General features: G+C 45.5%; 1 protein-coding gene across 1 annotated transcript; it reads right to left on the bottom strand.

Annotated features, from left to right (window-relative positions):
• Positions 1-19,986: 19,986 nt before the first annotated feature.
• MTFR1L (mitochondrial fission regulator 1 like) lies at positions 19,987-52,588 on the bottom strand. The gene is made up of 6 exons (XM_069756950.1): positions 52,336-52,588; positions 47,816-47,920; positions 46,980-47,086; positions 45,491-45,699; positions 24,817-25,117; positions 19,987-24,709 (listed from the first exon to the last, which is right to left on the bottom strand). Exons 1-6 carry the CDS (start codon positions 52,429-52,431, stop codon positions 24,598-24,600), a joined length of 930 nt encoding a protein of 309 aa, XP_069613051.1. The 5' UTR covers positions 52,432-52,588; the 3' UTR covers positions 19,987-24,597.
• Between the last annotated feature and the right edge of the window lie 19,501 nt (positions 52,589-72,089).

Below are 72,089 nucleotides of genomic sequence, written 5' to 3'. Positions count from 1 at the left end.
GTTTTGTCCATGTTCAGTTGTAGAAAGCGAGCAGAAAAGAAGGCTGAAATGGCAGACAGACAGTGCGGGATTTTGGTAAGCAAGGAGGAGAGGTCAGGTCCGGAGAGGTAGATCTGCGTGTCGTCAGCGTAGAGATGGTACTGCATACCGTGGGATTCTATGAGCTGTCCCAGGCCGAAAGTGTAGATGGAGAGGAGTAGGGGTCCTAGAACAGAGCCTTGAGGAACACCGACTGACAAGGGGCGAAGTGAGGAGGTGGTGTGGGGGAGGGAGACACTGAATGTTCGGTCTGTCAGATATGACGAGATCCAGGAAAGGGCCAAGTCTGTGATGCCAAGGGATGAGAGGATTTGTAGCAAAAGGGAGTGGTCTACAGTGTCAAAGGCAGAAGACAAGTCCAGGAGAAGGAGGACAGAGTAGTGTCGCTTGCTCCTGGCAGTTAGTAGGTCATTGGTGACTTTAGTTAGGGCAGTTTCAGTTGAGTGATGGGAACGGAAGCCTGATTGTAACCGATCAAAGAGGGAGCAGGAGGAGAAGTGGGAGGACAGTTCAAGATGGACGTGTTGCTCCAGCAATTTGGAGGCATAAGGGAGAAGAGATATCGGGCGATAGCTAGACACAGAGGATGGGTCGAGGGAGGGCTTTTTGAGGATGGGTGTGATCTTGGCATGCTTGAAGGATGAGGGAAAGACACCTGTTGTGAGTGAGAGGTTGAAGAGGTGCGTTAGGGTTGGGATGAAGACCGTGGAAAGGTTAGGGATGAGGTGGGATGGGAGCGGGTCAAGCGTGCAGGTGGTGAGGTGTGATCTTGACAGGAGGGTGGAGAGCTGATCTTCTGTCATGGTGGAGAAGCTGGTTTTGGAGGAGCAGGGTTGAGCAGCTAAGAGGGGCAGTGGGCGCTGTGGGCCAAAGCTTTCTCTGATCGTATCGATCTTCTGTTTAAAGAAAGAGGCGAAGTCATCAGCAGAAATGAGGGGGGAAGGAGGAGGTGCGGGGGGACGGAGTAGAGAATTGAAAGTGTTGAAAAGCTGTTTAGGGTTGTGGGACAGGGAGGATATGAGGGATGAGAAGTAAGTTTGTTTTGCGGCAGTGAGCGCAGACTTGAAGCTGGCACGCCCGGTGCCTCGGGGTGATCCTCGACTCTGCCCTCTCTTTCAAGCCACATATCCAAGCCCTTGCCTCCTCCTGTCGTCTCAAACTCAAAAATATTTCCCGGATCCGTGCTTTCCTTGACCGCAACACTGCAAAAACGCTAGTGCATGCCCTTATCATCTCCCGCCTCGACTACTGCAACCTCCTACTCTCTGGACTCCCCTCTAGCACTCTGGCACCACTCCAATCCATCCTACACTCTGCTGCCCGACTAATCCACCTGTCCCCCCGCTATTCCCCAGCCTCTCCCCTGTGTCAAGCCCTTCACTGGCTTCCTATCGCCCAGAGACTCCAGTTCAAAACCCTCACACTGACATACAAAGCCATCCACAACCTGTCTCCTCCATACATCTGTGACATGGTCTCCCGGTACCTACCTACACGCGACCTCCGGTCCTCCCAAGACCTCCTTCTCTACTCCCCTCTCATCTCTTCTTCCCATAACCGCATCCAAGACTTCTCCCGTGCTTCCCCCATACTCTGGAACTCTCTACCCCAACACATCAGACTTGCGCCTACCATAGAAACCTTCAAAAAGAACCTGAAGACTCATCTCTTCCGACAAGCCTACAGCCTGCAGTGATCCTCAACCTACTGAACAGCCACACAGCCAGCTCTTCCCTCTCCTAGTGTATCCTCACCCACCCCCTGCAGACTGTGAGCCCTCGCGGGCAGGGTCCTCCCTCCTTATGTACTCGTGTGCCTTGTTATCTGCTCATGTTTAATGTATTTGTCTATATTTGCCCCGTATTCACATGTAAAGCGCCATGGAATAAATGGCGCTATAAAAATGTATAATAATAATAATAATAATAAAATACAATTAAGATATTACAAAAGTACGTTCCCTTAAATACACTACTGTGCGAAAGTGTGGAAAAAATGCTGCAAAGTAAGAATGCTTTAAAAATATAATTTTTAATAGTTTATTTTCATAAATTAACAAAATGCAAAGTGCACACAGAAAAGAGAAATCTTAATCAAAATCAATAATACAGGGTGGGCCATTTATATGGATACACCTAAATAAACTCGGAATGGTTGGTGATATCATCTTCCTGTTTGTGGCACATTAGTATATGTGAGGGGGAAAGTTTTTCAAGATGGGTTGTGACCATGGCGGCCATTTTGAAGTTGGCCATTTTGGATCCAACTTTATTTTTTCCAATGGGAAGAGGGTCATGTGACACATCAAACTTATTGAGAATTTCACAAGAAAAAAAATGGTGTGCTTGGTTTTAACGTAACTTTATTCTTTCATGAGTTATTTACAAGTTTATGACCACTTATAAAATGTGTTCAAAGTGCTGCCCATTGTGTTGGATTGTCAATGCAACCATCTTCTTCCACTCTTGACACACTGATAGGAACACCGCAGAAGAAATGCTAGCACAGGCTACCAGTATCTATTGTTTTCCTTAGGTTTTTTTCTTTGGGGTCATCTGAAGGCAATTGTCTATGCTGTGAAGATACGAGATGTGCAGCATCTGAAACAACTGATACTGGAAGCCTGTGCTAGCATTTCTTCTGTGGTGTTGCTATCAGTGTGTCAAGAGTGGGAGAAGAGGGTTTCATTTGCAATACAACACAATGGGCAGCACTTTGAACACATTTTATAAGTGGTCATAAACTTGTAAATAACTCCTGAAAGAATAAAGTTACGTTAAAACCAAGCACACCATTGTTTTTCTTGTGAAATTCTCAATAAGACTGATGTGTCACATGACCCTCTTCCCATTGGAAAAAATAAAGTTGGATCCAAAATGGCCGACTTCAAAATGGCCGCCACGGTCACCACCCATTTTGAAAAGTTTCCCCCCTCCCTTATACTAATGTGCCACAAACAGGAAGTTGATATCACCAACCATTCCCATTTTATTTAGGTATATCCATATAAATGGCCCACCCTGTAGATATGACCACTTGGTACAGTTCTACACAGACACCCCCTGTCGACAGGGGCCCATGGAGGCATGGGGAGTGGGAGGATGTGGCCCACGCAGTCATTGACATGGTACCACACTCGCTCACAACCCTGACAGGCCCATTTCACTAGAGAGAACCAGAGCCCTGCCAGCCGATAGGACTGCCACCATTTCCTCATTAGATATAAGCGCGGTTGGTTACCAGGCCAGCCCCGGTAGCATGGATAGTTAAACTGAGAAATGGACTTGTGGGTTCGTGGATTGAAATAAAAGAGAAGCACAAGGTTAAATTATATATTTAATCACCTTAAGTTCACACTAGAAAATACACTATGTACATGAAGGTTACACATATAAAGTGGTCAGATAAATCATGTCAATTACCGGTTGATGAACGCTCATGTGTCTGCTTGGCCGCAGAGGGCATAGGCTGCCGGCTGGCTTCTAGGTCCTTCACAGTACGTTACTCAACGCGATGCCAACTGTAGAAGCAGACCGCATGCATAACAGAGAGAGGCCACATGGCCTTACATTAGCATTTATCTCCTTTGGGTAACTCCCCTCTTGCCCTCTGGGCTGATCCTAAATCTCCTTCCCTTGCCTCTGCAGCTAAAAACTCCAAAATCTAAGATGGGTCATAATTAGAGATGGGTGAACCCCTGGATGTTTGGATGCAGCGGTTCGACCGAACAGTTAAATGAAGTTTGGGTTACGGTACCAGAACAGTACCCAGACCCGGACCCCATTCCCTTGAATGGGGGCCCGAACGTCCAGTGTTTGCCACGCTGTCATGTGCAGCGCGGCAAACATTGCTTTTGAACGGCGGTAAAATTATTGCTGCCGGTCAGAGAGCCGCGGTTTCCACGGTCAAAGGACAGCATGAGCCCGCATCTGTGATCGGAGGTAAAAAGTTTACCTCCGGTCACTGGAGTCAGCTGTTGGACTACTGCTCACATCAACCTACGCCAGCTGCCGCTAATAACCGCGAGCTTGTGCTCCAAATAAATAATAATTAAAAAAAGGGCTGCATTTTTGATAACCAGCCAAGCAGAACTCACAGCTGGGGGTTAGCAAGGATGGTTATCAAGAAAAGAGGAATCTCCGATTTTCAAAATGATTTATCTTACATACTCATGTATAAGCTGAGGTTTTTCATCACATTTTCTATGCTGAAAAATCCCCCTTCAGCTTATACTTGAGTGAGGGTCCCACTTACCTGTTCTCCGGTGTCTTCCACTCATCTGTGGGCCCCTTTAGCCTCTGTGGGTGGTCCGATGACTGCTGATATCACCGCTCTTTTCTCCTGCACACCGGCAGCCTCTGTATTGTCTGTACCATACTGGGCAAGAACCTGCTCGCTTCTGTGTGCTGGTACCTGGGGTGCACCGCCTCCTTGTCAGACGAATGTTGGATCCGCCGCTCTTCTCCTGGACGGTGACCAATGACGTAGCCATTACAGTCTTACCTGTGCTTGGTCACGCCCTCTTGCTCCGCCCAAGCATTGCTGAATACAAGTATCAGTATTTTTCTAGTCTTGGATACACAGTACATTTATTTAACGTACTTAGTCTGATATAATTTATTTTGTATTTTCTTATTAACCCCTATCTGGACCCAGTGTTGATTATGCATACTAGTAATACTAGTAGCTGCTGCATTTCCCACCCCAGGCTTATAGGTGAGTCAATACCTTTTCCTAGTTTTTTTGTGGTGATATTATGTGCCTCGGCTTATACTAGAGTATATACTAGTAAATAAATAATTTAAAAACACGGCATGGGTTCCCCCTCATGTTTGACAACCAGCCAAGTTGAAGCAGACAGTTGGAGCTGGTATTCTCAGGCTGGTAAGGGGCCATGGACACCCCCCAGCCTGAAAAATAGCAGACAGCAGTCACCCAGAAAAGGCACTTTGCACGGCTTTTTCCCCTTGCACTGTGGAAAGTGGGGTTCATATTTGTGGGGCTGATGGCACCTTTTTATTGCCTGGTGACGTCAAGCCCACGGCTTGGTAATGGAGAGGCGTCTATAAGACACCTATCCACTACTAATCCTACAGTTGTATAGTATGTAATTTACAGCCGGATTCACTGACATCTGAATGAGCCCTTAGTGAATTCAGTCTTTTGTAGATTTTTAGGAAAAAAAAAAACTCGGGAATCTGAATCCAAATGTGCAATGTTCGTGCTGAATTTGAGATTGGCTCACGTTTTCCGAACAAGTTCGCTCATCCCTGTAGAATGTAAGCCCGCAAGGGCAGGGTCCTCTTCCCTCTGTACCAGTCTGTCATTGTTAGTTTTGTTTTCTGTAAGTGATATTTGCATTTTGATGTAACCCCGTCTCATGTACAGCACCATGGAATTAATGGTGCTATATAAATAAATAATAATAATCTGTAATAAAGACCTTTTCCCAGTTGTACATCATGTCATCTAATTTAAATGTAGACTAAGTGATATGCACATCATATGTTCTATAGTCTAGTCTAAATGGGAAGTATCCCCCACCAGTGGTTAGAACTGGTAGTACACGTTTTTGTCTTTTGTGTGCTTTTTGCACAAGATGTTTCACTTAGGTGGGAATACTTACACTTGGAAAGACAAGCTGGAACAGGGAGATAAATGAAAAACGTGTTAAGGGGATAAAAAGATACCAGCCTGGAGCAAAATAGCTAAAAAAAAATCAGAGTACTAAATAATTATTCCAAAGCTGAAAGTTTCAAAACTTATTTGTTGGAGAAAGGAAAACATTTAACTAGACACAGCCGGAAAAAGAAATCTATAAAATAAACCTATCCTGTGTTTAAAAAAAAAAGTCCAGCATATCAGCCCCAAACAGCCTCCATATGTCTATGTTAAGACCCCCCATCGCCTCCCCATATCCATTGTAAGACCTATATATCCTCCCCATAGCCATGATGAGATCCATATAGCCTCCCCATGTCCATTGTAAGACCCATATATCCTCCCCATAGACATGATGAGATCCATGTAGCCTCCCCATGTCCATTGTAAGACCCATATATCCTCCCCATAGCCATGATGAGATCCATGTAGCCTCCCCATGTCCATTGTAAGACCTATATATCCTCCCCATAGCCATGATGAGATCCATATAGCCTCCCCATGTCCATTGTAAGACCCATATATCCTCCCCATAGCCATGATGAGATCAATATAGCCTCCCCATGTCCACTGTAAGACCTATATATCCTCCCCATAGCCATGATGAGATCCATATAGCCTCCCCATGTCCATTGTAAGACCCATATATCCTCCCCATAGCCATGATGAGATCCATGTAGCCTCCCCATGTCCATTGTAAGACCCATATATCCTCCCCATAGCCATGATGAGATCCATGTAGCCTCCCCATGTCCATTGTAAGACCCATATATCCTCCCCATAGCCATGATGAGATCCATGTAGCCTCCCCATGTCCATTGTAAGACCCATATATCCTCCCCATAGCCATGATGAGATCCATATAGCCTCCCCATGTCCATGATAAGACCCCATAGCCTCCCCATGTGCAGCAAAACATCCCATACACGTAAATAAATAAAAAAAACACATGCCTTTCTCCCGTTCCCACGGCGCTCTGCTCTGCTCCTGTCTCGGTGTCTCCAGTGCGCTGACTCTGCCGTACACAGCTGACACGACGACATGATGTCATGGCATTAGCTGTTTCACACGCTGGTGGAGGAAGGATCCGGAGGCCCCTCCTCAACCAATTCAGTCAGCATGGATGGAGAGTGACTGCAAAGACAGCGGGCAGAAACAACCAGCGGGCGGGCGTGCACACTGCAGCCCGTGGGCCACTGTTTTCAGCCCCGTGCTTGTCTCAGTCTGTGGGCCGGACTGGAACAGCCATAGGGCCACTTTGCCCAAGTCTGTCCTAGACTCATAAATAAATGGTTGCAATTGCCATCTGAACCTTCCAGGACTGGGAAATCCTTTAGTTGTTGCTATATGCTGCCTTTGACCCTGTTGCAATAGAGATACTACCTTGTCACACAAGTTAACAAAAGAACTGGAGTAAAGGTCCAAACAATTGCACTTTATTTATACAAAAAATACATAAATCAAAAAATAATTAAAAAAACCCACTACATAGGTAAAGACTAGATGACATGGGAGGGCAAAATGAGAAGAAAAAAACACCAGACCAAAAAATGTGTATTAAAAGTGGATATGGGAAGCATATGCTAAGATTATATTTATATAATACCAAGTAGGTTATCTATAGAATGCCAATAACTCTAGCAGTCAACACAGGTTGCCGTTTTAGTAGAGGGTATCTCACATAATCTAATCAGTGTCACAAAGTGACAAAAAATCCCACATAGTATCAATCAAATACCACACTACCCCTGTTCACAATTGTATATTGCCAGAAAATATATGCCATCCCTCATTGTATACCCATATTATTGCCACTTAGATGAACCAGTGTGGCACCTACGCGCGTTTCGCGGGGGCTGTACCCATCTATATGCCATACAACCTAATTTACCCGTGGTTCCAAGTGAAATCCATCCTGTGATCAACTCATTGAGCATGTACGCTGAGGCAGGAAGCACTCACATACATTGCTTTCGGCATACCATGTTACGCTGCGGATAGGAGGAAATCCGTGACGTCAGTGACCCGCAAACGTCCCATCCTGGGCGCCATTAGCAATGTGGCGTTTCTCATTACATCACGGACATGCGCAGACCACTCACTGTCACCTTGGGAACGGATAAACACCAGTAAATACCGCGGGGAAACTAGCATTGACAACTTTAGAATAGGAAGACAATACCCACCAGCTTCCTCCAATGAAAGCCAATAAAGCAATCCCCAATAACGCCCGAATCATACCTATACTACCAATCACATATAAAGTGCCAGCATATCTATATACACAAATCACGAAATATAATTTATACGAATATGAAATATAGTATATAACATATACACATATAGAAATATCCATTACATATTAAGTGAAAAATCAAGGTGCTATAGGTGCCACATGCATATATAATGAATCATAAATCCACAAATACGTACATCAGAAATAAAACTATACAGAACGGTATAATCATAAAATATCTCAATTATTCCGTTCTCAACTGATTAAGTTAGAGTATTCTAATTCTATTCTAGGGTTAGTAGGATTATTTCATCAACCAATTAGTTTCAGGGATTCTCAATTCTTAGAGGTTTATCAGGTTATTTCTTATAGACCCGTCTCATATTCATTCGATGTAATTTGATTGTATAGCAAAAAGATGCATGACGGGAAAATGGGAGTCATCCATAAAGAAGTCATTTGAGACAATTAAAAACTAAGATACAAAAGAACACAAACAGACATATAGTTAGATAAAACATATATACAAAATCCAGAATGACCAAATTTAAAGGAAGGGAACAAAACTAAGATGTTCATTAAGACCCGTTGGGGACATGGCCCCTAAAACTGTGATCCACCTGCATTCACGTTGTGCCAGCAACCGCTGGCTGTCCTCACCTCTAATCCCCAACCTGATCCTATCGATGCCAAAGATTATTATTATTTATTATTATAGCGCCATTTATTCCATGGCGCTTTACATGTGAGGAGGGGTATACATAATAAAAACAAGTACAATAATGTTAAACAATACAAGTCATGACTGGTTAGGAGGAGAGAGGACCCTGCCCGCGAGGGCTCACAATCTACAAGGGATAGGTGAGAATACAGTATGTGAAGGTAGAGCTGGAAATGCAGTGGTTTGGTCGATCGGTGGTTACTGCAGGTTGTAGGCTTGCCAGAAGAGGTGGGTCTTCAGGTTCTTTTTGAAGGTTTCGATTGTAGGCGAGAGTCTGATATGTTGTGGTAGAGGGTTCCAGAGTAGGGGTGATCTTCAAGTCATTGGGATTACACCCGTGCTGCCTCCTGAAATGTCTTGGTATGGTTTTCAAAATACCTACATCGTCCACATCTTTTGCTGCCAAAATATCTTGTACATGTTCTCTAGTTCTTACTCGCAACTCACGAGTTGTAAGGTCTACATATATAAGATTACATGTCCATTTTGAATAGTAAACAACATGTGTGGTATTACAGGTTATATATTCCCGAATCTTAAATTCGTTGTTACCATCAGCAGACGTGAACGACGTGGCTCGTACAAGGTTCTTGCACCCTAGACAGTCCCCACAGGGATAACACCCCAATCTTGGCTTTCCAGCTCCAAAGGGATTAAGAGGTTTTGCGACACAGTGGCTATCAACCAAAATTTCTGCTCCTACGTGCTGTCATGAGTAGAAATTCAGGGACGTATTTTGCAAGTGTGGGTTCAGTTCTCAGTATAGATCAATGTGTAAAAAGGATTTTCTTCATCAAATCCCAACAATGATTATAAGTTGATATAAAACGGACTTTTTTTTGCTCTGAGGTAGCCCTTCTTTTTACTTCTCCTGCTGTACCCTCATTCCAAAAATCTCCCCCCAAGGTCCATTGCCTGTCTCTCAAATAGTTCATTAGATGTACAAATCCGCCTCATATGAAGAAATTACCCAATAGGTACTGCCTTGATGGTTGCACTCAGATGTGCCGATGAAGAATGCTGCAAAGTATTTACCGATGTTGTCTTTCTGAATACATCTGTGTAAATCAGACCATTCTTGTCACACAAGTTGCCTTATTTCTACGCTTTTGTCTTTTTGCTATTATGTTGCATGCCATGTGATGTGTATGGCCAACAATGTTCCATTTCTTGGTAGCATTATGCCCTTTTTAGTTAAATATGCAGTGTGATGCCAAATTGGTTACTAATGGCATTACTTTGTATTATGTGACTTACGAGTGATGTGGGCAAGTAGTCACATTAGAGCTACTGTAATATATGGGAGATATTCCCCAGCTCAAGAAATAGCTAGAACAAGGTGACGAAGTTTGACGTGACTAGCAAACTTGAATGAAAGCTGTTACCAGCAAATCAGCTGTTACCAGCAGTGGCCAGTAGTTCTTGACTGCTGCCAAAACAAATAATCGCAGCCAGGTACTACAGATCCACTCTTCCCTTCATTTGAATAGGAGGTGGAGCATCCAACAACTCCCAGTTGCTGTCGGTAACATATTAAAGAAGCCCTCCACCCATCAAAGATTTAATCCTATTAATATATTACAATCATATTATATAGCACTGTGTACTTACAATTGCTCATTTTCCCTTTCTACCCAGTTAATACTTCTCTTCTCCATTAGGTCTATGACATCACATGATTAAAAACTGAGTAGCTGAGAAATAGAGGTCTTGTTTCCCTGCATGAGTCATCATTATAACTACAATTCTACAGCAGCTGGGTCAGGAGTCTGTTGCAAATTGGACGAAGTAACGAGCAGACAGTCCCAAGCGTCACGTATGGCACCCCACCGTTTTGTCTATAATTAGTTTACAGCCTCATGTAAGATCTGATAACCATCATGCTTAATGCGTCCCTGTGGGGAAAAATGTTAAAGTGTGATCTTTATACTTCTGCATTATTTCCAACATCCATGAGTGGAAAATCACTAACACTAAGGGCCACTGTATTCTATCTACTGTAATCTAAGGTGGGTACCAAACTACCCCCTAAAAAGACCCTTTCTGGTTATCCACCAAAAGGAAGGGGGCAGGGGAGAATAAGACATGAATGCAGGATTAGACTGCTAATTGTTCTTAGTCACCATGAAGAGTCATAATCCTACATAAAAGCAGCATACATATAAAAAGGAATTATATATTTAAATTGGTATTGCTACCTGCTATCCACAGGAATTATGGCTGGCTAGTGTGGTTAAAGGGAACCTGTCACCTGAATTTGGCGGGCTCTGTTAACGGTCCGATGGGCGGTGTTTTCTGTTCTTTCATGCACCCCTTCCTTTCCCGCTGGCTGCAATATTGTCTTGAATTTGATTAGGTTTCCTCTGTAGTACACGTGTTGTGAATTCTGTGGCAGAGCTCCCTCCTGTGGTCACAAGTGGTACTTCGGCTGATTCTCTCTGGGAGCTTCCGTTTGTGGAGGAAAGTGGTACTGCGGCTTCTGAGTTTCCTCCCTCAGGTGATCTGGTGAGGTCGTTAGGTGCTTCTCTACTTAACTCCACCTAATGCTTTGATCCATGCTTCCTGTCAATGTTCCAGTGTTGGACTTGTTTTTCCCTGGATCATTCCTGTGGCCTGCTGCTCTGCATAGCTAAGTTCTTCTTTGCTATTTGTTTGCTATTTTTTCTGTCCAGCTTGTCTAATTGTTTTGCTGGAAGCTCTGGGACGCAAGGGGTGTACCTCCGTGCTGTTAGTTCGGTACGGAGGGTCTTTTTGCCCCCTTTGCGTGGTTTTATTTAGGGTTTTGTGTAGACCGCAAAGTTATCTTTCCTATCCTCGCTCTGTTAAGAAAGTCGGGCCTCACTTTGCTGAATCTATTTCATCCCTACGTTTGTCTTTTCATCTTAACTCACAGTCATTATATGTGGGGGGCTGCCTTTTCCTTTGGGGTATTTCTCTGAGGCAAGGTAGGCTTATTTTCTATCTTCAGGCTAGTTAGTTTCTCAGGCTGTGCCGAGTTGCATAGGCAGAGTTAGGCGCAATCCACGGCTGCCTCTAGTGTTGTTTGGAGAGGATTAGGGATTGCAGTCTGCAGAGTTCCCACGTCTCAGAGCTCGTTCTATTATTTTGGGTTATTGTCAGATCACTGTATGTGCTCTGACCGCTATGTCCATTGTGATACTGAATTGCCTATCACAACATACACGCGTGCGCAATGCAATCTCGCCTTGCGCACGCACAGTATGCTTTGCCCAACTGCGGGCAAAGCCGAAAAACATTAGTGCGCATGCGCCGGCGCACTGTGTCCCGGAACACAGCAAAATACTTCCGGAATATAGTGCGCCGGTGCATGCCGCAGTTGGGCAAAGCATACTGCGCGTGTTCAAGGCGAGATTGCATTGCGCACGCGTGTACTACTGAGGAAACCTAATGAAATTCAAGACAATATTGCGGCCAGCGGGAAAGGAAGGAGTGCATGAAAGAACAGAAAACACCGCCCATCGAACCGTTAACAGAGCCTGCCAAATTCAGGTGACAGGTTCCCTTTCAATCCGAGAAGCCAGGTGCATGCACGGTCTCCATTCAATCTCTACCTGACTGAAGCAGTTCTCCAACAAGACAGTACAGATCTCTAGGGAACCCTGTTCTGGAAAGGAGTGTGGGTGCCCATGGCTAGACCCACATTATATGGCATGTCCTGTGGATATGCCCTTAATGTCTAAGGTGGGAACATCCCGTTAATCAAGATAATTTAAAAAAAAATTTTTTTCCTCCTGGAACATCAGAGCAACAAACAAGAGTGTTTGCCGCACCCATCTATAATATAACGCTGGGAGCGTCACTCTGTCGCCACAGTGTCCGTCTTAAAGAAAAACGGAAAGCGCCGACTGTGCTGGTGACGGTCGGCGTCACGATCTCACCTACTGATGAAGTCCACCGCCACAGTGTCCCCACGCCCCCTGATTCCGCCAAATGTCCCACTGCTCCCGGAATCGGCACTTTCCATCGCCATTTTCTTGAAGAGACACTACGGCAATAGGCACCTGCGTAGTCCGCGCTTTCCGATGCCATTTTGTTGAATAGCGACGGAAAATGCGGACTGTGCAGGCGCCGAGTCACAATCCCGCCCTCTCATGACATCGTGGCAATCGGCACCTGCGCAATCTGCGCTTTCTGGCCCCATTTTCTTTAAGAGACACTGCGGCACTCGGCACACCGGCGATGATAGGCAAGTATTTTTTTTTTTCATCGCAGCAGCATACGGCGCATATAACACTATGGAGCATCTTATGGGGGTCATCAACTTTTATGGAGCAGCAATCGGGGCATATACTATGCAGCATCTTATGGGGGCCATCAACCTTTCTGGAGCAGCATACAGGGCATATACTATTGAGCATCTTATGGGGGCCCATTAACCTTTATAGAGCAGCGTACAGGTCATATGGTTGGAAGTAGCACATTACAGAATAGGAGCACATGACTGAACGGGGGCGCAGGATTGCAGCAGCACATGACAGGATGAGAGCAGCACATGACAGGATGGGGGCGCAGGATGGGGGCAGCACATGACAGGATGGGGGCGCATGATGGGAGCAGCACATGACAGGATGGGGGCGCAGGATGGGAGCAGCACATGACAGGATGGGGGCACGGGATGGGAGCAGCACATGACAGGATGGGGGCGCAGGATGGGAGCAGCACATGACAGAATGACAACATGCAGATGCACAAGACAGGGTAAGAGAATAGCATAGGGGTTGCACATGACAGGAAATGGGCGCAGGATAATAGCATATGACAGGATGGAGGTGCAAGATGGTAGCAGCACAAAGTTAGAACACAGGATGGAAGCAGCACATAACAGGATGTAGAACCTTTTACCAATACAAATGTTCGCCTCCTGGGCGTAGAACGGGTTCAATAGCTAGTTCACTTATAGCACAAGTGTCTGACAGCTGTGTGATGCTGCCACCTGCTGGCCACCCTTATACCTGCTCTAAAATGGAAAGGATGCATTTCACGTTTTGGAATCAGGGTTGTGGAGTCGGTGTCAGTATAAAATGGACTAACTCCATCTCCTAAAATATATAATACATTGGGTACAGTAGTTCAGTGCAGGATGTGCTGTAATTTTTTTCTTAAGAATTTGAGAAAGTTATGAAACGTCCTATAAACGTCTGTTCTGTTCCTGATATGAGGATCTCGGCTTTTAGTGGAGATGAATTTGTGCTGCACTTTATGCACATGCTCACTAGTGACTGACCGGTACTGTGGGGTCGGAGTCAGAGAAATGTCGGAGGTTTGTCTTACGGATTCCATAGCCCTGATTGGAATCTAAAATAATTACACTATCTCCTGCACCGCTTAATAAACTAAGAATACAAACCTTTCACACTGCAGAAGAGGATATGACCAATATATTGGCTTTATTTTTACAACATTCAGTTCAATTTGGACTAGTTCTATTTGACTAGATCTTATTGTGCTCTTCAGTGAGGTCATAGAATGGTACAGTAGGAAGGGACCTCCTGGGTCATCGTGTCCAACCCCCTGCTCCATGCAGGATTCACTAAAACATCCCAGACATATGTCTGTCCAGCCTAACGTCTTTTTTTTTGTTTTAAGATTTTTGTAATCCCTTAACGACCAGAGGTATTTTCGTTTTTGCGATTTCATTTTTTGCTCCCCTTCCCAGAGCCATAACTTTTTTATTTTTCGGTCAAAATGGCGAGGGCTTGTTTTTTGCGGGACGAGTTGTACTTTTGAACGACACCATATCCTGTACTGGAAAATGGGGGGGAAGTGTGGTGAAATTGCCAAAAAAAGTGCAATTTCACACTTTTTTTTTTTTTTTACCAGGTTCACTAAATGCTAGAACTGACCTGCCATTATGATTCTCCAGGTCATTACGATTTCATAGAAACCAAAACAGGTCTAGGTTCTTTTTTATTTAACATGTTGAGGTGAGGAGACAAAGCCGCAATGCTCCTCTGGGAAATATGCAAATTGTCTCTTCAGAGAGGAAGAGGACTAGAACTCTAGTGCCACCTATTGGAAGTAGCGATCCTAACAGTCAGTCGACCCTTTTTCGAGTCTTGTCATATGACTTTGAGATTCTGGTTTGGCTTTTATCCTAAGTTATGTGACAAGGCTCGTTAAAGGGTATGAAAAATATGGCAAAAAAAAAAAAAGCTGCAGCACAATCGCGTCATATGAATATAGCCTAAAGCAGACAAATGGCTTTCCCAAGAATATTCTTAAGTCATGTCACTCAAAGGTTGTCGGATTTTAAAAGTTGTTTATTTCAAAGTATACCTTTATGCTATACAGTATATAGTCCAGTAGTAGCAAATAAGCAGCCTAAATAAAAGCCATGCTGAATGGGCAAGTAGCCGCTTATTTGCAATCCATGCTACTCCCATCATTGCATGTATTAAAAGACAAACCTGATAAGAGGATACTCATTAAATGCCATAAAAGGCATTTTCTGAGAATACCCACTTTTTTAATCCCTATTTAATAAAGGTGCAAATAATGAAAAGAAAAAAAAAATACATGCACAAAACAGAAACAAGTACAACCTGCATGAAAAACAGCAATTATCCCTTAAGGGTTGAGACAAATGTGGTGCAAACGTATCACTTCCAGAAACCAGAGAAATCAGCATGTACTCCTGGGTATGGGCTCAGTATTTCGCTTTTTAATCTTGCTATTACAATACATTTCTTTAAATGTTATTACAGATTAATTTGATGTGTTAAGATGTAAAAAAAAGCAAAATAAATTTTGTGATTTCAATGTTAACCTGTCACCAGGTTTGTCCCATATGGGGTTAAGCCCGTACCTTTCAGTCCTGACATACAGCACTCTAATGTGCTGTATATAAGCCCCAATCTGGCCTGCAACAAAAGAAAAACACCTTTTATTATACTCACCTACAGAGCGGACGGGTCTGATGGGTGTCGCTTAGTCCAGTGCCACCTCTTTTGCTCTTCTGTGCTTCTTGTGGATAATGCGTCCCTAAGTCATCCACATTGTGTCCCGTCCTGCCCTGATGCACACGGTGTGGATGACGTCCTGCCCCGACGCACACAGTGTGGATGACGTCCCACCCCGACGCACACGGTGTGGATGACGTCCCACCCCGACGCACACCGTGTGGATGACGTCCCGCCCCGACGCACACTGTGTGGATGACGTCCCGCCCCGACGCACACCGTGTGGATGACGTCCCGCCCCGACGCACACCGTGTGGATGACGTCCCGCCCCGATGCACACCGTGTGGATGACGTAGGGACCTGTCATCCACACAAAGCAAGAAGGAAGATGGCATTGCAGTAAGAAGGCAGGTGCCAGACAGCGACACTCATTGGACCAGACGGCCCCATAGGCGAGTATTATAAAAGGTCTTTTTCTTGTCTTGCAAGCTGGATTGGGGCTTATACACAGCACATTAGAATGCTGTATATGATATCAGGGGTGAAAGATGGCGGTCTTATCTCATATGGGCCAAGCCTGTCGGTAGGTTCCCTTTAAATGAGGCAAACTGCACACTTTTGTACTCTATATTGAATATCGTTAGACCTTTCAGAAGCCCCTCTTCTCCATGGGCTGTGTTTGCTATGGTAACCTACTCCATGAAAGCACAAACAGACTTGAATTGGCAAGTCTCATTCAAAATATGGATGAAACTAGTGTTTGCTGCCTTTTTTTTTTTCTTTTTTACATGGACACTTGGACTGTGTGAAATAACTCATGTGGACAGCCTCAGGCTGCAGTCACACTAGCAGTATTTGGTCAGTATTTTACATCAGTATTTGTAAGCCAAAACCAGGAGTGGAGCAATTAGAGGAAAAGTATAATAGAAACATATGCACCACTTCTGTATTTATCACCCACTCCTGGTTTTGGCTTACAAATACGGATAGTGTGACAGCAGCCTTACTGAATAACACTGGCCAGCGTGCGCTCCAATTTTAAAGACAGCACACCCCTACAACCATTCTGCAACATACAAAGGTTGGTGGATGTAGGATTTTATTAAAGGGGTTTTGCCGCCATCATACATATTTATGAAGAAAATTTTATTAGACTTTTTTGCAGTTTACTGCTATTAAAAATATGCAATGTATTAATCTTTAAAATTTGACCATATAGATAGTCATTAGATACCGTATTTTTCGGACCATAAGGCGCACCCCAAATTTGGGGTGAAAATTGCAGAAAAAAAGATTTTTTATAAGATGGGGGTCCGTCTTATTGTCCGAATTTACAGTGTCTTACCTGAGGGCTGGTGGTAGCAGAGCAGGGTCACAGGAGGCATGGTGTCGGCAGAGGTGAGGAGGTGCTGGGATGAGGAGGCGCAGTGAGGTATGGCGTGAGAGGGGTCCCTTTCCCCGGTATGGTGATGCAGCAGCCCGGTAAGCAGCAGAGCCGGTTGGATCCTGCGGTGGCAGAGCTGTGGCGGCAGAGGAGGCGCAGTAAGCGGGGTCCCTTTCTCCGGTGAGGTGATGCAGCAGCCCGGTAAGCAGCAGAGCCGGGTGAATCCTTTTGTTATCGGTGGGGGCGGCCATCTTCCTGAGGCCGCGCGTGTGCAGATGAAGCGCTCTGCTTCCCGGGGCTTCAGGAAAATGGCCGCGGGAGGCCGCACGTGCGCAGATGGAGATCGCGGCGGCCATTTTCCTGAAGCCCCGGGAAGCAGAGCGCTCCATCTGCACACGCGCGGCCTCAGGAAAATGGCCGCCACCACCGATAACAACAAGATTCACCCGGCTCTGCTGCTTACCGGGCTGCTGCATCACCTCACCAGAGAAAGGGACCCCGCTTACTGCGCCTCCTCTGCCGCCGCGGTAAGCCTGCATTGTGACTATTAGACGCACCCCCCATTTTTCCCCCTTTTTTTTGGGGGGGGGGAAAAGTGCGTCTTGTAGTCCAAAAAATACGGTAATCATCTGAAAATGAGCATGTTGACGCTGTCATATTTGTGTTGGAAATCCCACCAGATTAATGGTTGATCGGTCCTTTTGGACTTTTACATGGCTGGAATCTACTATAGTATATAGTTACTATATAATTATCTAAGGGGTACCTTCGTCTGTCTGTCCCAGAAATCCCGCGTCGCCGATTGGTCTCGCCAGCTGTCGCGACCAATCAGCGACGGGCACAGTCCGATTAGTCCCTCCCTACTTTTGTCCAGTCAGTGCCCGGCGCCCGCTCCATACTCCCCCCCCCCCCCCCCGTCAGCTTTCACAGGGTTAATGCCAGCGTTAACGGACCGCGTTATGCCGCAGGTAACGCACTCCGTTAACGCTGCTATTAACCCAGTGTGTCCCCAACTTTTTGCTATTGATGCTGCCTATGCAGCATCAATAGTAAACAGATGTAATGTTAAAAATAATAAAACAAAAAACCTGCTATTCTCACCTTCCGTAGTCCGCCGAGACACGCGCGGCCTCCGCCAGCTTCCGTTCCCGGAGATGCATTGCGAAATTACCCAGAAGACTTAGCGGTCTCACGAGACCGCTAAGTCATCTGGGTATTTTCACAATGCATCCTGGGAACGGAAGATGGCAGCAGCCACGCGCGTCTCGGCACAGCTTCGCTGGATCTCGGCGGGTGAGTATATAACAATTTTTTATTTTAAACTACGTGGGCTGTGCTGTATATTACGTGGGCAGTGCTATATACTGTTTGGCCTGTATTATATACTACGTTGCCTGTGTTATATACTGCGTGGCTGCTATATACTGCGTGGCCTGTATTAAGGCATCAGGTATTCTACAATATGTATGCATGTATGTATATTGCAGCCACATAGTATATAGCACAGGTCACGTAGTATTTTTCTGCTATATACTACATGACCTGTGTTATATACTATGTGGCTGCTATAATAATAATAATAATTTTTATTTATATAGCGCCAACATATTCCGCAGCGCTTTACAAATTATAGAGGGGACTTGCACAGACAATAGACATTACAGCATAACAGGAATACAGTTCAAAACAGATACCAGGAGGAATGAGGGCCCTGCTCGCAAGCTTACAAACTATGAGGAAAAGGGGAGACACGAGAGGTGGATGGTAACAAATGCTATAGTTATTCGGACCAGCCATAGTGTAAGGCTCGGGTGTTCATGTAAAGCTGCATGAACCAGTTAACTGCCTAAGTATGTAACAGTACAGACACAGAGGGCTATTAACTGCATAAAGTGAATGAGAACAATTTTTTTTTTTTTTTTTTTTTAAATAGGCCACACAGGGATCCTTACATTAATGCATTGAGGCGGTAGGCCAGTCTGAACAAATGAGTTTTTAGGGCACGCTTAAAACTGTGGGGATTGGGGATTAATCGCATTAACCTAGGTAGTGCATTCCAAAGAATCGGCGCAGCACGTGTAAAGTCTTGGAGACGGGAGTGGGAGGTTCTGATTATTGAGGATGCTAACCTGAGGTCATTAGCGGAGCGGAGGGCACGGGTAGGGTGGTAGACCGAGACCAGAGAGGAGATATAGGGTGGTGCTGAGCCATGGAGTGCTTTGTGGATGAGGGTAGTAGTTTTGTACTGGATTCTGGAGTGGATGGGTAACCAGTGTAATGACTGGCACAAGGTAGAGGCATCGGTGTACCGATTGGTGAGGAATATGATCCTGGCAGCAGCATTCAGGACAGATTGGAACGGGGAGAGTTTGGTAAGAGGGAGGCCGATTAGTAGAGAGTTACAATAGTCCAGACAAGAATGAATAAGTGAAACAGTAAGAGTTTTTGCAGAGTTGAAAGTAAGAAAAGGGCGAATTCTAGAAATGTTTTTGAGATGCAGATAAGAAGAGCGAGCCAGTGATCGGATGTGGGGGGTGAATGAAAGGTCAGAATCAAGGATGACCCCAAGGCAGCGGGCATGTTGCTTTGGAGTAATGGTGGAACCGCACACGGAGATGGCAATGTCAGGCAAAGGTAGGTTAGTAGAAGGAGAGAACACGAGGAGTTCAGTTTTTGACAGGTTTAGTTTCAGATAGAGGGAGGACATGATGTTAGAGACAGCGGTAAGACAATCACTGGTGTTTTCTAATAAGGCAGGCGAGATATCAGGAGCAGAAGTGTATAATTGGGTGTCATCAGCATAGAGATGGTACTGGAAACCAAATCTACTGATTGTTTGTCCAATATACATATAGATATTCTAGAACACCTGATGCGCTAGAATCGGGCCAACATCTAGTTTATAATAAGTGCTGTTGGTGCTCTATACACTGTGTTCCAAATTATTATGCAAATGATATTTTTCTCAGATTTTCCTAAAAAGTCGGTGCAAATGACAGTCAGTCTAATAAAAGTCATCACCCGTTAGAGCATACATCGAATTTTATTGAAGAAACCTTCCAATGATAACAGTATAATCACCAAAATAAATAAAAACTCAAAATGCACTGTTCCAAATTATTAGGCACAGTGAAATTTCTATACATTTGATACGTTTTAAAGAACTGAAAATGGTCATTTGTGGAATTTGCAGCATTAGGAGGTCACATTCACTGAACAAAACATCTATTTAACTCCAAAACCTCCTAACAGGCCAAGTTACATGTTAACATAGGACCCCTTCTTTGATATCACCGTCACAATTCTTGCATCCATTGAACTTGTGAGTTTTTGGAGAGTTTCTGCTTGTATTTCTTTGCATGAAGTCAGAATAGCCTCTCAGAGCCGATTTTTTTATGTGAACTGCTTCCCACCCTCATAGATCTTTTGCTTGATGATCCGCCAAAGGTTCTCTGTACGGTTGAGGTCAGGGAAAGATGGTGGCCACACCATGAATTTATCTCTTTTTATGCCCATAGCAGCCAATGACTCAGAGGTATTCTTTGCAGCATGAGATGGGGCATTGTCATGCATGAAGATGATTTTGCTCCTGAAGGCACGTTTCTGCTTTTTAGACCATGGAAGAAAGTTGTCAGTCAGAAACTCTAAATACTTTGCAGAGGTCATTTTCACACCTTCAGGAACCTTAAAGCGTTCTACCAGCTGTTTCCCCGTGATTCTGGCCCAAAATGTGACTCCTCCACCTCCTTGCTGACGTCGCAGCCTTGTTGGGACATGGTGGCAATCCACCAACCATCCACTACTCCATCCATCTGGACCATCCAGGGTTGCTTGACACTCATCAGTAAACACGACTATTTGGAAATTAGTGTTCATGTATGTCTGGGCCCACTTTAAACATTTCTGCTTCTGAACACTGTTTAAGGGTGGCCGAATATTAGATTTATGCACCACAGCAAGCCTTTGAAGGATCCTACACCTTGAGGTTCGAGGGACTCCAGAGGCACCAGCAGTTTCAAATAACGGTTTGCTGCTTTGTAATGGTGTTTTGGCAGCTGCTCTCTTAATCCCATGAATTTGTCTGGCAGAAACCTTCCTCATTATGCCTTTATCTGCATGAACTCTGTCTGTGCTCTGTTTCAGTCACAAATCTCTACAGTATGATGACCACTCAAGTTTTCGTGGAATATCTAATGTTTTCATACCTTGTCCAAGGCATTGCACTATTTAATGCTTTTCAGCAGCAGAGAGATCCTTTTTAGTTCCCATATTACTTGAAACCTGTGGCCTGCTTAATAATGTGGAACATAATTTTTAAGTAGTTTTCCTTTAATTAGAATCACCTGGAAAACTAATTATCACGTGTTTAAGATTGATTTCAGTGATCCATTGAGCCCTGAGACACAATATCATCCATGAGTTTATTTGAAAAACAAAACAAATAAATCTTTATGACACAAATCCAATTTGCATAATAATTTGGAACACAGTGTAGAATTAGTAATATTGCCCGTCTCCTCATTCTATGTATATAACGGTCTTTAGGTGGAAGAGCATGGGCAGCAAATCTTTATTCTCTCTCCCCGGTCACTATTGCTGAACTCAACTGTGAAAGTATACGGTAATTCTGTCACGGCTGGCATAGCATATACTGATCCGCCTGGGAACAGAGGAATCTAATGTCACTGCTGTGTGTGAAGGTACAGATGAATGACCTCGGGGAGACCAAAACATCCAACACCGCGGAGACACCATCACGTGTTTCTCAACGCAGTGATCTAGAACACTGCCCCCATCCCTTATGGGAAATATGCAAATGCATGTAAAGTGGGTATAGGTGGTTTTCCTTTATTGGATGCTGCCCTTCCCGTGGTTGTTCCTTCCCGGGAAAGACCTGGCTATTCATTGCTTGCGTTGAGAAACACGTGATGGTGTCTCCGCAGCTTACTTTACATACTGCTGTGTGTGAGACCATCACAACTAATTTACTGTTGTTTTTTTTGCTGAAAAAGCAAAGTCAGTAATATAATTTTCTTCTTCAAAGGGTTCTCCAGGTTTGGGGTTCAAGGCTGCTGTCATGTGACTGCAGACTTGCAAATCCTCACAGGATTCTCTGGTGTTGGGCAGTCATGTGACTGTAAGTATGAGATTTGCATACATATGGTGTAGACTATATGTGTGCGGCCTCACTCACTACAAGTGAATGCAGCGAGGCTAGACATGTCCAGTCAGAATGTGGCATTAAGTATGCAAATCGACAGCTGTTTCGTGCTGTGATGATGAAGTATGTAATCACAAAGCGACTTGACAACTGAACCCCAAGCCTGGACAACCCCCTTTAAATAGATGTAAAGGATAAAGGCACAACTCCCTTTATAGAAATATCACCTGCAGGCATGAGAAGTGATGACTACGAACAGCTGATGCATAGCAGCAGCTCATTTTATAAAATTTCAGCCCAATAAACTGAAAAAAATGAAAAATAATCAACATTGTTCATATCAGATAATTATCTAATGCCGGATGGTCAAATTTAAAGAATTGAAGAGCAAACAAGGTCTGTACAGTACTTAATATCATCCAAAGTGGCCAATAGTCTAATGTGCATGGAGCCCTCCAGACTCTGCCTCAGCAGATGAACAACATTGGGCATTTTCCATATTGGACTGTTTGGCAGCATTTCTCAGAGCGCTTCTACGTATGGGAGAAGATGGCTGAGATGACTGCCAGCCGTATGATCGTTTATGTATGGGGGCCCCAAACCAAAAAAACAGAATTCAACGTAGAAGAAAGTAGACAATCTGTCTCTTGATTACACATACTTAGATCATTAAGCTAAGAAATACGTTCAAAATTCACAAAAAGAAGTAACATGTTACTACAACAATGGCACAGCAGGGGGCGCTTTACTCATTTATAACAGCAGAGTTCCTGCACACACTGTTGTATAAGAGCATGTAACGGCTTCCTCACAGATGCTGCCAACTATTCAATGGCAGAAATGGGTGCGTTTATAGCGGCAGGAGCAGATACCGGGCAGATAGATGCAGCCACTATATGTAATAGTATGGCAAGTCTATGAATCAGTGCAATTCCACAGTCACCTGTGCTGCCCTGACCCATTATAGAAATCACATTTTCTATGACTTCATTTCCTACACAATGCGCCAAAAATCTGTGCATTTTTGCATAGTGCATAAAAATAGTGGACAAAAGCAATTCTCCCATTGTTTGGGTTTGTTTTTACAGAGCTCGTTGAGTGGTAAAGATAACCTGGTTACATGATAATCCAGGTCAGTTCGATTACAGAAATAGCAATCATGTATAGTTCCCCCCCACCAAGTAAGTAATACATTGGTTTGTGTCAATGTGCCTTTATCTCAGACCTATTAGGGTTTTATTTTCTCATTGATTGAGATGTGATGCAAGGCAAGCTGATGTTTTTATTGATATGATTTTGGGGTACATACATGATTTTGATAGCTTTAGTAGGGAGGCATGTTGACAGGAAAAGCACAATTCTGGAGGTTTATTGTTATTTTATTTTTCTATGTCTTTATTGGTCATTTACTTTATATTTTGGTAGATCAAACTTTTATGGACACTGATTCTAAATGTTTAAAAAAAAAAAACAACAACATTTAGTATGGTGAAAAAAAGGGTGGTGATTCAAATTTTTTTTATATATTTTATTAATTTTTTTTGTACATTTTTTAGTCCCCTTTAGGGACTTCAAACATCTGCTAGCTTGTCCCATATATTGCAAAACAATACTATTTCAGTATATAGAGGTCTACAAATCCCAGCCTACTGACGGGATTCGTGGGAGGACTAACATGGTGTTGACAAGGGCCTTCGGCAGGCCCCCCATCTGCCACGACAACCAATCAGCATCCTGCGATTTTGTTTCAGGAGGCAGATGGGAGCTGGTGCACTGGCACTAGTATCATTTAAATACCGCTGACAGTGATGGACAACAGCATTTAAATAACTAAACAGCAGCAATCTGAGCAAGCTCCGGTCTTCCCCATACATGGCGACCCGGCCTAGGACATACCATTACATCACATATCGGTAAGGGGTGAATAGAATTCAGTTCTAGCGTAACAAGGAGCATTTCTCTATGCATTCTATAAGACTATAGCCGTATCAAGGAGCTTCCGCCCAAACGATGGAAAAATGCTATTGTGGAAACTGCCACAGATCTACAGCAAGATTTTATTTGCTATGAATTGGCTTACTGTGTTGGAGATGAAGCCCTTTTACCTAAGTGGTGAACTATGGCAGGAGAGACTCCTGAAGGAAATGAATACTAGCAGAGTTAGAAGATATTAGATGGTGTAAAACATTTATAAGTACTGTAACATGCAATGTGTAACATGGAAAGTGGCAATTAACTCAAGTATACAGATTGTGAGGCTGTATATATGCAGCAGTTTACGGTATCCTCATACCTGTCATTTACCACCTATTGGTTGGGGTCTATAAATCTCTGCAATGCGCTGCCAACCACACTATTTTATAGGTGACTAGCACTTAATAGAAAAAGGTGTGCAGAACGCTCATGTCCATTTTATAACAAAATAAGTGACCTTTACAGAATTCTACTACATGAAAATAATTTAATGGACTTGGTTAAATGTTCTTTTTATCATCTTGATCGCCTAGTGCAAACTTTTGTCTCAAGACCTCTGAAATCAGATTTATAGGATCTTCTTCTTTATGTAAACCCTGATTTCGATTAGACCTAAGGGAAAAAAAGAAACAGCTCAAATCACACACAAAAACCTGTGTAAAGCGGCAATACTATACGGAGACACGATGAGGAGGAATGCGGCAGCAAACTGATATTACCAATCTCTGTTCACTTTCATCTTGTGGATATCCTTCAGTATGCCCATCATATCTGCAAAACTGTTGGACTTTGAGAGGCAGAGCGAATCTTCGTCATCAGACATGCTGGCCTCCAGTGGTTTCTGGTGGCTGAAGGAAGATTCCATTAAAGAAGCAGTGGAGTATTCAGACACGTCCAACTCATCCTCTTCTGTAATGTCACTGATTACAAAGGACGTCGACTGGAAAGAAGGCCCGAAGTCTGGAAAGGAGGTATTTGTGTCCACGTTTGCTGTTAAAGAATCTGTTGACCCTGGAGCAGCTGAAAGAACAAGGGTATACATAAAATGTTAGGTCCCACCATCAAGCTGGCATAGTATTGTAGTGCACGAGTCTGGTATAGTATGAGTCACATGTATTGATTGAGCCTGCACACTGCAATATCCATGTATGTAACACTAGCAGTGAAAAATAACCCTACAGCAAAAAAAAATAAAAATATCCCTTTACCAACTTGCCATGTACTGTATGCGTACTTACAAAATTCATAAGATGCACATATCCTAAAATCTACATTATAACCTAAAAAACCACCTCGTATTATTACGAGGCACTTAATCTATGACTTTCAAAAGGTTAAAGAAAATGAGATAAATAACCCCCCCTCACAACATATGATGTACATTTACGTCATATGTCGTCCCAGATTTTGATACGGGCACCAATGCTGAGCCCGCATCTTTCCCCACACAACAGCTGATTTAATCAGCTTTCATCTGCCTGTAACAGACACAGGTGGAGCAGGAAGTGCATCATTCCCGCTGCCATCGGCATCCCAGTCATGTGATTTTGAGGTGCAGATGGGTTATCATGACAGCCAGGGGGTCTGCAGAAGATCCCCGCACCCGTCATTGTGATACTCCTGTGAACGCCGGCTTGTGGATAGCGTTCATAGAAGATCGCGATTTCTGCTATTATAGCACACCCGATTGGACAATCACAGCTTCAAGTCTCCTAAAGGGAATATTAACCCCCAACATGACTTTGGACGTATCCATACGTCCTGGCTGGGAAAAAGTTCCTGACCCCTTGCACATATGGATACAGCCCTGGCAATAATGCACCATGACAGGAGGCACAGTGATGGCATTAAGGTGCTTGGTGATTCTGACAGCAAGGCACCTGTATTCGTCGCCACAGGATGGTTTGCCCCCCCCCGGCAACTACGATCGTTGTGACTGGCTGTTCAATTCGGAAACACTGTAGGTTATCTATGATCGGTGCTATAACAGCACTGATCAGAGGTTTGAAGTAGGTAACAGCAGCATCACCAGCCCCAGAACTGATTGGATGAAGACATGATCTGAACTCACAGTGACCGCTCTGCATCTGCTCAATCCAGCTTGCTGTTGCATAGCGGTCACTGTCGTTCTGCTGCTGATCTGCTTGGCCTTGTGGTGCCAGAGACATTTTGAAGCCTGTGCCATCACTTCTGCTGAAGGAAGATATTCCTGAACTGTTCCTGTCCTCTGCTTTTTCCTAATCTCCCTTATACCTTCCCTCCCCCCCCCCCCCTCCAACTCCTGCCACAGAGCGCCAATCAGTACTTGATTGCTCAATTTTTTTTGGTAGTTTTTCTTAGTGTATCCTGCAGCCGCTGAGCACTACTCAGTGACACACATCACTGATCAGCGTCTGTACTTGCTTATGGCCAGGACTTTTTTCCCTCCCCTTTTGCACCACATCCGTTCTACAGCTGTTGAGCACTGATCAGGGATGCAAATCACTGACCAACATCCAGTAGTAGGTTTTTTTTTTTTTTTAAAAAGCAATCAAATACAAATAATTTTGGTTTCATAGGGCTAGATTAGGGACAGTAACAATATACTGTAGCATCTGTCTACTACAGTACTTTTTACTGAATATAGTCAGTATTCGTGTCAGATAGTTGTGGGCACTTTACGTTTGTTTTTTACTTTACTTTTATATTTTTCTTTCTAGACTCTTTTCTTCTATTCTAATAATTAAAAAAAAAAAAAAAGTACACAAAACACACACCTAATTCTGGTTATTACACACACACACGAAAAAATGTCCCGTTGGTCCCAAACCATCCAAGGAGGCATACAACTTCCTTGCCTCCGACACTGATAGGGAGAGGATGTGACCTTCCTTTATTTTTCTTTCTCCTCAAGTGATACCGAACCTCATAGCCAATGCCTACCGTTAGTGACCCCGTATGGACCTCACCCCCAAAAGATTATGAGCCACAGATTCCCGATTTTATGATACAATCAAGAATGAAATTTGCCACCATCGGATTCACAGAAATCGACTTTTTGAAAGTCCTTTTCTCTGCGGATTAAGTAAACATGGTGGCAAACACAAAATTTGAACGCCCAACTTCATAATTTTCTAACTGGAATCCCATAGATGCAATAGAAATGAAGTTTTGGGACCTGTTCCTTCACATGGGGTTAGTGAAGAAGCCAGAACTTCGTCAATATTGGGGTGTTTATATAACACTCCAATGTTCTGCATGGCCATGACCCATAAATGATTTGAGACCATCCACAAATTTTTGCATTACAACAATAATGTACGGGGTCCCTCCCAGAAATGACCCCAACTTTAACCGACTTTTCAAAGTTCGTCCGGTCATTGATCACTTCAGCAAGAAGTTTGCTAAGGTGTACATTCCCCAAAGGGACATCTGCGTGGAATAGTCCCTAATACATTTCAAGGAGAGGCTCTGGCAATATCTGCCCAGTAAAAGGGCCAGGATCGGAATAAGGCTCTACAAACACCACAGGTTTAGAGTTTATGAAGGGAAGGACACCCTTATTCAACCCCATGAATGCCCCCCTATCCTAGGAGTGAGTGGGGTTTGGTAGCACCCACTGCTGGATCAAAGTTATCACTTCCATGTAGATAACTCATGCAGAGAGGGACTTGAAGAGTGGGATAATGGTATAAAAGTTACCACAGCCTGCATTTCTGTCCGCAAAAAAAAACAGAGGACTCTCTAGGACACTAACTGGGGAGCTGCTCAGAAAGGGCAACATCAGAGCCAATGTAGCAACAAAATGCTGGTGGTCACCTACAAGGACAATCTTGACCACCATACACAGTGATAATAGCTCCCTTGTCACTGTACGAGGTACCACAACACAAGTCCCAAAGCCAGATTGTATCCTGGATTATAATAAGTACATGGGGTGGGTAGCACTCTCAGATCAGGTCCCAGTGCAGAAGACTTCTGATCATGCGCAGTGCGCCTCTCTGAAGCCAGGATGCGTACACCCAGCTTCAGAGGCTGAATGATGCGAGTATACAAAGATGTGCACGCATGCGCGAGATTTGTACGGCGTTGGCGTAAGCTTTTGTTATTACATACAAAAGGGCGTGATAACATGCTAAGTTTCTCCAGACTAGTTGACTCACCAACGCCCCATCGACTAGTCAAAGGGTTTATTTACATATCATAAATAGACTTTAGAAATACTTTTTCTAAAGGTATGTGCACACGATGCAGATTTAGTGCAGAACTGCAGCAGATTTTTCTGCAGCAGAAACGCTGCAGAACTGAACTGTGATTTACAGTACAATGTAAATCAATGTGTCGAAGCCAATTTAAATACACCTTCCTACCTGAGGGAAAACAATCTCCACCCCCCTCTTATTTGATCGATAGCTCTGGCATCATAGAGCCACAGAATGGTGGATATAGATGGAAAACAAGCAGGCGTGAAGGTGTATTTAAATTGGCTCTGCCATGAAGCACCGAGCGCATATACTTGGTTTGGTCATTTTGTGCTAGCAGAGTCCCTTTAACCCCCGGAGCTTTTTTCGGTTGTGAGTTTTCGTTTTTTTGCTCCCCTTCTTCCCAGAGCCTTCCTTGTTTATTTGTGGGATGCGTTGACTTTTTGAACGACACCATTGATTTCACTATGTCGTGTACTAGAAAACGGGAAAAAAAATTCCAAAGTGTGGTGATATTGCATACAAAGGGCAATCCCACACTTGTTTTTGTTTGGCTTTTTTTACTACGTTCACCAAATGCTAAAACTGACCTGCCACTGTGATTCTCCATATCATTACGAGTTCATAGATACCAAACATGTCTAGGTTATTTTTATCTAACCGCTAGCTATTTTTTTTTATCCAAGTGGTTAAAAAAAAAAAAAATAAAAAAAAAAAATTCCAAACTTTGTTATAAAAAAAATAAATAAATTTATGCCATTTTCCGATACCTGTAGCGTCTCCATTTTTCGTGATCTCAGGTTGGGTGAGGGCTTATTTTTTGCCTGCCGAGCTGATGTTTTTAATCATACCATTTTGGTGCAGATACGTTCTTTTGATTTTTTTTTTCTTCTCGCTACGCTGTTTAGCATTGATAGATTGGTATCGCCGCATTCAGAATCGCCCAAATATGTGTATGTTTGATTTTTTTATTTTGAATGGGGCGATTTGAACTTTCATATTTTTTTTATTTAACGGCTCAATAGCCACGGGTGGATTGTGATTCCACACGCGGCTATTCCAGGCACGTCAGCTGTTCAAAACTGAGGGAGTCCGACATTGGCGTAAATGTACGCCCGATGTTGAAAAGGGGTTAATGATCTGAACATTCAAAATTTAAATATTGACAATGTCACGAAGTGACTGTCCTGGCATGACATGACCCAACTGGTGGTCGCTCACAAAACGACGAATCACACACAAGGGTACACCGGGGACACTGAACTCTCCTAAGGATGTGGCCTAATCTTCCCGACGTCCCTGTACAGGTTCTTTCAACCTGTCGCCGAGCTGGATACCTCAGCCTTCACTCGCCCTGCACCTATCCCTAAGTAGGAGATTGGCAGGTGAGAGCACTGTTCCCACCGCTGCACTAATACAACACAGGGGAAGTTACACAACAAAGGGACAAAGAAACAATAACACCACACTTAGCTTTTTCTGCTGCAATGCACCGAACAGCAGAGTAAGGCACCAGATAAGAATGCAGCCGTATAGTAGATGTAAACGTCGGTCAAAACAGGCGGGGAATGACGCGAGGGAAAGGCTGAGAATTGCTGAAGATGATTTGATTACACTGGGTACTCCTGAGGCTGGGAAACGGCTAAAAGAAGCCCAAGACCGCATGGATAAGATTCTAATGGAGAGGGTGGAGAGGGCAGAGAGGAAGAGAGAGTTCCAACATCTGGCGTTTTACCAGGAGGGAGAGGTAGTTGGACATATGTTGTCATTGGTGGCTTCTGCTCAGAGGAGTACATCATTCGTGCATTCATTGGAACTTAACAATGGTATGAAAGTATCGGAGACCTCTGAGATTTTAAGAGTCTTTATGGAATTCTACGCAGATCTGTATTCCTCTGGTGTGGTCCCATCGGAGGGAGACAATATGGCATTTTTAGAGGGCATCGCCTTGCCTAGACTGAGTGAGGAGGATAGGGAAAGTTTGGAGGGCCCTATTACTGATGAAGAACTGAGTCGGGCTTTAAGACCGATGGCAAGAGGTAGGGCGCCAGGAGTAGATGGGCTACCTGCCGAAATATATAAAGAGATGGAAGAGGTGTTAATACCCAGATTAAGAGTGGTATTGGAAGAGGCCAAGCTTAGGGGAACCTTGCCAGCTTCCATGAGGGAAGCCATAATAGTAGTAATTCAGAAGGAAGATAAAGATCTGTGACGGCCTGAATCGCATCGCCCGATCTCTCTTACTACAGATGTTAAGCTCCTGGCCGGGGTGTTAGCAGCCTGAGAAACAGGTGTTTCTAAATTAATTCACCCAGATCAGTCCGGCTTTATGCCTGATAGTCGTCTTAGATTCACTGCCGTAGACCTCTTTTTGAATTTACAACTGGGGGCTGATAACGGTGGGCATAGAGTTATTGCTTCCTTAGATGCCCATAAGGCATTCGATAGCGTGGAATGGGGGTACCTGTGGCAGGTATTGCACTGTTTTGGCTTTGGCCCACATTTCGTGTCTTGGGTTAAGCTGCTATATGAGCAACCATCAGCTAGAGTGAGAGTGAATGGCGAGCTTTCTCACACGATTCAGCTGCAGAGAGGAACGAGACAGGGGTGCCCGCTCTCCCCTCTGGCCGTGGAACCATTGGCCGCCAAAATTCGACAGTCCACCGAGGTTTTAGGGTTCAAATATGGGTCGATAGAAGAAAAGATAGCGCTTTATGCTGATGATATACTGCTATTTTTGGGGAACCGCATGACTCATTGAGCAATGCTATGTGGCTCACTGAAGGATTTGGCTCTCTATCAGGACTAAAAATAAACCAATTTTATTCATGGTGGATGATGTGGGGGGCGAATTGGGTGATTCTACAGAAGGGGGTAGACTTAAGATAGCAGACCAATTCAAATATCTTGGGATATCAATCTCTTTGCCGATTACAAATTACTTGCATAAGAATCTGACACCGGTACTGGAAACTCTTAAGGCTAAGGTAGGGGCTTGGTCTAAGCTGCATTTGTCTGTTGTGGGTCGCGTTAACCTTATCAAAATGATTCTGATGCCTAAAATATTGTATGTTCTTCATAATTCACCTATCTGGATACCACGTGGGAAATTCAAACTGATTAACTCATTATTTAGAGGTTTGGTGTGAGGGAGACAACACCCTCGAATTAGGTTGGAGACGCTTCAGCGGCCTAAAGACGCGGGGGGTCTGGCCTTGCCTAATCCTTAGATATATTTCCTTGCGGCCAAATGTCAACATTTAAAGTGCTGGGAGCAGGCGGCGTCCGCCAACGGGGTACAACTCTTAATAGAAAAGATTGCCAAAAGAAGTCCGGTGGTACAATGCTTAGAGGAGGGCTCCCTTGGGATGCTTGGGAAAATATATCCAGCATTGCTTTTGATATATAAAATATGGGGAAGAGTCAAATATATTCGTGGGGTCACTTGTCTTACCAGATTTTCTCCACTATGGTTTAATAATAATTTATCAGAATTTTTGGCAATGGGATGTATATCAGGATGGCAGACTAAAGGGATTCGATATGTTTATCAGATTTTAGAGCGACGGGAGTTGAAGTCCTTTTCCAGCTGCAGTCCGAGTATGGCCTCGAGACATCCGGGGGTTATCAATATGCACAAGTTCGACATGCCTTTTTGGCTCAGAATAGGGGGATTGCCTCAAAATCCAAAGTGACTTAGTATTGGAATATATCTGCGGTGCGGGAATATCGAGGGGAGTTCTCTTCCTTAGGCCAGATTCACATGTCAGTGGCTCCGGTACGTGAGGTGACAGTTTCCTCACGTACCGGAGACACTGACTCACGCAGACACATTAAAATCAATGTGTCTCTGCACATGTCAGGGTGTTTTCACGGACCGTGTGTCCGTTTGAAAAACACGGAGACATGTCAATGTTCGTGGGAGCGCACGTATTACACGGACCCATTAAAGTCAATGGGTCCGTGTAAAACACGTACCGCACACAGATGCTGTCCGTGTGCAGTGCAGGAGACAGCGCTACAGTAAGCGCTGTCCCCCAGCGTGGTGCTGAAGCCGCCATTCATTTCTTCTCTCCAGCAGCGTTCGCTGGAGAGAAGATATGAAAATTTTTTTTTTTTGGTGTTTAAAAAAAAAAAAGGGCCCAGTCTCCAACCCCCTCCCACCCCCTGTGCGCCCCCCGCTGTTAATAAAATACTTACCCGACTCCCTCGCTGCTTCCTCTCCTCGCCGCAGCTTCTCCTGTATGAGTGGTTACGTGGTGCCGTCCATTACAGTGATGAATATGCGGCTCCACCTCCCATAGGGGTGGAGCCGCATATTCATCACTAATTGGCGGCACCACGTGACCGCTCATACAGGAGAAGCTGCGGTGAGGAGAGGAAGCAGCGAGGGAGCCGGGTAAGTATTTTATTAACAGCGGAGGGGGTTGGGGACAGGGATCTTTTTTTTTTTTAAACACCAAAAAAAAAAGATTTTTCATATCTTCTCTCCAGCGAATGCTGCTGGAGAGAAGAAATGAATGGCGGCTTCAGCACCAGATGCAGGGGACAGCGCTTAACTGTAGCGCTGTCTCCTGCACGGTGCGTGTGGTACCCAGTCGGCACACGGATGCCGCACGTGTGCCATGTGAGCACACGGACACGGATAATTCCGGTACCGGAATTATCTGGATGTGTGGGACAGGCCTTATATAAGGACTTACTCCATGCTTACTTATTGGGATATCCGTTTGGGGCGAGGGCTAAATGGGAAAGAGAGTTGGGTCGCTTGGAGGATGAAACATGGGAATCTGTTTTGGAATGGGTACCAAAGCTATCAATGTGTGGCACCCCTAGGGGTATTTGCCACAAAAATAGTTACTGACAGTAAGTACAAATACTAAAATAGCAAGACTGCACTACCACCTCCGGCCAGAAGGGGGAGCTCCAGAGACTCCCCTTGATCCATTCTGGTCTGAGAGAAGAAATGGCAGTTGGGCTAAGGAGCTGAAAGTGAGAGGTCATACAGTTGAATCTCTAAGAGCCCTGTGACTGTTACCAGGCCTAAATCACCGGCCTGAGGAGAAGAGGGATAGAAAAAATGGGTATTATACCTACCGATAATTCGGTTTCCAGGAGTCCATCCTGACAGCACGCTGGAGGACGTCCTCCTCCTCCTTGCAGGGACAGGAAACACAACACGAGAGGTTAAAAGGTCCCACTCCACCCCCTTTCCCTCAGTGATTTGACAAGTAACACACCAAGGATAGATATACTTTGCAAAAATTTTATTTACCAACATATACAGCATATGAAAATAGAAACCATTGGGGGGGAAATAACAGTGCTGTCAGGATGGACTCCTGGAAACCGAATTATCGGTAGGTACAATACCCATTTTCCAGGACGTCCCCCTGACAGCACGCTGGAGAATACCAAAGAAACCTCCTCTAGGGTGGGACAACTGCCTGGAGAACTTTTCTCCCAAAAGACGTTTGATGGGCTGCTAACACATCCAATTTATAATGCCTGCAGAAAGTATCTACTCTGGCCCATGTAGCTGCTTTACAAATCTGATCTAGGGATGCCCCTGCCCGTTCGGCCCAAGAAGCCGAAACCGCTCTAGTAGAATGAGCTTTAATCCCTACTGGACAATCTACCCCTTCTGATAAGTAGGCTTTTGAGATTATAGACGTGATCCATCTCGCTATTGAAGTTTTGGAAGCTTTTTTACCTCTATTTTTACCCCCGAACAAAATGAACAGATTAGAATCCCTTCTCCAAGAACTAGTGGCTTCTAGATAGTCTAAGACCGCCTGCCTGACATCTAGGGAGTGTAACGCCTGTTCTTTCTCATTGGAAGGCTTGTCACAAAAAGAGGGTAAGATTATCTCCTGATCTCGATTTTTTGCAGACGCTATCTTGGGAATAAAGGTTGGATCTAATTTTAGTATTATATGGTCTTCTCGGACCTGAAGGTAAGGGTCTTTAACTGAAAGAGCCTGAATCTCGCCTATGCGTTTAGCTGTTGTAATTGCTACTAAAAAGGCCGTTTTCCAGGTACGTAGAGAAATAGGCATGCTTTCTCTAAGAGTATAGGGATCTTTACATAGAGCCCTGAGAACTAAATTTAAATCCCAAGAAGGAACTAGTTGTCTCAAGGTGGGACGTAATCTCTGGGTGGCCTTCACAAATCTAATTATCCACGGGGGGGAGGCCAATGGATAATCCAAGAAGGTACTAAGAGCCGAAATCTGAACCTTAAGAGTACTTGGACTAAGCCCCATGTCAAAACCAGATTGTAGAAAATTCAAAACTCTAGGAACATCCAAGGCTCCCGACATCCCGACCGACCTGCCACTTTCTGTACAAAATCTCTTCCAAATCTTGTGGTAGATGGCTATAGTCACAGGTTTCCTGCTAGCCTGGATGGTTGAAATTACTTTATCAGACAGACCTTTGGCTTTTAACATGTCCCTCTCAGGATCCATGCCGATAGATGTAATCTCTCCGGGAGTTGATGTAATACCGGCCCCTGATGGATGATATCCTTCCATAACAGGAGTCTGATAGGATCTTCCAACGTCATGGTTCCCAACAGTGGAAACCAACTTCTTCTCGGCCAGTATGGCACAATTGTTATTACTGTTGCTCGATCCTCTTGAATTTTTCTGAGCACAACTGGGATAAGTGCTATTGGAGGAAAAGCATAAGACAGAGGTTCATTCCACGTCTGACTCAGAGCGTCGACCGCTTCCGGAAAGTCTGAGGGGTTGAGGGAATAAAATCTGGGAACCTTCGAATTTTTTCTTGTGGCGAACAAGTCTATCCCGGGAGTTCCCCAACGATGGCATAGAATTTGAAAGATTCCTTGATTCAGTTCCCACTCTGTTGGAGAAACATTTCTTCTGCTCAGGTAATCGGCTAGAATATTTTGAGATCCCTCTAGATGTACCGCTGTTATTGACAGGATCGTGTTTTCTGACCAGGTAAAAATTCTTCGTGCTAGATCTTGAAGATGCTTGTGTCTGGAACCTCCCTGATGTCTCAAAAAAGATACTGCTGTTACGTTGTCCGATAGTATCTTTACGTGTCTGTTCCTTAAACGAAGACGATTTCTTCTGAGAGCTTCCCAGACTGCATACAATTCTCTGTAGTTTGAAGACATCCGACTGATCTCTTCTGGCCATTCCCCTTGGAAAAAACTTCCTTCCAAGTGAGCTCCCCATCCCCACTGACTTGCGTCCGTGGTGATTACCACACAAGGAGTAGCAATCCAAGGAACACCCACTCTTAGGTTGTGGTCTTGAGTCCACCATAGTAACGACTTTCTTACGCTTATTGATACTCGTATCCTTCTGTCCAGGGATGAGCGACGACGATCCCATACCTTGAGAACTTGTTCCTGTAGTAGCCTTGAGTGTGCCTGAGCCCACCTGACACAAGGGATGCAAGCTGTCATCTTCCCCAAGATCTTCATGGCTGACCTTATTGTAACCGGACCTTTTAGGAATTCTAACATCATCTTCTTTATCGAGATCCGCTTGTCTTCTGGCAAAAAGGATTGTCTGTTTGTAGAGTCCAGGAGTACTCCCAGAAATATTTTTCGGGATTCTGGTTTTAGATGTGACTTTTCCCGGTTTACCACCCATCCTAGGTGTTCCAATACCGATACGACCCGATCTCTGTGTCTTAGTAGTATGTCTTCCGTTCTTGCCACTACGAGAAAATCGTCTAAGTATGGAACTATAGTTATGCCTTGGTTTCTTAGGTAAGCCACCACCTCTGCTACCAACTTCGTGAAAATCCTTGGAGCCGATGCTAGACCAAAGGGAAGACATTGAAACTGGAAGTGGCAGGTTAGGTCCGGGAATCTCACCGAGGACCTCAGCAGATCCTGAGATGAGGGATGTATTGGAACCTGATAATATGCACTCTTCAGGTCGAGAGTGCACATCATCGAGTCTTTGTTTATCAGATGAACAGTTGACCTTATGGACTCCATCCTGAATCTCTTGTACTTTACATACAAATTTAGAGGTTTTAAGTTTATTATCGTACGGGATTCTCCTGACACTTTTGGGATTGAAAACAGAGACGAATAGTGACCTGAGCCTATTTCGGAAGAGGGAACCCGAATTATGACCTGGGAGTTGAATAGCTTTTGAAGGTCTGAGTACATAGGAGAATTTGTGGCTACCACCGTTGGAGCAATACATCTCTGTGGTACGTGGGAACTTAGTTCTATTTTGTAACCCTCTGCAATTATAGATAGTACATAACTGTTGTCTGAAATCAGACTCCAAGGTTCTAGAAAAAGACTTAATCTCCCGCCTATCCTTATGGCGTCATTGTCTTCTCGATCTATAACTTGAACCAAAAAGGGAACTTCTTCCCTTCCTGTTCTGAGAAAAGGAACCTCTGAAGGACCCTCTACTAGGTCTCCATTGATCTCTATACTCAGGCTGCCTGCGGGGGGGGAGGAGGAGGAGGGAAAGGTCTCTTCCGAAAGGGCAGAAACTTTTTAGGTTTATCCTCAGGGAATCCTTTTTTATTATCTGAAGCAGATTCCAAAATGTCATCCAGAGCCTGGCCAAATATTCTGGAACCCGTAAAAGGGATGGCGCATAACTTATTTTTTGATGCGTTATCCCCCGACCAAGATCTAAGCCAAATGGCCCTACGGGTCGCATTTGACAAAGAACTATTTCTGGCTGCAAATCTAACTGACTCAGCTGAAGTGTCTGCCATGAAAGCCGTGGCTGACTTTATGATAGGCAAGGAGGCAATTATATCTGCCCGCGGAGTCTTGTTAATTAAATGTTCTTCTAATTGTTCTATCCATAGAAACATGGATCTTGCTACTGACGTAGCTGCGATGTTAGTCTTTATCAGAGCTGCTGAGGTTTCCCAAGCTCGACGTAACAGGATATCTGCCTTGCGATCCATAGCATCCTTGAGACTCGATGAATCCTCAAAGGGGATGGATGTCTTCTTTGTAACCTTAGCTATGGGCACATCTACTTTCGGAATCTCTTCCCAAATCTTGATTTCTTCAGGGTTAAATGGTAGACGGTTTTTAAATTCACGTGACATCACCAATCTTCGCTCCGCATCCTTCCACTCTTGAGCAATCATCAGACGAATGTGTTCGCTCACCGGAAATACAGTCTGTTCCTGATGTGTGAGACCTCCAAACATCTGGTCTTGTCGCGATCTCGGTCGTGGCTCTTCCTTTATCTGCATAGTATCTCTTACAGCTTGAACCAGCTGCTCCGTGTCCTCAACTGGAAAATAGTACTTTCTTCCTTGCTCTTGCTCTTCCCTTGGCAATTCTCCTTCTTCTTGATCAGAATCTCTAATTTCCAATTCTTCTTCTGAAGAGCCGTACAGGTCCCTCTGGTCTGGATCACTTCTGAGTCTCTTACGGGCCGGGCCCGGACTGGACGGACCGCCCTGAGACATAGACGCCAAAGAATTCTGGACCTCTTCCCGGATTAGGCTTCTCATTTCTGATAATAACGAAGGTTGTTCTTCTCTGACTATTTTAGAGATACAAGAGCTACAGAGAGCTTTATTGTACGCCTCTGGGAGCTTCATACTACATACGGAGCACCTCTTAGATTTTGAAGATGCCTTTCCAGTCTTCTTTGACAGAGGAAGGGAAGTCTGGGTAGTCTCCTTATCCTAAATATAAGCATAGACACTGCTCAGTGTACTGCAGATGACAACGTACTTTGTGCTCTGCGCACTTACCCCCGCTTCCTCACTTCTGACCTCCATATCTTCTGTTGAGAGATACACAGAGTAAGAGTGTAATCTCTATCAATCACATAAAGGATATAGCAGCTTCTGCTGCACTCACCCTTTGTCTCCGGCATCCGAAACGGTTCAATATGCTGGCCGGCTCGGACTATCCGCTATACCGTGTCTCGCCGCCACCTCTGTACAATCAAGGATTGCGCTTTCTCCTCTTTCCCATAGAGGAATGCAGGACGCCCCATTGCAGTACCTTCGGTCTTACATACATGCTTCCGCGTTCCACCTGGTGGAACGCACACCGAATGCGTACCTCCCCCCGGATGTGATGTCACCTTACCGGAAGTACTGCCTGCGTCCTACTCCCGCGTTCCACCTCGTGGAACGCAACCGTCACCGGACCTCTCTGACATGCGGCGCCTCTTGCTGGTCTGGCGCCCGAGCCGAGAGCCTCCCACCGGGAGGAAGCGGCTCTTACCCAGGAGCTCGTCCGCTCAACTGGTCTCTGGACAGAGGGACTCCCCACCGGGAAGTTTCTGCCTTGGGCCATCCTCGCGGGGAAAAGATATTGGCACAGCCGCACGATCCCCCGGGCCCTCCGACTTGGTAAGCTTCACGCTGCGCTGCGCTGCTCTGCTCTCGTGTGTCCCTCCATGCAGGGACAGGAAAAACACTGAGGGAAAGGGGGTGGAGTGGGACCTTTTAACCTCTCGTGTTGTGTTTCCTGTCCCTGCAAGGAGGAGGAGGACGTCCTCCAGCGTGCTGTCAGGGGGACGTCCTGGAAAAAGGACATTGTGAGAACCGGGTAGCATTAATCACTACCCAGAACAGGCTCAAAGACGGATACCGGATCCGTGGCTGTATTCATTATATATAATACAGCAACCGGAAAAACGTGAGGTGATATCAGCTTCACTAGGGTCGGATGCAGCAACAGACACAGAGTTCAGCGGTACTCCCAGAGGGGGTAAACCGATAAAAGGACTCGGGTTGCCCGTCGAACCAGGACCTGGAGGGGACAGATTGGGCCGGCAGCCAGTTCACATACAGCAGCAGGGCCACACAGAAATTGCGCACAATAAGAGGCGAAGACCCCGGCAGGGTCAAAGTAACTCAGAGTTCCCATACAGACTCGTGTGACAGGACTGGTTGTAAATCCTTTTATGTTAAAGTAAACTGGTTAAACGTTTCAGTGCCTCAGTCTTTCATTTGGACAATAGCCATCTATCCAGGATCGGGATCGTCACCGCTGGGAGAACCTGCTGCTGATCAAGTAAGTGCCTGTCCCCTCACGATACCCCTTACACTGTGCATTGCCTGAGGCCACAGCACCGGGTCAAGCCACCCATGACATCCCCCTCAAGAGACAGACTCCATTGGTCCGGTGCTGGGTATCCCGGTCTCCTGGGCGAAACAAATGAATGAGCCTTATAGACTTTCTCAGCTTTACGTTATACACAGAGTATACAAGGTCTCCGGATGTTCTATATAGAGCTGGGTTGAGACCCGATTCGGAATGCCCTAGGTGTAGGAATGATAATGATGGAATGTTCCACATGCTCTGGTTGTGTCCGAGGTTGACTTTTTTGGTTAGTGGCTCTCAGCCGGATAGAAGGGGCATATAGATGTGTAATCCCAAGGGAACCAGTGGTGTGCGTGCTGGTATATGTGGATGAGATAATTGTAGATAACACATTGAAAATAGCAATCGCTAGACTGTTATACATGGCTCGGAAGGTCATAACAAGAAACTGGATGAAAGAGGAGCCTCCCTCGAGGGGAGAATACATCAAGTCTGCGGGGAAGGTCATAGCCTTAGAAAAGGGAGTATATCAGAAAAGATGGAAAATGGCTCTGTATGACAAATTGTGGACGCCTTGGTTGGAAATGGGTTAGGAGGAGATTAAGGAAAAATAGGCCTGAGGAGGTTTTGCCTATAAAATAATGGTATATAAATTCATAGTGAAGGACATTATATTATACTAAAGTATATAATGCTACAGGACATGTTAAAAAAAAAAAAAAAGGACGTGAGCTGTCTAAAAAGGGGAGGGATGGGGATGAAGGGACGTGGGATGGGTAAAGGGGGGTTAATGCTGGGGGGGGGGGAAGAATCGAAAAACATGTGTTATTGTTAAACGTTTATTGCATTTTATAAAAAAAAAAAATCAATAAAAATCTATTTGACTAAAAAAAGAATGCAGCCGTAGAACAACAGCACTCAGCAAGCTCCTTTTCCAGCAAGGTTGGTATCCAAAGGACCTGTATAACCAACAGTCAGCTGGTGCATCAGGTGACCTTTTGAATGATGGTGGAAGTGGTCACCAACATCAGCTGACCCAGCAGCAATGCAATAACACCAGCAGCCACCGGGGGAGGAAAACTGCATTAACCCCCGATGAACTGAAAGGAGAAAAGGTTTTAATCAGAGGGAAACCAGATCTGCCACAGATCCAAACCTGGATCGTGAGATCATTTTGAAAAATGGTTATCAATTTTTGGATTTTTTTTTTATAAAACAAAGCTAAACATTTCAAGAAGAAAAAAGTGGACAAGCCAGCTCACCGGTCGTTGGAAGCACGGAGCTCCGTCTTGAAAGGCAATGGATTCTCAGCAGAAAAACAAAAAACAAAACACATGTTCCAGCTTCTTAGAAATAAAATTGCAGATTTATTGAAAAATTCTAAAAAAGTGCATGCTTCACAGATCTCACAATAGCCCCGGGAGGAAAGCGACGTGTTTCGACTGCAACCGCAGTCTTTATCCAAGACTGCGGTTGCAGTCGAAATGCGTCGCTTTCCTCACGGGGCTATTGTGAGATCCGTGGAGCATGCACTTTTTTTTAGAATTTTTCAATAAATCTTCAATTTTATTTCTAAGAAGCTGGAACATGTGTTTTTTCTGCTCTAAACATTTCAACCTAAATTAAACACTAATAATGCACAAAGCGTATTGAAAATAAAACCCCCAACAATCTCAGAATCACTGGGATATGTTGGAACATTCAGAATGTGACATTTGAAAAATTGGGCTTGGGCACTACTGCAAAAAAGTTGCCGATTTGCTGTTTTACTTACAAATAGTGATGATCGAATAGCTTCGGATAAGAGGCTATAGCGCTTACCGAATAGCTGGATTGGGAACGCTCCTGATAATCAGCTATTGGGTGAAACACTGCATGTGTAGCAGCTGTTTGAGAGTCACCACACATGCATGGAGAGCCTGTGTGTTGTGACTGTCACACAGCCGTGACTCATGCAGCGCAGAGCAGCTGATTATCAGAGCGCTCCAGGTTACTGCTGCAGCTATTCAGTAAGCGCTATAGCTATTCGGATAAGGAGTTATTTGAATCTATTCGATCATCACTACTTACAATGCTTCCAAAAAAGGATACAAAGTTTACTTCTAGGTTATATGTATTCCAAAAGGATGCAACTGACAAAACTCATCCCAAAAACAAAACCCAAAGGGTTAAAGGGAAGGTGCCATCAAGAAAATTTTTTTCCCAGCAATTGAAAAAAAAAAAATGTAAAGAATTAATGTTTACATTTTCTTAAAAAAATATTATCATTTGTTTATAATTTAGTAAAATATGAAAAATAATTTTAAAAGGTTTGGCATTTCCACTTTTAAACACTAGGGGGAGCAGCTAATGAAATTTGATAAAAACCTAGTGTACAACTAACTCACATTACAGCACTGCAGTAATTATGGGCGGACTCTGCTGACGTGTGTAATGTCTCCTCTCCTCCCCTTCTGGGTGTTTGCTAAGGGGTGAGAGGATTCAGGAACACATTAATCAGCCATTTTGTTGGTGACTGCGGCGTTATACTGACAAGTAGACAGTCACCGAGGATGGCAGGCAGCAAGGATTCTAGGAGATATATGGTGGATGGAGCAGGGTGACAGCAGCACAGAGTATTTCAGGAGAGCAGTGTGCTGGTCTATGGGGGGCACCATGTTCAGTGCACGGAGCAGCCAGGGATTTACATAGAGCGCTGTCTTTTATACACATGGATGGACCGTCTGCTTCCCAGAAATCCAGGAAACATTTCTGTGGATTGATGGCCTGTTCTGATCCAGACATTGCATGCAAAGACCCCATTCCCCTCCTCAGATCCTGTCCTGGCGATGTGTGAAAGCGAGGCGACAGGCGCAGTCCGGGGTGACGCTGGGAAGCAGGCTATAGCCATATAGTAACGATAAAAATGAGACCCCTCTCTTCAGCTACCTCACCAGCCCTCCCCTGACTGCACCTAACTGGAGGTCCTGCTGCCCCCTCTATTACCCCAGACCCGTGTGCAGGTGCTCAACCAGAACCACTCAAGAATGGGTCCCCTTTCTGAAGATAATACTGCCATATATAGATTACACATAATACCACCATATAGATCACACAATACCATCATATTGATCACACACAAAACCACCATATAATTCTCACATAATACTGCCACATAGATCACACATAATCCCACAATATAGTTCTCATATAATCCCGTCATATAGTTCTTATATTATTACACCATACTGATCAAACATAATACAGCCATACATTTCACATATAATACAGTCATAGATCATACATAATGCCATCATACAGGTCACACATAATTAGTGGCATCATGTGTGGTCTATATGGCAGTGCTATGTAAAAAATATACATTATATGGTGGCATGTGTGATCTATATGGCAGTATTATGTAAGAAATATATCCAGCAGTATTATGTTTGATCTATATGGCAGTACTATGTAATAAATATATATGGAGGTATAATGTGTGGTCTTTATGAGAGTGTTTTTTTTTTGGGCGGGGGGGGGGGGGGGGGGGGGAGGGGCAATTAGACCTTATGCTATGTCGCCCTATTATTTTTATATATACGCCCCTGGTGACGATCCTCACAGCTTGTTCTGAAAGACACCATGCTTGGGGTGTCAGTGAGATTGAGGTGGGTTTCAGGGAGCATGGGGTGGGTGTCAGGGGGCATTGGGTGGGTGTCGGTGAGCTTAGGGTGAGTGTCAGGGCTCAGCCTCAGTCTTTCCTCTTCTGCTCCATGGATCACTAGTCTAAAGGTACCGTCACACATAACAATATCGTTGCTTTTTGTGACGTAGCAACGAAATCGTTATGCGTGACAGCGACCAACGATCAGGCCCCTTCTGGGAGATCGTTGGTCGCTGGGGAAAGTCCAGAACTTTATTTCGTCGCTGGATCACCCGCTGACATCGCTGGATCGGCGTGTATGAAACCGATTCAGCGATGTCTTCACTGGTAACCAGGGTAAACATCGGGTAACTAAGCGCAGGGCCGCGCTTAGTAACCCGATGTTTACCCTGGTTACCATTGTAAAAGAAAAAAAAAAAAAAAAAAAAGCAACACACTACATACTTACATTCCTGTTACGTTCCTCAGCGTCAGCTTCCCTGCGTCCCCCAGTGTCAGCGCCGGCCGTAAAGCAAAGCACAGCGGTGACGTCACCGCTCTGCTTTCCGGCCAGCGCTTACACAGTGCAGGGAAGCTGAGGCCGGGGGACGCGACAGGAATGTAAGTATGTAGTGTTTTTTTTTTTAACTTTTACAATGGTAACCAGGGTAAACAGAGTTACTAAGCGCGGCCCTGCGCTTAGTAACCCGATGTTTACCCTGGTTACCCGGGGACTTCGGGATCGTTGGTCGCTGGAGAGCTGCCTGTGTGACAGCTCTCCAGCGACCAAACAGCGACACTGCAGCGATCGGCATCGTTGTCTAGATCGCTGCAGCGTCGCTTAATGTGACGGTACCTTTAGACTGCTGCCACCTGCCCTGGAATGTATAGTAGGACGATCAGACAGGAGACCTGAGGAGCTGCAGGACTACAACACTTAGGAGCTCAGTCCTGGCATGCTGGGACTTGTAGTGACACAGCAGCTAGAGCTTGCCGAGTGTCATCACCCCCTGGGGTCTGCTTCCTTGTGGGGTCTGCTCCCTTGTGCCAACCATAGCCCAAGTGTTAGAACAGTTATTATGGCGCTCCCAGGAGATGGACATGTGCCAGGGCGGCTGTCAGACCTTCTGCAGAACCCTGGATCCATCCCAGAAGCTGCCTCCCATCTTTTCACACTGTGCAGACCTCCCACCTGATCCATAGGTGAAGCCCCCAGGCTGCTGCCTGTCTGCACACCGATCCCCCTGCACAGCAGGCAGGGAAGGGTTAACCATTACAGGCCAGCCCCTTGTAACCACACAGGGATCCTGTGCTGCAGAGAATTGCTCTATTTTTAGAAACATGGAGCTTTGGACTAGAGTCTGCAGTCACTGTGTCAGGGAGATGAAGTGCAACACATCCAGGCTCCAGCCACAAATCAGTGCTGCACAGAAAAGCAGCAGACATGAAGCTCCATGTACAGGCAGACACACTGCTGCTGGGCGATTTCCTGCCCCTGGACTGAAGGAGGAAGCTTTCAGCAAGATAGCGCAAGTCGGCAGTGATTGCAGCCTGTACTGTAATACTAAGAACAGGCTGCGATCACCACTAGCACTGCAGATACTTACCCTGGACCCTCGCTCCCAGCAGCTTCTCTTCAACATCTTCTGTCATCGCAGCTCACAGCAAACAAAATGGCCGCGATCTCCTCCCACAGCTGTGACCTAGTAGCTCAGTGGGCATGCCCAGGTCACAGCCGAGAGGCAGAAGGAGCGGCCTCAATGAAAGAGATGCGGTCGGAGTCCGACCGTTGGCTCCTATGCCCATGGCTGCCGTAAGTGAGGTGTGCAAGTGTCGTGCCCAGACACACACACCCACACTAATGAAAATGGCGGCCTCCAGTGGCAAAAGTCAAAGTGAATAAATAAAAGACTATGAAAGTAGTACATTTAATTTTGTATTAATAATAATTGATTGTATAATCAATAATTATTAATACAAAAATTAAAATCACATCACCTTCCCTTTAAAGAAGCCCTCCTCCCATCAAAACTTTTATCCTCTTAATATATTGCAGTCATATCATATAGCTGTGTACTTACAATTGCTCATTTTGTCTTTCTACCCAGCTAACTGGGACCATTAGGTCTATGACATATCATAATTAAAAACGGACTAGCTGAATCCTTCTAAGCTCTATGTAGAAACAGGAGGTCAATTTTCCCTGCATGAGTCATAAGTCCCTGTCATGGGGAAAAAAAGCAAGCAACTGCATCAGGCGTTGAAGAGGGGAGATGATAAATGCAGGGACGAGGGATTTCCTGTTTCTACATAGAGCACAGAAAACAAAAGAATTAACAGAAGGGCAAAACTAAAGTTTACTAATTCCCTATTCATGGGATAATTTGCTGATGATTGGGGTGGTCACCCTGTCGGGATCCCAACAGAACTCGAGAATTGGGCTTTGGAGTCTACCATTCTCACGTGGACAGCTGATAACTTGCATTAATCCCTTAAAGGAAAGGATTATTTAGGTACAAAAGCCAAATCTATTGATAGCTGTAGCATACCTGTGTCTGTAGCAACTATTCTAGCAATCTGGCTTCTGAGGAGACTTAGTTCATCTTGTAAGTCCGTGGACCTGTTTAAGGACATGCCTGGTTTCTTTAAGCAAAACATTTTTTCTTCTTTTATCTTCAGGTTGGGGACAGATGAATTCCTTTGCATCACTAATAGAGGACTCGGCCTCCACTTATGCTTCAGTGGCCTTGTGTCGCTCCTAAGAGAGAAGCCATAAATTACGTAGCATATAGCTGAAGAATACCTCCGATTCCAGAAAGCAGCCGATGCTGCGAGAGCTGTAGACAGTCATTTTATTATTGGACCATACATCATTTATTAGAATACAAATGCCACTGATGCATATCAGTACAGCCAATTTTTAGGGAAAACACCCTATAATGGACCTGAACAGTAACAGGGAACAACTCCACTGTGCAATAAATCCTACAGAAAAAACTCTGCGGAGTATCAAAGAACCCAAAAAGATGTAAAAAGCGTAACAAATTTTATTGAATATTATATTCTCACAAAAATAACAATATTATAGACAAGGGACACGTATAATACATGTACGGCCGGACACTAACACTGCACGTAACACCACGGATATAAAGACAGGGCAATATCTCAACACTGGCTATGAGGAGCACGTAGGTCCATAATTAGCTGGGGCCTCCGGACACACACTGGCACCATCAAGTTTTGGGTAAGATGGGCAGAACCGTGACTATTTCTGTGTTTACCTATTTTAGGTGTAACTAAGATAGTTATATGGCGATATGAGGTATATGTATGCACTTTAGGAGCACTATGCACTTTATTAATTAGCTAATTATGGACCTACGTGCTCCTCATAGCCAGTATTGAGATATTGCCCTGTCTTTATATCCGTGGTGTTACGTGCAGTGTTAGTGTCCGGCCGTACATGTATTATACGTGTCCCTTGTCTATAATATTGTTATTTTTGTGAGAATATAATATTCAATAAAATTTGTTACGCTTTTTACATCTTTTTGGGTTCTTTGATACTCCGCAGAGTTTTTTCTGTAGGATTTATTATCATTTATTAGAATGCCTCATCTACGTGTAAGCAATAGATACAGCAGTAAACGTGAAGAGAAGCCAAAAGCAATACGAGAATATTACTAGCCAACGGGAAGATAACTAATGCATTAATGGAATCTTGCAATGTACACAATTACAAAAACTGCTGAAAAAGACAAAGTAAGACTGTTTGATGGCTCAGCGTCTGCACAGGGACCAGTGAAATAAGCCTAGGAAGAAGGACAGTACATCAATGAATGTCTGCAGGATATAGCACTTCTTACACCGTGCCATAGATATATAGCTACTGGACATTCAAGCCCTTAGATCAGGCCAAACCAAGGTGCAATATCCTGACATGTTGGGTTGCCATGACCAGAGTACATAAACTAGTAACATGCTCCCTTTAGAGAAAAGGAAAATAAAACTGAGCCATGGAAAGCTGATAAATACCTAACTCTTGCATATGTTTCATCATCATCTGCAGCTATCCACTTAATGTCAGCTAGGGTAGGCACCATTGGTGCGTCAGTGAAATACACGTCAGAACCAGGGAGAGCCTGCAAGAAAAAAAAAAAACCACTGACGTTACTAAAAAGAAATAAGGCTTTTGCTATTAAAAACATTAGAGAAGACCCTGTAATAACGAATAAGACATTTTGGGTTTAGGTGGCAGAACAAAAGAATGTGGAATGTGGTGAAGACAAAGATTGGGTACATAAGTTCCGGTAGTGCATTTTCTGAAGACCAATTTCTACCCATTAGAAACTTTACAGTGGACTTGGCCTACTTTTTACAACCTAAAAGTTTAGATCTGTTTGTAATCCCATCTTCAACTGAGGAAAAAAAAAAAATCACAGAAATCCTTTAGGCCATGTGCACACGTTGCGGAAAGTGGTGCGGATTTTTCCAGACTGATTTTGGTAAATCCGCAGGTGAACCGCACTGCGGATTACCTGCGAAATTACCACGGATTTATTTAGACTTATATAGATGTTACTGTTAGTCATCTACGTGCTGTCATTTCTTCTACTGAGACAGCAGTTGGGTAACATTACACTTTCCAGGGCAACTGACAAGCCTGTTTTTTTTTTTTTTTTTGCAGCACATTTGTCCTAAAAATAAATAAATAATATAGACATGTCCTACTCTGAGCAATTTTGGCTTGAAAAATATACCATTTATGAACTGGGATATACCTGGAAATTTCCTTCTGTATTTTTTTAATTTTAATTATGTTACGTGAAAAAAAAACAAAAAAAAAAAACACAGACACAATCCAACAATACCTCAAAGTGTGCTCTCGTACATGGCTTCAGAGGCAGGTGAGATCCGATTTTCCTTACTAGGCTGCGAGACGAACCACATGGCTTGTTCTCCCACACAGGGATAGTCTGGAATAAAGATAAAAACATCTGAAAGCCACAAGATGATCAAGATCAAAAGTCAAAACTTTACCAAAATAGATAAATTCCTCTCAATTATTAAAGGGGTTCCTTAGTGAAAAGTTATTACATACATACATGACAGGTGATAACTTTCACTGGCATGTAAAAGTTTGGGCACTGTTGTGAACAGTTAAGCAAGTTGAAGATAAAATGACCTCTAAAACGGTTAACGTTAAAGATGACACATTTCATTTGTATTTTAGGCAAATAAAGTTTGCAGTTTTTAAAATGGAAAAAAAAACAGTAAGGAAAAATGGGCTGATGCAAATCTCCAAGGGTGCCTAAACTTTTGCATGCTCAGATAACTTTGACCAAGGTTTCAGACCTTAATTGGCCTGTTAGGGTTATGGCTTGTTCACTACCATCGTTAGGAAAGGCCAGGTGATGCACATTTCCCCGCTTTATAAGAACCCAGCCTGCCACAAAACAGATGCCATGGGTTCTTCTAAGCAGCTGCCTAGCACTCTGAAAATGGTGGAGGCCAACAAAGCAGGAGAAGGTTTTAAGAAGATAGCAAAGTGTTTTCAAGTTGCCTTTTCCTCAGTTCGAAATGTAATTAGGAAATGACCGCTAAACAGTGGAGGTCACGATAAAGTCTGGAAGACCAAGCAAAATTTCAATGTGATCTGCTCGTAGAATTGCTAGACGCGCAAATCAGAACTCACACTTGGCTGCAAAAGACCCTCAGAAAGATTTAGCAGGCTCTGGAGTTGTGGTACATAGTTCAGATACACCTGCACAAATATGGCCTTCATGGAAAAGTGATCAGAAGAAAACCTCTCCAGCGTCCTCCTCACCATAAAATTCAGTGTCAGAATTATGCAAAAGAACATTTAAACAAGCCTGATGCATTTTGGAAACAAGTCCTGTGGACTGATGAGGTTAAAATAGAACTCTTTGGTCACAATGAGCAAATGTGTGGAGTAAAAAGGGCACAGAATGTCAGGAAAAGAGCATCTCGTCAACCATTAAGCATGGGGGTGGATCAATCATGCTTTGGGGTTGTGTTGCAGCCAATGGTACGGGGAACATTTCAAGGGTAGTGGGGAGAATTTATTCAATGAAATTTCAACAAATTCTTGATGCAAACATTACACGTCTGTAAAAAAGCTGGAGATGAAAAAAAAAAAGGATGGCTTCTACAAATGGATAACGATCCTAAACACGTCAAAATCCACAACAGACTACCTCAAAAGGCACAAGCTGAAGGGATTACATTGGCCCTCAAAGTCCCCTAATCTGGACATCATTGAAAATCTGTGGCTAGACCTCAAAATAGTAGTGCATGCAAGATGACCAAGGAATCTCATTCTTCCTTGGAAACATTTTCAAAGGAAGAATGAAGGAAAATCCCTCAAACAAGAATTGGTAAACTCTTGGCTGGCTACAAAAAGCGTTCACAAGCTGTAATACTTTCAGAAGGGGCTGCTACTTGGTACTAACCTTGCAGGGTGCCCAAACTTTTGCACTGGCCCATCTTCCTACTTGTAATTTTTAAAATGTAAATGTTGAAAGTATTTTTTGGGGCCTTAAATACAAAAGGAAATGTATCATCTTTAACTTTAGGCCTTTTAGCGATCATTTCATCTTTAACTTGCTAAACTGTTCACAATAAGGCTGCCGGCACACTAGCAGTATTTGGTCAGTATTTTCCATCAGTATTTGTAAGCCAAAACCAGGAGTGGAACAATTAGAGGAAAAGTATAATAGAAACATATGCACCACTTCTGTATTATCACCCACTCCTGGTTTTGGCTTACACATACTGATGTAAAATACTGACCAAATACTGCTAGTGTGACGGCAGCCTTAAAGTAATGACCAGGAGTGGCCAAACATTTACATTCCACTGTATCGATCGGTATGTGTCTAACCAATGGGACCTGTACCGATTGTCAGAACAGGGGAACTTCGGTCAAATGGAGCAGAAGGTAGTATGTCTCCATCTGGCAGCCCCGTAGCTAATAAATGGAGAGCAGGTTGACTATGCACACTGTTATTCCATTCTATGAACACAGCATTTTCTCAGGCAAATTCCCGCCTGGTATCCCCCTAACAATGCATCACCAAAAATAATTATTATGCGCTACAATGTCTAAAGGACATTGCTGTGAACCTATTCTGTCTTGTGTCACATCTTCTATACACTTCAGAAATCTTGAAGATGCTAAAAGAAGAAACATGCCCATTTTTCAGGTGGCTTTAGGTCAAAGATATCAGCTACATATACTTAAAAGTATAAAGCAAAGCTGCTGCAAAAAAAAAAAAACAAGCACAACAGCAAAAGGAGCTTCAGGAAAATGACCACCAGCGTTTTCCTGAAGTATTTTCGGCTTGAAAAACTCAACGATTCCACCTATGTCTTCTAGGCAACCGGTCACCAGTTGTGGCTGATATGAGATGCGGCCATCACCTTTCAGGGTTGGTATACATCATTCTATAAGGCTGTATATCTGCCCCCAGCCTGACTTGTAAGAGTTCTTTTATTCACCATCTCTTAGGCTATGTGCACACGTTGGAAATTTCCACGGCTATTCTGCAACTGTGCCGCGGGTATAATGCATGCAGGATTGGCATGCGTTTTTAACACTAGCGTTTTGCAAGCGTAATTAGCTTGCAGAATGCTTGCGCCTTACAAGCGATCTGTAGCATCGCTTGGAAAACGGATTGACAGGTTGGTCACACTTGTCAAACATAGTGTTTGACAAGTGTGACCAACTTTTTACTATTGATGCGGCCTATGCAACATCAGTAGTAAAAGATAGAATGCGAAAAATAATAAATAAAAATAAAAAAAAAATTGTGATATTCTCAACGGCCCTCCAATCTCCTCAGCGGCGCTCCTGGCGGCTTCTGTTCCCAGGGATGCACTCCGCGAAGGACCTTTGTGACGTCATGGTCACGTGACTGACGTCATCCCAGGTGATTCGCGCAATGCATCCCTGGGAACGGAAGCCGCCGCGTGCACCGCTGGGAGGCGGGAGGACTCCGGGGACCATCAGAAGGTAAGTATATCAATATTTTTTATTTTAATTCTTTTTTTTAACAGAAATATGGTTCCCAAGGGCCTGGAGGAGAGTCTCCCCTCCTCCAGACCCGGGTACCACCGCACATGAAGCGCTCACTTTACGCATGGTGGGCATAGCCACAAGCATAAAGTAAGCGGATAAATGCATTCCTATGTGTGCGGAATAGCCGCGATTCCGCACAAAGAAGGAGCATGCTGTGTATTTTTCCATGATGCGATTCCGCCACGGAAAAATACGCAGCATTAGCACAGCATTGCGGAATCCCATTGAATTCAATGGGCTGTGTTGTGCATGCGTTTTCGCAGCAAAAGAATGCGGCAAAAATGCATACAATCCGCAACGTGTGCACATAGCCTTAAGTGGAGTAATAAGACTACCTAGGACCATTTCATAACCAGCCCCCTGGGTGGGCGATGCATCATGGTGCCCACAATGCACAGTCCTTGTTTCCATTGTGTCTTAGCTAGTTTCCTAGTAGCACTGACCTAGAAAAGAGGATTATACGTCCTACATGCATAAGTACTCGTCTGTCCGGTTTTGAGAGGAAACCAGCCTAGGACTGAAGGGATGTTCCTCCTACCTCCACTTCATAACATGAGCGACTACAGCCCAGGGGCAGTGCGGCGGGGGGGTTGCCCAGGTGCAGCGCGGCAGGGGGGGGGTTGGTTTGCCCAGGTGCAGCGCGGCAGGGGGGGGGTTGCCCAGGGGCAGCGCGGCAGGGGGGGGGTTGCCCAGGGGCAGCGCGGCAGGGGGGGGGGGGGGGGTTGCCCAGGGGCAGCGCGGCAGGGGGGGGGTTTGGTTTGCCCAGGTGCAGCGCGGCAGGGGGGGGGGTTGCCCAGGGGCAGCGCGGCAGGGGGGGGTTGCCCAGGGGCAGCGCGGCAGGGGGGGGGTTGCCCAGGGGCAGCGCGGCAGGGGGGGGTGGTTGCCCAGGGGCAGCGCGGCGGGGGGGGGGGGGTTGCCCAGGGGCAGCGCGGCGGGGGGGGGGGGGGGTTGCCCAGGGGCAGCGCGGCAGGGGGGGGAGGGGGGTTGCCCAGGGGCAGCGTGACGGGGGGGGGGGGGGAGGGGGGTTGCCCAGGGGCAGCGTGACAGGTGGGGGCTTGCCCAGGGGCAGCATGGCGGATGAGCACTGGGCATAGTCATGGCTTTTGGAGGGGTTGCGCCATCTCACAGTCTTGCAGGTTTCTACAATGACCTGTGTATTATCGCAATAGTGGCACATCCTCATCCAGGACTTGGTAGCAGTGAGTGGCTGTGTCGTGATAAAGAAGCAGCTGGATTAGGCGATGCCACCACTAGTACTGGGCCACTGCCCGGGCCTCCACCATCCCTCACCTTGGATCGCTTCCTCCGACCACTTCTCCGCCCCTCAGCGCTCTCGGGGGTCCCGCAGTCCTCGGCTCCATCACCAGGCACGTCCCGGGAAGCCATGGGGAGATAGCGGTGAGTGTCTCGTACAGAGGACACCGTGCCCTTCCGGCCCCGGCTGTATGGCTGGGCACCGCTACCCGGCTCTGTTATACCGGCCTCAAAAACACAACGGTGCCCTTTCTGCGTGCGCGCTCCTGCAGTAGTTTACCTTGTGCGCATGTGCGGGAGTGTGCGCGCCTCCATCCTCCGTGCACTGACTGTACTGTGTGAGGGGGCGCTGTAGCGACAGAGCTATAACTGACCTGCGGCGGGAAGATTCGCAGTGACTGCAGTGCAGATGTGGCCGGTGCGGCTGTGGGAGTGCTCGGTGTGTACCTGAGAGAATAGATAGGGCTTACACCCAGCAGCTGCCTGGTATATTCTGCGCTTAGAGGGGTTTTCCACACTCCTGTTCGCTGGTTGCAGTTTGTTTTAAAAAAGAAAACTAGTTTGGCCTGGATGTGAGTCCAGTGACTTTCTCAGGCTGTGGTGGCGTCCGACGCTCCCGCTTCATGAAGGGGTGCACATCTGACAAGTTGCTTTCGCCAAGCCTGAAATCTTTAGGGTATGTTCCCACTGTCAGTAAGGCTACGTTCACATTAGCGTTTTGCGTGTTTACGTCGGGCGACGCAGCGACGACGCATGCGTCATGCGCCCCTATATTTAACATGGGGGACGCATGGACATGCGTTGTGCTGCGTTGTGCGACGCATGTGGGTTTTTTTGCCGCAAGGGTCGGGCGAAGAAAACGCAACAAGTTGCATTTTTCTTGCGTCCAAATTTTGGCAAAAAAGGACGCATGCGTCGCAAAACGCAGTGTTTTTGCGTGCGTTTTTATTTGCGTTGTGCATTGTGTCGCCGACGCAGCGGCGCACAACGCAAATGTGAACGTAGCCTAAACGCTGCGGGTTGGACGCTGTGTACCTCTGAAGAGTCCAGATGTTACAGCAGAGTGCATGGGGTTTCTGAAATTCCCATCTCCACTATGCGTGCTGAGATACCTCCGACATCCCTGAGGAGACGGACATACGGCGTGTCATTCCAGACTGCAGCATGTCTAGTTTTATCTTGCAGCCAGACGCTCAGTTCCTGCTGCGTAAATTACCCATTCACTATCATTGGATGCAGTAAAACTGCATTATCTTCTTGGTCACGTGCATATTAAGTGTGGGAACGCAGCTTACTACGCATGTGTACTAATATAAATAATGGTGTACCTTGATTCAGCCGGATGTACACCTACAATCCAGTTCTCGTAATGAGCTGATCGCAAGAACTGCAGTACACGTGACACCGGGGACATCTCCGGTCATCATCTTCCAAGCTCTGCTGTGTCTGGACGTCAGGCTGAATGGTGGCATAATGCCACCGTTCAGCCAAAGGCATCCAGATGTAGCAGAGCTAGACTCGACGTGGGACTGTATGCAGGTACGGACTGGGGCTGAAATTCAGTCCTGGCATTTGAAGTCACACAGGCCCATGTAGTCACCGTCCCCATGAGCCAGATGGAATATATTACTAATATTACCCTGGTTGGAGGAAAGGAAGATGTACTACAAGACCAATATTTCTAATGATACCTGTGGCATGCTGGGGTAAGTGACGGAGTCAGCGACTTTGTGCTCCACAACTCTTAGGCCGGCCTCACACTAGCGTGTTTTACGGACGTAAGAGAGGTGCTGAAAATACGGATTGCATACGGTACAATGCTTATCTATGGCCCAGCTCCTATCAGCCGTATTTTACTGATCTGTATTATACGGTCTTCTACGGCCGTATAACATCGCAGCATGCTGCGTTTGTCACCGTATTGCGCAAAAAATACGCCAATAAAAGTCTATGGGTGCCAGAAACATACGGATTACACACGGACCAGCAGTGTGACTTGCGAGAAATATGCAGCGGTGTTCTATAGAAAAGCCGGCAATTCAGTGCGGTGTACAGTAAAATCACACTGACAGGTTAGAATAGAATATGTAGAATAAATGTCTACACATAGTATAGGAGTATATATATATATATATATCAGTGAGACACATATATGTATATATATTAACTAGCTATTGAACCCGTTCTACGCCCGGGTGGCGAGCATTTATATTGGTATATGGTCTCCATCCTGGTATGTGCTGCTTCATCCTGCGCCCCCATCCTGTCATGTGCTGCTCCCATCCTGCGCCCCCGTTCTGTCATGTGCTGCTCCCATCCTGCGCCTCCATTCTGTCATTTGCTGCTCCCATCCTGTCATTTGCTGCTCCCATCCTGCGCCCGTTCTGTCATTTGCTGCTCCCATCCTGCGTCCCCGTTCTGTCATTTGCTGCTGCCATCCTGCGCCCGTTCTGTCATGTGCTGCTGCCATCCTGCGCCCGTTCTGTCATGTGCTGCTGCCATCCTGCGCCCGTTCTGTCATGTGCTGCCGCCATCCTGCGCCCGTTCTGTCATGTGCTGCTGCCATCCTGCGCCCTTTCTGTCATGTGCTGCTGCCATCCTGCGCCCGTTCTGTCATGTGCTGCTGCCATCCTGCGCCCGTTCTGTCATGTGCTGCTGCCATCCTGCGCCCGTTCTGTCATGTGCTGCTGCCATCCTGCGCCCGTTCTGTCATGTGCTGCTCCCATCCTGCGCCCGTTCTGTCATGTGCTGCTGCCATCCTGCGCCCGTTCTGTCATGTGCTGCTGCCATCCTGCGCCCGTTCTGTCATGTGCTGCTGCCATCCTTCGCCCGTTCTGTCATGTGCTGCTGCCATCCTGCGCCCGTTCTGTCATGTGCTGCTGCCATCCTGCGCCCGTTCTGTCATGTGCTGCGGCCATCCTGCGCCCGTTCTGTCATGTGTTGCGGCCATCCTGCGCCCGTTCTGTCATGTGCTGCTGCCATCCTGCGCCCGTTCTGTCATGTGCTGCTGCCATCCTGCGCCCGTTCTGTCATGTGCTGCTGCCATCCTGCGCCCGTTCTGTCATGTGCTGCTGCCATCCTGCGCCCGTTCTGACATGTGCTGCTGCCATCCTGCGCCCGTTCTGTCATGTGCTGCGGCCATCCTGCGCCCGTTCTGTCATGTGCTGCGGCCATCCTGCGCCCGTTCTGTCATGTGCTGCTGCCATCCTGCGCCCGTTCTGTCATGTGCTGCTGCCCTCCTGCGCCCGTTCTGTCATGTGCTGCTGCCATCCTGCGCCCGTTCTGTCATGTGCTGCTGCCATCCTGCGCCCGTTCTGACATGTGCTGCTGCCATCCTGCGCCCGTTCTGTCATGTGCTGCTGCCATCCTGCGCCCGTTCTGTCATGTGCTGCTGCCATCCTGCGCCCGTTCTGTCATGTGCTGCTGCCATCCTGCGCCACCATTGTATTATATGCCCCCCGCTCCAGTGTGTATGCCCCCGAATGCTGCTGCCATATAAAAAAAAAAAAATACCATACTCACCTATCGTCCGGCTCCACTGCAGGTATGTCTTCAAGAAAATGGCGCCGGAAAGCGGGGACTGCGCAGGCGCCGATTCCGGCAGCAGGAATCGGCGCCTGCGCAGTCCGCGCTTTCCGGCGCCATTTTCTTGAAGACACACCTGCAGTGGAGCCGGAGTGTGTCTTCAAGAAAATGGCGCCGGAAAGCGCGGACTGCGCAGGCGCCGATTACGGCGCCTGCGCAGTCCGCGCCCTCCGGAGCAGAGGAGCCGGGAGACGGAGCCGCAAGCAGCGCTGGAACCGGGAAAGGTGAGTATACTTACCCTCCCTCCTGGCGGTCCCTGACTCTCCGGTGGAGATCGCGGTATGCGTTCAGTGCTTACGCATACCGCGATCTCCCGGGAGCGTCGCTCTGTGAGGCCCAGACTGCGCCGGCGCTTGCGCTTGCGCAGTCTATAGAGGCTTCGGACAGAGTGACGCTCCCAGCGTTATATTATAGATATTTTATACAGCGCTAGATAGCTTAAAAGCCGGTAATTCAATTGCCGGCTTTTGCTATCTCCTTTCCAAACCCGACATGATATGAGACATGGTTTACATACAGTAAACCATCTCATATCCCTTTTTTTTTGCATATTCCGCACTACTAATGTTAGTAGTGTGTATGTGCAAAATTTGGGCGCTCTAGCTATTAATTTAAAGGGTTAAATCGCGGAAAAAATTGGCGTGGGCTCCCTCACAATTTTCTCTGCCAGAATGGTAAAGCCAGTGACTGAGGGCAGATATTAATAGCCTGGGAGGATCCATTGCCCACCCCCTGGTTATTGCTTCCCCCCCCCCCCCCCCTGGCTAAAAACATCTGTCCCCAGCCACCCCAGAAAAGGCACATCTGGAAGATGCACCTATTCTGGCACTTGGTCACTCTCTTCCCATTCCCGTGTAGCGGTGGGATATGGGGTAATGAAGGGTTAATGTCACCTTGCTATTATAAAGTGACATTAAGCCAGATTAATAATGGAAAGGCGTCAATTTTTATACCTATCCATTATTAATCCAATAGTATGAAATGTACACACACCTATACAAAGAGGCTCCACGCCAGAGCAAATTCAATTAAAAGATATTTTTATTGACAAATCACAAAATTTTAAAAGACAGTATAATCCAAGGGTGAGGACCACAAATACAGGAAGAAAAAAGTGGACACACCTGGAGATACCTCACATGTATATAGTCACAGATATAAATATATGTAAGAATAGGGTAATGAGTATTTGTTATTTAAACGTAATACAATACATGACATAGAAAATCCTATCTCATAAAGGCAATACACCCTGTAAGTAGTGGACCAATATATGTATAACCATTGTCTAACTATATAAGAGAGAACTACTCCTTAAAGGGACACTGTCACCTGAATTTGGAGGGAACAATCTTCAGCCATGGAGGCGGGGTTTTCAGGTGTTTGATTCACCCTTTCCTTACCCGCTGGCTGCATGCTGGCTGCAATATTGGATTGAAGTTCATTCTCTGTCCTCCGTAGTACACGCCTGCACAAGGCAAACTTGCCTTGCACAGGTGTGTACTATGGAGGACAGAGAATGAACTTCAATCCAATATTGCAGCCAGCATGCAGCCAGCGGGTAAGGAAAGGGTGAATCAAACACCCGAAAACCCCACCTCCATGGCTGAAGATTATTCCCTCCAAATTCAGGTGACAGTGTCCCTTTAATAAAGCCAGATAAAGGGGGTCTAATGAATCACATTCACATGTAAATAGCATATTGACATATATATATAAACATAGTCATTACCAGAGGTGACAGAGGGAGTCTCCAGGCGTACACCACACCCGACGTGCGTTTCACAATGAAATGCTTCATCCAATAGTGTGAAATGGTTAAAAAACACATTATTACAAAGTATATTAATGAAATAAATACACAGGTTTTTGTAATATTTTATTATACTGGTAATCCACCTGAAGACCCTCGTTCTGTAAAAAAGGTAAAATAAAAAAACAATATCCCATACCTTCCGTCGTTCTGTCACGTCCAACGATGTAAATCCATCTGAAGGGGTTAACTAATTTTACAAGCAGGAGCCTGCTAATGCAGCTATGCTCCTGCCAGTAAAACCCCAGCGAATTAATGGAATGTAGGCCAATGACCTGTAGTTACCTTCAGTTGCGGTGATGCGCCCTCTGCTGGATGTCCTCATATGATCTTGAGCGTGGGAACTTTTCTGAATATTTTCCCAGCCTTGAGCTCATATGAGGACATCCAGCAGAGGGCGCATCACTGCCTGACGAAGGATTTTTCCGAAACGCGCGTTGGGGTGCGCTAAGACGGGACCCAGCTCATTCCCCAGGTATAGGACATATGCTTCACTGTGCCAGTATTTACTGTTTACGTATTTTGGTTATATTGTGACCTCTTTGGTGATTGTGCGCATAGTTTCTGGCCTTAGATGTGTGGCTTCTTTGCTCTTTTTTTGCACTATAGCGTTTATCCCAGGTATAGGGCATGCACTCCATTGTGCACTTTGTCCATATAAAATATTTTTTGTATATTGGATTTATGCACTTTTTTCACTTTAGTATGGTAAAAATCAATCAATCTTTAGAGGTAAATGTGTTGTTCTGTCTTCCTCCACGTAGGATGCTGTGTGGATTCCAACATACGGCTAAACCTTCATCCACATCCCAGTAAACAGACTGTGTTGATGCTTAAGTCTTATTTATTAGGGTGATGATAACCAAAACTATAACGTTGAACAACAATGGTGGACAGTAGAGTTGAGCGACCTTGACCTTTTTAGAGTCGAGCCGTGTTTCGTGAAACCCGACTATCTTAGAAGTCGAGTCGAGTGGAATCGGCCGATTATCGCGAAAAGTCGGGTATCGCCCGAAACACGAAACCCAATGCAAGTCAATGGGGGAGCATAGTCAGCAGTGAGTGGAGGCCAGGAAAACACCTACACTGCCCATTTTAATGGCAAAAACATCCATTCTTGTTACAGAAGCTTGTCAATCGTAATTTACCTTATAATAATTGGAAGGCATTTGAAATTGGGGGTCATTTGGCTAAAGTTGTGGGGGGTAGGGCTGGTTCAAGTAATTAGTGGGCCCAGGAAATCTGGAACACGTCACGGCAGTGGAGCAGGGAGAGGTAAGTATTTCAACTTTGCAAGTGCTGAGATCCTGAGCAAGCAGGGGGGGCCCACTCGTTGGCATTGGCACTGGCACAGGGCCCCTCAAAGTACAGCGGTGTGTTTGCACAGCGGGGGCGCCTCCCACCGGCAGCAACACTTTTGCGTACTATGAGAGGCCCTGTGCCAGTGACGTCGCCAACTAGTATTCCTCCCCCCACCTGATGAAGGAACCTGCACTTTCATCTGCACCTTCCTCTTTGTCCCCGTGTAAGGTGGTATGGTATGCGGGAAGAGGAACCTGACTTTCAGCAGGGTCACAATCTTGCTGTGTAGCGTGCACGGGGAATTTTGCGTTATGGGTCAATGTACCAGCAGACTCATCTATCACTGGCTGGGCAATGGGCAGGATGAGGAGGAAACACAGATATAGGCCCAAAGAATAAAGTGGGCTAAATGCAGTTCAAAATTGGTAACACAGGACTAACCAGGGGGCATTGCAGTGGAGGACAACTGGAATGAGAGGCTGACACAGAGAGTAGGCCCAAATCAGTAAGTAGTCGAAATGCAGTTCAAAATTGGCAACTGTAGTAAACAGGCGGCACAGCTTTGTTCAGTGGAGGAGAACAGCAAGGAGTGGCAGACACCGATAGTAGGCCCCAACCCAACTAGTAGGCCAAATGCAGTGTAACATTAACAACTACTTAACGAGAGCCTGAAAATGGAATTTCAGGACAGGAAACCAGGAGAACAGCAAGGAGCGGCAGACACTGTTAGTAGGCCCCAAACCAACTAGTACGCCAAATGCAGTTGTTCCATTTAACCACTATTTAACAAGAGCCTGAAGATAGAAGCTCAGGAAAGGCAACCTGGAGAACACCTTGGAGTGGAACACACCATCTCTCTACACCCCATACCCAATTTGTAGGCCTAATGCAGTGTAGTTTCCAACAACTACTAAACGAGAGCATTAAGATCGAAGCAATGGTGAGGAAACCTGGGGAACACCTTGGAGTGGAACACACCATCTCTCTACACCCCATACCCATTTTGTAGGCCTAATGCAGTGTAGTTTCCAACAACTACTAAACGAGAGCATGAAGATAGAAGCTCAGGAAAGGCAACCTGGAGAACACCTTGGAGTGCAACACACCATCTCTCTACACCCCATACCCAATTTGTAGGCCTAATGCAGTGTAGTTTTCTACAACTACTAAACGAGAGTCGGAAGATCGAAGCAATGGTGAGGAAACCTGGGGAACACCTTGGAGTGGAACACACCGTCTCTACACCCCATACCCAATCTGTAGGCCTAATGCAGTGTAGTTTCCAACAACTACTAAACGAGAGCCTGAAGATAGAAGCTCAGGAAAGGCAACCTGGAGAACACCTTGGAGTGGAACACACCATCTCTCTACACCCCATACCCAATTTGTAGGCCTAATGCAGTGTAGTTTTCTACAACTACTAAACGAGAGTCGGAAGACCGAAGCAATGTAGACGAAACCTGGGGAACACCTTGGAGTGGAACACACCGTCTCTACACCCCATACCCAATTTGTTGGCCTAATGCAGTGTAGTTTTCTACAATTACTAAACAAGAGTCGGAAGATCGAAGCAATGGCGAGGAAACCTGGGGAACACCTTGGAGTGGAACACACTGTCTCTACACCCCATACCCAATTTGTAGGCCTAATGCAGTGTAGTTTCCAACAACTACTAAACGAGAGCCTGAAGATAGAAGCTCAGGAAAGGCAACCTGGAGAACACCTTGGAGTGGAACACACCATCTCTCTACACCCCATACCCAATTTGTAGGCCTAATGCAGTGTAGTTTTCTACAACTACTAAACGAGAGTCGGAAGACCGAAGCAATGTGGACGAAACCTGGGGAACACCTTTTAGTGTAACACACCATCTCTCTACACCCCATACCCATTTTGTAGGCCTAATGCAGTGTAGTTCCCAACAACTACTAAACGAGAGCATGAAGATCGAAGCAATGGAGAGGAAACCTGGGGAACACCTTGGAGTGGAACACACCATCTCTCTACACCCCATACCCAATTTGTAGGCCTAATGCAGCGTAGTTTCCAACAACTACTAAACGAGAGCATGAAGATCGAAGCAATGGAAAGGAAACCTGGGGAACACCTTGGAGTGCAACACACCATCTCTCTACACCCCATACCCAATTTGTAGGCCTAATGCAGCGTAGTTTCCAACAACTACTAAACGAGAGCATGAAGATCGAAGCAATGGAGAGGAAACCTGGGGAACACCTTGGAGTGGAACACACCATCTCTCTACACCCCATACCCAATTTGTAGGCCTAATGCAGCGTAGTTTCCAACAACTACTAAACGAGAGCATGAAGATAGAAGCTCAGGAAAGGCAACCTGGAGAACACCTTGGAGTGCAACACACCATCTCTCTACACCCCATACCCAATTTGTAGGCCTAATGCAGCGTAGTTTCCAACAACTACTAAACGAGAGCCTGAAGATCGAAGCAATGGAGAGGAAACCTGGGGAACACCTTGGAGTGGAACACACCATCTCTCTACACCCCATACCCAATTTGTAGGCCTAATGCAGTGTAGTTTCCAACAACTACTAAACGAGAGCATGAAGATCGAAGCAATGGAGAGGAAACCTGGGGAACACCTTGGAGTGCAACACACCATCTCTCTACACCCCATACCCAATTTGTAGGCCTAATGCAGTGTAGTTTTCTACAACTACTAAACGAGAGTCGGAAGACCGAAGCAATGTGGACGAAACCTGGGGCACACCTTGGGGCGGCAGACACCGTTAGTAGGCCCTACCAAAGTTGTACCCCCAATGCACTTTTAAAATTCCTAGAGGCTGAAAACAAGACTATTGACGCTCAGCTTTTTTTAAAGGAACACAGCTGAATTGAGTGGCGCAGACAGACACAGGTAGTAGGCCTTAAACCAAAAATGTGGCTCACTGCAGCTTAAAAAAGTTACAGGGGTACACAGGCAGCATTGCTCTGGGCAGTGGAGGACAATTTCAGTAGTGGACCGCAGACAGACTTTGTACGCCTACTATTAAAAAAATGATGCTCTATGCATCTATGGTCAGTGGACGAGTATTGGAAGGAGGGACCGCAGACAGGCGTAGTAGGCCTAACATAACAAAATTAGGCTGTAGGCACTTTAAAAATGGTTCCAGGGGTACACGGGCAGCAGTGGTGTGGTCAGCGGAGGAAAATTTGAATTAGGGACTGCAGGCAGACGTTGTAGGCTGTCCCCTGTGGACCATGCATCCAACACATTAACCCAGTGCGCCGTAATGGACACGTAATTTTTTGTGGACATGCCTACTGGTCCATGCGTCTCTTGTCAGGTGCACCTTTCAACTGTTTGATTGCCTGAGTGCTATGACAATGCAGACTTTTTCATGCCGGTGGAGGGCTGGGATGGCTTTTCTCGCAAAAGAAATGTCGACTGGGTAGCTTGAACCGTGGTACAGCGTAGTTCATCTGGGCTTTCTAAATATAAAACAAAGAAAAAAAGGAGGCTCCATGCACGTTCAGCTGGGTTCCAGGGGTACACGGCCAGCATTGGTCTGGTCAGTGGAGAACTATTGGAAGGAAGGACCGCAGACAGGCTTCGAAGGCCTAACATAAAAAAATTGGGCTGTAGGCACTTTATAATTGGTTCCAGGGGTACACGGGCAGCAGTGGTCTGGTCAGTGGAGGCCTAGTGGAAGGAGTGACCGCAGACAGGCATCGAAGGCCTAACATAATAACAGATGGCTGTAGGCAATTTTAAATTGGTTCCAGGGGAACACGGGCAGCAGTGGCCTGGTCAGTGTAGTAGTAGTAGAAAGAACGGACCGCAGACAGGCTTCGAAGGCCTAACATAAAAAAATTGGGCTGTAGGCACTTTATAATTGGTTCCAGGGGTACACGGGCAGCAGTAAACAGGTCAGTGGAGGCCTAGTGGAAGGAGGGACCGCAGACAGGCTTCGAAGGCCTAACATAATAACAGATGGCTGTAGGCAATTTTACATTGGTTCCAGGGGTACACGGGCAGCAGTGGTGTGGTCAGTGGAGGCCTAGTGGAAGGAGTGACCGCAGACAGGCATCGAAGGCCTAACATAATAACAGATGGCTGTAGGCAATTTTACATTGGTTCCAGGGGAACACGGGCAGCAGTGGCCTGGTCAGTGGAGGCCTAGTGGAAGGAGTGACCGCAGACAGGCATCGAAGGCCTAACATAATAACAGATGGCTGTAGGCAATTTTAAATTGGTTCCAGGGGAACACGGGCAGAAGTGTTCAATAAAGTGATCAATAAATGGCGCTATAAAAATGTATAATAATAATAATAATAATAAAAAAGTGGCCTGGTCAGTGTAGTAGTAGTAGAAAGAACGGACCGCAGACAGGCTTCGAAGGCCTAACATAAAAAAATTGGGCTGTAGGCACTTTATAATTGGTTCCAGGGGTACACGGGCAGCAGTGGTCTGGTCAGTGGAGGCCTAGTGGAAGGAGTGACCGCAGACAGGCATCGAAGGCCTAACATAATAACAGATGGCTGTAGGCAATTTTAAATTGGTTCCAGGGGAACACGGGCAGCAGTGGCCTGGTCAGTGTAGTAGTAGTAGAAAGAACGGACCGCAGACAGGCTTCGAAGGCCTAACATAAAAAAATTGGGCTGTAGGCACTTTATAATTGGTTCCAGGGGTACACGGGCAGCAGTAGACAGGTCAGTGGAGGCCTAGTAGAAGGAGGGACCGCAGACAGGCTTCGAAGGCCTAACATAATAACAGATGGCTGTAGGCAATTTTACATTGGTTCCAGGGGAACACGGGCAGCAGTGGCCTGGTCAGTGGAGGCCTAGTGGAAGGAGTGACCGCAGACAGGCATCGAAGGCCTAACATAATAACAGATGGCTGTAGGCAATTTTAAATTGGTTCCAGGGGAACACGGGCAGCAGTGGCCTGGTCAGTGTAGTAGTAGTAGAAAGAACGGACCGCAGACAGGCTTCGAAGGCCTAACATAAAAAAATTGGGCTGTAGGCAATTTTAAATTGGTTCCAGGGGTACACGGGCAGCAGTGGTCTGGTCAGTGGAGGCCTAGTGGAAGGAGTGACCGCAGACAGGCATCGAAGGCCTAACATAATAACAGATGGCTGTAGGCAATTTTAAATTGGTTCCAGGGGAACACGGGCAGCAGTGGCCTGGTCAGTGTAGTAGTAGTAGAAAGAACGGACCGCAGACAGGCTTCGAAGGCCTAACATAAAAAAATTGGGCTGTAGGCACTTTATAATTGGTTCCAGGGGTACACGGGCAGCAGTGGTCTGGTCAGTGGAGGCCTACTGGAAGGAGTGACCGCAGACAGGCATCAAAGGCCTAACATAATAACATATGGCTGTAGGCAATTTTAAATTGGTTCCAGGTGAACACGGCCAGCAGTGGCCTGGTCAGCGGAGGATGATTGTAATGAGTGTCTGCCAGTTAGTAGTCCAAAACAATACATAAATGTGAATGTCTCACATTAAAATCCAGCGAAAACACTAAAGGGTGCAATCTTTAGGTACAGGGGTGGGATCCTCTGCGTTGTTTCTGACCTAATTTGGCGGTAAGTTTTTACTTGGGTAAATAGAGGACACTGCCCCGACTATGTTAAGTACCATTATACATGTCAACACAATGGTATCGTCAGTGGCAGGAATGGAAGGATGTCAGCGCATAGTCTAAACATTGGTGGAAGTGTGAGAGATAATTGTGGAAGTGGCAGAGCAATGTTTGACCTGGGGGTGGGTGAACTCTCTTGTGGATGGCGGTACAGGCCCAGGGCCCCTCATGTTACAACAGTGTGTCTGACATTGGGTGCGCACCACCACCGCCAGAGACAGTTTATTGTACTATGAGGGACCCAGTGGCAGTGCCGTCGACCAAAAGCGGGCACACCCACCTCTTCAGACAAACAGCACTCTCACGGGTGCTTGCGCCAAGTCGCGATACCACGGCCCCGTGTGGGGAGTTTGGCCATTTAGGGAGGTGTAAACATGTCGTATGCTGGACAATCAGCTGCAGCAAATTAGACATTTGAAAAGTAATTCACAGTAGTCCACAGGCAAGAGCTTTTCGTAGGAAAGCTAGGTGTCTGCCGGGCAAGGTGGGGCAAAAGAATTCGAAATCCAGTTGTGGTTCATTTTAATGAATGTTAGATCATCAACATTTTGGGTAGCCAGACGAGTCCTTTTTTCGGTTAATATTGAACCTGCAGCACTGAATACTCTTTCTGATGGGACACTAGCTGCCGGGCAAGCAAGCTCCTGCAATGCATATTCAGCCAATTCTGGCCAGGTGTCTAATTTTGATGCCCAGTAATCAAATGGGAATGACGGTTGAGGGAGAACATCGATAAGGGATGAAAAATAGTTTGTAACCATACTAGACAAATGTTGTCTCCTGTCACTTTCAATTGATGCAGCGGTACCTGTCCTGTCTGCGGTCATAGCAAAATCACTCCACAACCTGGTCAGAAAACCCCTCTGTCCAACGCCACTTCTGATGTGTGCACCCCTAACACTCCTGGTCTGCTGCCCCCTGGAGCTCGTGTGAGAACGATCACGGGCGCTGTGTGCTGGGAATGCCTGAAGCAAACGGTCAACAAGAGTTGATTGTTTGGTTGCTAATATTAGTTCCAAGTTCTCATGTGGCATAATATTTTGCAATTTGCCTTTATAGCGAGGATCAAGGAGGCAGGCCAACCAGTAATCATCATCGTTCATCATTTTAGTAATGCGTGTGTCCCTTTTGAGGATACGTAAGGCATAATCCGCCATGTGGGCCAAAGTTCCAGTTGTCAAATCTGCGGTTGTGATTGGTTGAGGGGCAGTTTAAGGCAAATCTACGTCACTTGTGTCCCTCAAAAAACCAGAACCCGGCCTTGCCACGTCACCAATTTCCAGTGCCCCCGGGAAAGCTTCCTCATTAAAAATATACTCATCCCCATCATCCTCCTCGTCCTCCACCTCCTCTTCGCCTGCTACCTCGTCCTGTCCACTGCCCTGACCAGACAATGGCTGACTGTCATCAAGGCTTTCCTCTGGTGCCTGATCCTTTATGTGCGTCAAACTTTGCATCAGCAGACACATTAGGGGGATGCTCATGCTTATTATGGCGTTGTCTGCACTAACCAGCCGTGTGCATTCCTCAAACCACTGAAGGACTTGACACATGTCTTGTATCTTCGACCACTGCACACCTGACAACTCCATGTCTGCCATCCTACTGCCTGCCCGTGTATGTGTATCCTCCCACAAAAACATAACAGCCCGCCTCTGTTGGCACAGTCTCTGAAGCATGTGCAATGTTGAGTTCCACCTTGTTGCAACGTCTATGATTAGGCGATGCTGGGGAAGGTTCAAAGACCGCTGATAGGTCTGCATACGGCTGGAGTGTACAGGCGAACGTCGGATATGTGAGCAAAGTCCACGCACTTTGAGGAGCAGGTCGGAGAACCCAGGATAAGTTTTCAATAAGCACTGCACCACCAGGTTTAAGGTGTGAGCCAGGCAAGGAATGTGTTTCAGTTGGGAAAGGGAGATGGCAGCCATGTAATTCCTTCCGTTATCACTCACTACCTTGCCTGCCTCAAGATCTACTGTGCCCAGCCACGACTGCGTTTCTTGTTGCAAGAACTCGGACAGAACTTCCGCGGTGTGTCTGTTGTCGCCCAAACACTTCATAGCCAATACAGCCTGCTGACGCTTGCCAGTAGCTGGCCCATAATGGGACAACTGGTGTGCAACAGTGTCAGCTGCCGATGGAGTGGTTGGCCGACTGCGGTCTGTGGAAGAGCTGTCGCTTCTGCAGGAGGACGAGGAGGAGGAGGAGGAGGAGGGGGTGCGAACGCCTACAGCCAACTGTTTCCTAGACCGTGGGCTAGGCACAACTGTCCCGAAATTGATGTCCCCTGTGGACCCTGCATCCACCACATTCACCCAGTGTGCCGTGATGGACACGTAACGTCCCTGGCCATGCCTACTGGTCCATGCATCTGTAGTCAGGTGCACCTTTGTACTCACAGATTGCCTGAGTGCATGGACGATGCGCTGTTTAACATGCTGGTGCAGGGCTGGGATGGCTTTTCTGGAAAAAAAGTGTCGACTGGGTAGCTCGTAGCGTGGTTCAGAATACTCCATCAGGGCTTTGAAAGCTTCACTTTCAACTAAACGGTAGGGCATCATCTCTAACGAGATTAGTCTAGCTATGTGGGCGTTAAAACCCTGTGTACGCGGATGCGAGGATAAGTACTTCCTTTTTCTAACCAGAGTCTCATGTAGGGTGAGCTGGACTGGAGAGCTGGAGATCGTGGAACTTGCGGGTGTGCTGGTGGACATGGCAGACTGAGAGACGGTTGGAGACGGTATTATTTCCGCCGGTGCCCTAGATGTAATATTTCCTCCTACAAAACTGGTGATTCCCTGACCCTGACTGCTTTTGGCTGGCAAAGAAACCTGCACAGATACTGCCGGTGGTGCGGAAAATGGTGGCCTTACAGTGACGGAAGGGATGTTGCGTTGCTGACTAGCTTCATTGGCCAAGGGTGCTACAACCTTAAGGGACGTTTGGTAGTTAGTCCAGGCTTGAAAATGCATGGTGGTTAAATGTCTATGCATGCAACTTGTATTGAGACTTTTCAGATTCTGACCTCTGCTTAAGCTAGTTGAACATTTTTGACAGATGACTTTGTGCTGATCAATTGGATGTTGTTTAAAAAAATGCCAGACTGCACTCTTCCTAACATCGGATCCCTTTTCAGGGATTGCAGACTGAGCTTTAACCGGATGGCCACGCTGTCCTCCAACAGGTTTTGGCTTTGACATGCGTTTTGGGCCAGATACGGGCCCGGCAGTTGGAACCTGTTGCGATGTTGATGCCTGCTGCGGCCCCTCCTCCACCTCCGCTTCTGAACTACTGCCGCCTGCACCCTGTTCCCCCAATGGCTGCCAATCGGGGTCAACAACTGGGTCATCTATTACCTCCTCTTCTAGCTCGTGTGCAACTTCGTCTGTGTCACCGTGTCGGTCGGTGGTATAGCGTTCGTGACGGGGCAACATAGTCTCATCAGGGTCTGATTGTGGATCAGTACCCTGAGAGGGCAATGTTGTGGTCTGAGTCAAAGGACCAGCATAGTAGTCAGGCTGTGGCTGTGCATCAGTGCACTCCATGTCAGAATCTACTTGTAATGGGCATGGCCTGTTAAGTGTTTCACTTTCTAAGCCAGGGACGGTATGTGTAAAGAGCTCCATGGAGTAACCCGTTGTGTCGCCTGCTGCATCCTTCTCTCTTGTTGTTTTTGCTGAAGAGGACAAGGAAGCGACTTGTCCCTGACCGTGAACATCCACAAGCGACGCGCTGCTTTTACATTTACCAGTTTCAGAAGAGGAGGCAAAAGAGCTAGAGGCTGAGTCTGCAAGGTAAGCCAAAACTTGCTGTTGCTGCTCCGGCTTTAAAAGCGGTTTTCCTACTCCCAGAAAAGAGAGCGTTCGAGGCCTTGTGTAGCCAGACGACGAACCTGGCTCCACAGCTCCAGACTTAGGTGGAATATTTTTTTCCCCACGACCACCTGATGCTCCACTACCACTACCATCATTACCAGCTGACAATGAACGCCCACGGCCACGACCTCTTGCACCAGACTTCCTCATTGTTTTAAAAACTTAACCAAAGTAACTTTATTTGTTGCTGTCAAACAACTTACACGGTGACCTATAACTTCAGTATGATTTCAATATCCCTTTACAGGTTGGTGAGACCACAAGGAAAATCAGGCACAATGTTACACACTCTGTTTTCTGTGGCACCAAATCACAGAGATGCCACACACGCAGGACTGTCACTCAAGCACAAATGTCAATATTAATCTCCCACTGTTTTATTTTTATTTATTTTTTTCAGTGAGACTTTAGAAACAAAATTTAAAAAAATGATTTTTTCAGGAAAAATTTAGAAACCAAATAAAAAAACAAAAAAAGGCTTTCTATGGCCCACTGAGTGAGAGATGGCACACACAGGAGTCAGGAGTGGCACACAAGCCCAGAGGCCAATATTTTTCTCCCACTGATTGATGTAGTGATTTTTTCAGGTAGATTTTGGAACCCAAATCAAGCAAAAAAATAAATAGGCTTTGTATGGCCCACAATTTGAGAGAGAGAGAGAGATGCCACACCCAGGAGTCAAGACTGGCACACAAGCAGAAAGGGCAATATTAATCTCCCACTGTTTTATTTATTTATTTTTTTTTTCAGGGAGACTTTAGAAACAAAATAAAATAAAATGATTTTTTCAGGAAGAATTTAGAAACCAAATAAAATAAAATGATTTTTTCAAGGACAATTTAGAAACCAAATAAAAAAAAAAATAAAAAAAAAGGCTTTCTATGCCCCACTGAGTGAGAGATGGCACACACAGGAGTCAGGAGTGGCACACAAGCCCAGAGGCCAATATTTTTCTCCCACTGATTGATGTAGTGATTTTTTCAGGTAGATTTTGGAACCCAAATCAAGCAAAAAAATAAATAGGCTTTGTATGGCCCACAATTTGAGAGAGAGAGAGAGAGAGAGAGATGCCACACCCAGGAGTCAAGACTGGCACACAAGCAGAAAGGGCAATATTATTCTCCCACTGTTTTATTTTATTTTTTTTTCAGGGAGACTTTAGAAACAAAATAAAATAAAATGATTTTTTCAGGAAGAATTTAGAAACCAAATAAAATAAAATGATTTTTTCAAGGACAATTTAGAAACCAAATAAAAAGAAAAGGCTTTCTATGCCCCACTGAGTGAGAGATGGCACACACAGGAGTCAGGAGTGGCACACAAGCCCAGAGGCCAATATTTTTCTCCCACTGATTGATGTAGTGATTTTTTCAGGTAGATTTTGGAACCCAAATTAAGCAAAAAAATAAATAGGCTTTGTATGGCCCACAATTTGAGAGAGAGAGAGAGAGAGAGAGATGCCACACCCAGGAGTCAAGACTGGCACACAAGCAGAAATGGCAATATTAATCTCCCACTGTTTTATTTATTTTATTTTATTTTCAGGGAGACTTTAGAAACAAAATAAAATAAAATGATTTTTTCAGGAAGAATTTAGAAACCAAATAAAATAAAATGATTTTTTCAAGGACAATTTAGAAACCAAATAAAAAAAAAAAAAAAGGCTTTCTATGCCCCACTGAGTGAGAGATGGCACACACAGGAGTCAGGAGTGGCACACAAGCCCAGAGGCCAATATTTTTTTCCCACTGATTGATGTAGTGATTTTTTCAGGTAGATTTTGGAACCCAAATCAAGCAAAAAAATAAATAGGCTTTGTATGGCCCACAATTTGAGAGAGAGAGAGAGATGCCACACCCAGGAGTCAAGACTGGCACACAAGCAGAAAGGGCAATATTAATCTCCCACTGTTTTATTTATTTATTTATTTTTTCAGGGAGACTTTAGAAACAAAATAAAAGAAAATGATTTTTTCAGGAAGAATTTAGAAACCAAATAAAATAAAATGATTTTTTCAAGGACAATTTAGAAACCAAAAAAAAAAAAAAAAAAGGCTTTCTATGCCCCACTGAGTGAGAGATGGCACACACAGGAGTCAGGAGTGGCACACAAGCCCAGAGGCCAATATTTTTCTCCCACTGATTGATGTAGTGATTTTTTCAGGTAGATTTTAGAACCCAAATCAAGCAAAAAAAATAAATAGGCTTTCTATGGCCCACTGAGTGAGAGATGGCACACACAGGAGTCAGGAGTGGCACACAAGCCCAGAGGCCAATATTTTTCTCCCACTGATTGATGTAGTGATTTTTTCAGGTAGATTTTAGAACCCAAATCAAGCAAAAAAATAAATAGGCTTTCTATGGCCCACTGAGTGAGAGATGGCACACACAGGAGTGGCACACAAGCCCTGAGGCCAATATTTTTCTCCAACTGATTGATGTGATTTTTTCAGGTAGATTTTAGAACCCAAATCAAGCAAAAAAATAAATAGGCTTTCTATGGCCCACTGAGTGAGAGATGGCACACACAGGAGTCAGGAGTGGCACACAAGCCCTGAGGCCAATATTTTTCTCCCACTGATTGATGTAGTGATTTTTTCAGGTAGATTTTAGAACCCAAATCAAGCAAAAAAATAAATAGGCTTTCTATGGCCCACTGAGTGAGAGATGGCACACACAGGAGTCAGGTGTGGCACACAAGCCCTGAGGCCAATATTTTTCTCCTACTGATTGATGTAGTGATTTTTTCAGGTAGATTTTAGAACCCAAATCAAGCAAAAAAATAAATAGGCTTTCTATGGCCCACTGAGTGAGAGATGGCACACACAGGAGTCAGGAGTGGCACACAAGCCCTGAGGCCAATATTTTTCTCCCACTGATTAATGTAGTGATTTTTTCAGGTAGATTTTAGAACCCAAATCAAGCAAAAAAATAAATAGGCTTTCTATGGCCCACTGAGTGAGAGATGGCACACACAGGAGTCAGGAGTGGCACACAAGCCCTGAGGCCAATATTTTTCTCCCACTGATTGATGTAGTGATTTTTCCAGGTAGATTTTAGAACCCAAATCAAGCAAAAAAATAAATAGGCTTTCTATGGCCCACTGAGTGAGAGATGGCACACACAGGAGTCAGGAGTGGCACACAAGCCCTGAGGCCAATATTTTTCTCCCACTGATTGATGTAGTGATTTTTCCAGGTAGATTTTAGAACCCAAATCAAGCAAAAAAATAAATAGGCTTTCTATGGCCCACTGAGTGAGAGATGGCACACACAGGAGTCAGGAGTGGCACACAAGCCCTGAGGCCAATATTTTTCTCCCACTGATTGATGTAGTGATTTTTTCAGGTAGATTTTAGAACCCAGATCAAGCAAAAAAATAAATAGGCTTTCTATGGCCCACTGAGTGAGAGATGGCACACACAGGAGTCAGGAGTGGCACACAAGCCCTGAGGCCAATATTTTTCTCCCACTGATTGATGTAGTGATTTTTTCAGGTAGATTTTAGAACCCAAATCAAGCAAAAAAATAAATAGGCTTTCTATGGCCCACTGAGTGAGAGATGGCACACACAGGAGTCAGGAGTGGCACAC

This window comes from Ranitomeya imitator, chromosome 3 (genome assembly GCF_032444005.1).
Source record: "Ranitomeya imitator isolate aRanImi1 chromosome 3, aRanImi1.pri, whole genome shotgun sequence".
Taxonomy (NCBI): domain Eukaryota; kingdom Metazoa; phylum Chordata; class Amphibia; order Anura; family Dendrobatidae; genus Ranitomeya; species Ranitomeya imitator.
The sequence above is the reverse complement of the archived record's forward strand: the minus strand, read 5'-3'. Positions and strand labels throughout refer to the sequence as shown.

What these genes read in the sequence shown, in the direction of transcription:
- MTFR1L (XM_069756950.1), bottom strand. Translation starts at nt 52,431, where the DNA reads ATGGCTTCCCGGGACGTGCCTGGTGATGGAGCCGAGGACTGCGGGACC. An exon ending in GTACGAGAGCACACTTTGAG is followed by an intron (nt 47,087 to 47,815) that starts GTATTGTTGGAT and finishes TTTTTCTTGCAG; the next exon opens with GCTCTCCCTGGTTCTGACGT. An exon ending in ATGAAAGTGAACAGAGATTG is followed by an intron (nt 24,710 to 24,816) that starts GTAATATCAGTT and finishes TTTTTCCCTTAG; the next exon opens with GTCTAATCGAAATCAGGGTT.